The sequence below is a fragment of the Thermobia domestica genome, chromosome 5 (genome assembly GCF_964235325.1).
Source record: "Thermobia domestica chromosome 5, izTheDome1.hap1.1, whole genome shotgun sequence".
In the NCBI taxonomy this organism is placed as follows: Eukaryota; Metazoa; Arthropoda; class Insecta; order Zygentoma; family Lepismatidae; genus Thermobia; species Thermobia domestica.
In genome coordinates, this window is record NC_137458.1 from 273,942,434 (window position 1) to 274,014,522 (window position 72,089).

At 36.2% G+C, this 72,089-nt stretch overlaps 1 protein-coding gene across 1 annotated transcript; it reads left to right on the forward strand.

Annotated features, from left to right (window-relative positions):
- Positions 1-11,617: 11,617 nt before the first annotated feature.
- On the forward strand, positions 11,618-40,664 carry LOC145686630 (larval cuticle protein A2B-like). Its single transcript, XM_081760099.1, has 3 exons — positions 11,618-11,732; positions 28,667-28,759; positions 39,797-40,664. The coding sequence occupies exons 1-3, from the start codon at positions 11,718-11,720 to the stop codon at positions 40,223-40,225; spliced, it is 537 nt and encodes a 178-aa protein (XP_081616225.1). The 5' UTR covers positions 11,618-11,717; the 3' UTR covers positions 40,226-40,664.
- The last annotated feature ends 31,425 nt before the right edge of the window (positions 40,665-72,089 follow it).

A 72,089-nucleotide genomic window follows, 5' to 3' on the forward strand; every position in this document is an offset into this window, starting at 1 on the left:
TTTTACACTTTTCGACCGAGTGTTTCCATTGGGAATCAAACCCGAGACCAGTCACTCCAATGTTGAGAACGTTAGCAACTACAATACATAGGTCAAAGCACCTCGATTGGAATGAAACGTTGATTATAACTGAAACATTTACGTTTACCGACAGTAGCGACACCATGCAACGCAGCGGTAAATCTTTGCTTCTTTCAGTGTTACATTTCACCTCCGGTGCGTTCACCTCAGAGCGTTCTCCTCCGGTGCTTGGGGTCCTTGGTTCGTTCCCAGCTCGCGCTGTGTGGACTTTGTGGCGGACAAACACCGTGCTCGTGGGTTTTCTCGGGGTTCTCCCGTTTCCTCCCACTTTCTTCATTTGACCATTTCACTCATCTCTCATCATCACCGTCTCCTTTAGCCTGACCGGCATACCCGTGGGACGTAAAACTTAAAGATTTTATTTCATTTCATTTCTTAGTGCTTCACCTATTAGTATCCTTGTTACTTGTTTCTTGAAGTTCACCGACCATTTCAGCATTAAGGCTACATGGTATGAGGACCTACAGCCTCATTACGGTGAAATCTGAACCACTGTAATCCGTTCAAATGTTTTAGTTCTTTCCCATCGGAAACGAGACTCAGGACGTGCACCAAAGACGTACTCCCTAGACACAAAATCAGCTGGGAGGGCTCATTATTATGTAGATAGGAATCCCTATTCCAGTTAAATAGTTCTGTCAAGATTTTTGATTTACTATATATTTTATCTTTTATTGAAACTTATTTTTATTTCCTGTATTTGACATCGTTTCCATTTTTTTCAGATACGGATGAGACCATTTCTTCTCTCCACACTCATGGACATTTTCCAAATAACTTGACGCGCTGAGCGCTTTGTTGGCATTCTACCTATGACAATGTTTGTTGCCTTCTTTCTATGGTAACGATTTACTAACTTAATTCACATTAATACTAAATCTGCTGCCTGAAGAAATCGAAATTCAACTGAAAGGATCAACTGGCTTATTCGACATGCTGTAAAATGGGATGCGAAATGTTGTTTTCTTTACGTCAATGACTAGACTCCATAGCTTCTATTTTAGCATCCTTTGTCAAGAACTTTCAATGGTATGAGCTTGGATATCGTCTACAATAGAAGCAGGAATTGGTTTTCAGAGCAGGTTACTTCTAAGCGATCCAATTGGTGTTTCTCAGGTCTTCCACTTGGCCAAATATCCTGCTCGCATTTCACCTCAAGAATGACCAATTCCCAGTAGGATTTCGAAGTCATTTCTGCCATTGGTTTCTCGGATTTTGATTCAAAATGACTACGCTCTTGCAAGTTTCTCAAATTGTTTCACCTTTCTGTGGATAAGCAACGTTATTAATCCAATGGTTGAGAAGATCTTTGCAGTTACTTCGTCTGGAATACGAACTTCATTAAGATTATCCCATTTTTTACACAGTGATGTCAAGCGCTGTTTCTCTATATTTAGTTCTGTACGTAAGCCTAAAATCTGGGTCCTTTTATCTCGTAGTTAAGCTATGATTTCTAAGACATTGCTATTATACGATTGTTAAATAAATATTAATTTCTGAAATATGATCATTGTTGGAGCTTTATGTGCATGTGTGTATTTGTGTATGTGTATTTTGTGTGTATTTCTTTGTGTGTGTCTGAAAATCATCTTATCCAAGATCATTCCTATCATTTACAGGTTGACTGCCAAGGTGATTTGGAGGGTACTGTTCCCAGGAGGCCAGAAATTTCTTCTTACCTTTGGCTCAATTATGTATAGTCATGTGACATTTTTGTCGCAATATTTTGCTTCTCCCGAAAATGTACCAATGGGAGCCGAGCACGAAATGTCATGCTCATGGTCTCACAGTAATTTGTGACAATAAGCATCATATATGATGCTCAAGAACCTGAATGGGTTAGTAATTTGTGATATTGAGCATGAGCATCATATATGGTGCTCATGGCCCCACACAAAAATAAGGTGAGCACCGCATATGATGCTCATGGCGCTATCTCTTCGGGAGTTTTGTGAGGAACATAATTATACTATGTTATAAGAATAGTTTATTGAATTGTTATTTTCCGGCATTACAGAACTTTGAATGAAAGGTATGAACAGATGATAGAACTTGTTTTCAAATACGCACGTACAAAACCGATTAACCAGTCTTCGTAGTTTGAGAAAAATTTCCCTAATCTAGGAAACTTTCGTAGGTAGATTTAGCAAAAAGGGATTTTTTTCAATAAAACGTGAAAATCCAGGGAAATTTTCGCGCTTACTGATTAACCAACATAAATGGTTAAATTTGTCATTGTTTTTAGGAAATAAACCAATACAGTAGCAATAGTAAGTACGTGTATGTCTATTCAAAGTAACAAAATTTGCACCCAATTTTTGGCTGGGTGTATTTGTATTATTTTGTTAAAAAAAAACGGGAGAGGAAAAAGTTTAAAAAAAACAGAAGCAAACAAACAGCAAATCAATAAAATAAATATGGTTAGTACTTCTTTTAATATAAGTAAATTCATCTTATCGCATAACTTTTGTCACAGGAATTGGACACTCAACAAACTAAGGAAAATTTGATGTAAAAAAGGGAAAATTTTTGAGTCAGTGGAGGGAAATTTTCTTAAGGAAACCTACGAACACTGCGATTAATATTCTTCACCCTTCCTGGAGTCCTGCGAGAGAACCATCTTAACTACTTCCGTTTTACGTTACTCAGAAACCCCTTTAATATTTCCGTTACAACACTCCGCACAAAATATTAAAGTCTGTGGCAAACATCTTGGCATCTCAGCTAAACGAATAAAACATAAGCTCTGACGCGACGTTGCCAAGTGGTAAAGGGGTGTGGCTATGGCTAAGCAGACAAACTACAGTGCGATCAGGTGACAAGGGATAGACGTGGATGTGTACAAAAAAAAAACGTGGCAATACCGCAGGTCTCTCATTTGCTAGCAGCATTTAAAAGAACTTGGAGTGCCGCCTTCAAATGCCAACGACGGTACTTTTCACTTTCTAGCAGCTTCTTTCGAAATTTTTATCCTTGTTTTTAAAGTGCTTGATTTACCAAAACACCATGATATATTTACTCTGTCTGTCCGTGTGTCTGTTTGGCGTATCAAAGCAAAGAACTACTTGATTGCTCACCATTAATTTTGGCCAGGGTGTAGATATTCAAAAGTTAAAAAATCGAGTTCCTTAATGACTTGAATCTCTTATGTCGGTAGACAATCTTAAACCCCACTGTACTAATGAAAATCGTGAATCTCTTATGTCGGTAGACAATCTTTTCTTACTGCACTAATGAAAAACGTGAATATCTTACGTTGGTGGACAAATTTACCCCCACTGTACAAATAGAAAACGTGAATTTCTTATGTCGGTGAACAGTCTTTCTCAACTCTACTGATGAAAAACGTGAATCTCTTATGTCGGTAGACAATCTTACCCCCACTGTACTAATGAAAATCGTGAATCTCTTATGTCGGTGAACAATCTTTTCTTACTGTACTAATGAAAAACGTGAATATCTTACGTTGGTGGGCAAATTTACCCCCACTGTACAAATAGAAAACGTGAATTTCTTATGTCGGTGAACAGTCTTCCCCAACTCTACTTATGGAAAACTTGAATCTCTTATGTCGGTAGATAATCTTACTACCACTATACTGATGAAAAACGTGAATCTATTTTGTCAGTAGACAATCTTACTCCTACTGTACTAATGTAAAACGTTAATCTATTGGCAGTAAATTATCTTACTACCACTGTACTAATAAAATGCGTGATTTTCTTATGTCAGCGGACAATGTTTCTCCCACTGTGGTAATGAAAAACGTGATTTTCTTATGTCGGTGGACAATGCTACCCCTACTGTACTAATGAAAACCGCGAATCTTTTATGTCGGTGGACAATCTTATTCCCACTATACTAATGAAAAATGTGAATCTCTTATGTCGGCGGAAAATCTTACTCCCACTGTATTAATATAAAACATGACTCTCTTATGTCGGTGGGCAATGTTTCCCCCACTGTAGTAATAAAAAACGTGATTTTCTTATGTTGGTGGACAATCTTACTCCTGTGTACTAATGAAAACCTGAATCTCTTATGTCAGTGGACAATCTTACCTCCACTGTACTAATGAAAAACGTGAATCTCTTATATCGGCGGACAATCTTAGCCTCACTATACTAATGAAAATTATGAATCTATTATGTCAGTGGAAATCTTACCCCTACTGTACTAATGAAAAACATGAGACCCTTATGTCGATGGACAATCTTATCCCCATTGTACTAGTAAAAAACATGAATCTCTTATGTTGGTGGACAAATCTTATCCGCACTGTACAAAGAAAAACGTGAATCTCTCATGTCAATTTAGTCAATTCCCCCCTCCCCCGTCTCCCGCTTGTAAAACATGAAATGATGTTACTGTTTTCTCGTCGGTAGATGCAATGCTATACATGTAATGACTACCAGAAAATTTCGAATTTAGTACATGCAACAAAGTACTGGCCTCATCGTTACACATACCAAGGAAAAATAGGAACGTTCAACTACGAAGAAAAATAATGAAATGCAATCTTTAAGTTTGACGTCCCACTTTTATGATGTATAGGCTAAAGGAGACGGTGATAATAAGAAATGAATGAAATGGTGGAATGAAGAAAGTGGGAGGGAACGGTAAAAACCCCAAGGAAACACATAGGGATGCGCACGAGACGAGTCTAGACAGAATTTTCCTGACAAAATTCGAGTCGAGACACAGCTCTTCCAATAGAGAAGAATACATTTTTCGAGTCGAGACATCACTTTTACAGCACATTTTCGAGACGAGACAGCCTCAAATCTTGTCTCGTGCGCATCTCTAGAACACTGTGTTTGTTCACCACAAAGTTCACTTGACGCGAGCTGAGATTAAACCAGGGACCCCATGTACCAGAGGTGAACGCTCTACTATTGAGTCACCACAGGACTACAACTAGTAAGAATCGAACAATTTATTTCCTCTTCTGTTTTTTGAAGCTGAAAACAGGGTTATTGTTTTCGGGTTTTAGCAAAAATTAAAACCAGGAATGATTAAAGAACATTAAAAAGGGGGAAAATCTAGTGACCCTATTCGTCATCTAACATCTCTTTCAACTTGCTAATTACTATGTTAACATTTTCTGTAGATTTATTCGGCAACAGATTTATTCGGCAGATTTATTCAACAGATTAAACAGTGTACAAAAGTTTTATGTGGATAATTTGCCATAGAATGCCAATTTACACGATCTTAAGGAAGAAGTAGAAGGAAAATATGTAGATTTAGAAAAAAAAACTCAACCGTAAAAAAATAGCCGAGAAAAGGACATAGGTACAACAACATAAAAAGAAAAACAAAAAGAGTGTAAAAGGTTTCAGGATCTAATTTCAGCACTTCACGGAACCAATAACACAGTAAAACTAAAATCAACAGTTGTAATGAAAGGGAATTCCTTGAAAGTAAGGCCATAACGAAAGACGAAATTCCAATGTTTACAAAAAGCAGCTTAGCGGAAACTTCTCAAGTGTATTATTTTATTTTATTTTACTTTATTTCAGCCGAATCCTTCTATGGTTCTTTAGTTTAAAAGTTGAATGTAAGTAATTTATATTTCTTTTTGTTTACCGCCCCCCTCCCAACCCTAAATCTTTCATCAACTTAATCAGAAATTAGTCACGATATGTAACTTCCACTTTAATTTTGTAATCTTATATTGCTTTTACCATTTTTTTTGTTTTATTATTATCATTAATAATTAACTGTGGTATTTCTATTCAAGGTTGTTTTATATTATTTCATCTGTCAAGAGGATGCATTTAAATAACTATAGCACATTACTACTGACACGAAAGAAGAGAGGAAAAAGGCTTGCAAAAAACGAATTTACACATAATACACACTACGAAAGAAAAAAAGGATAGAAAAATGAAGGGAGAATAAGTGTTGCCACTTTCCTACAGTAAAAATGTGTTACAAAATTCTCGTTTGTTTTTGTTTATTTGGAATTCCATTTTAGTGTTGAATGAATTTAAAATGGACTTTTACGATGTTGATTTTGTGTATCTATGTGTTGCGCATGCTTTCAAACTATGATGTGTGATGCGTATATAGACAGTACTAAAATCGATTGTTTTGAATTTACGTCTTTCGTCATCAGTGTGGCTGTATGTATAGGATAAAACCGACAGTCAGTGATGCCAGTCCTTGGGAAAAATCCCAATTCATAGGATTTATAAACAATAATTTTTCCGGAAAGGGATAAAGGGAATTTTAGTCAAAACGAAAATTATATGGAATTTTTCATTATATATGTATAATCCGTGCCAATAAAATTATCTTAGGACAGGAAGATGCCGACATCAGGGCCGGCTCTACCATATGTGCAACACGTGCTTTTGCACTAGGCGGCAAGCTTCGAGGGGCGGTAAAGTCTGTCATATGTATATTATTTAAAACAGATTGGAAACAAATTTCATGATGATGGTAGTTAAATTTACTAAGGTGACCTTCTATTTGAATACTACATTCATAAATCATGTTTAGTTCGCATTAGTTTAAGGTCACATGGACAGTGCTAAAGCAAATGGTGAAACGAATCCCAGTATGAATTGCTTAATTGCTGTCAAATGCAAGAACTCCTCCTGCCTATCTTTGCCCATTGTTATTTTTTTTTAAGGAACTGGGGAGATGCAGTACATATTTTATGGAAGTGGGAAAACGACATCTCTCGCATTCCCCCGCACTTTTACCCCTGCATTTAGTTAGTTATCACACTTTTGATATGAAAACTAGTCTTGTCTTTGTCACAAACAAATTCCTTACAACTGAAAGCGGAAATGTTATATATATATATATATATATATATATATATATATATATATATATATATATATTAGTGTTTAGATGTTTCTGAGTACCAGTACACTTTCCCCTCCTATTTGTTGTTCATGATGGAGTAACATATTTAAAACCGTGGCTTTTAAGATTCGTTCTTTTTGGAGAAGTGGGGCGGCAAATGATGTCATTGTACGAGGCGGCAAATTGCCTAGGGCCGGCCCTGGGAGACATAATGTGTTATCAATAAGTGTGAAATCAGTAATATTGATAAATTATGATCTGGAGCACTTTCTGTGTTATCGAGAAAGTGCAAGGTAGTGTGAAATTGATTTGTGAAGTGACTTAATTGTGTGTGATTCTCAAAAATAGAGCACAAAGGAATGAAAAATTGTTCTCTGGTATTTTAAGTAAGAAGAAAAAAATTAAATAAAAAACAAACGAATGGGAGAAAATAAAATATTGAAAGAAAAGCAATCAATTTCCAAAACGTTTCACATGAAACGAATTTGGGAACGTAGTTTTTACAATGTTATTATCCTCAGTAGGTGTTGGCATAAATTTGTAAAGGAAACAATGCCTTTATAACAACAAAATATCTCTGTTTTAAATTAAGTAAAACACTTATTCAAAAACATGAAAGATAGAAATTTACGGATAATTCACTCAGTTATTGGAACAAAGTTAGTAACATACATTAGTATTATTTTCCTTAATTTTTGATTTTGTAATTACAATAACGTTAGAAATTAGAAATCAAAATGAGGTACTTTTTAGCTCAAAAGATAAGATTTTATAATATTTCACGTTTGCATCACTGCCTACACTTTACATTGGAAACTGAACCAGTTCAGGATGCAAAATCCCGGCGTGAATGGAAAATTCCTTCTATTAAGTATTTTTGGAATAGTATTATTCCCTGATCAGCACTAATAAGTTATTGAGGAAATAAATAAAGTGACACTGTTATCAGAAGTTCGGAAATTCTTTACAGTAATTAATTTATAATTAACATGTATTTTATAGAAATAACGGGTGATGTAGTAGTTAGCTTTATCTCTAATAGTAATGTATTTTGATAATCATGAATGTTCAAAGATGTAAAAATCTCTGTGCAGGGGCTCTTTAAAAACAGTTTTACTGTCCCTAGCCATTTTAAAAAATATCGCTCACTGAATATCAATAAATACTTATGTAGAATATATAGCCTATATATATCTTTCAGTTTCAGTTAATAAAATTATACTATAGTTGATTGATTTTACAAAAAAAAAAAAAAAAAAAAATGTCCGAGAACATTTGGCGTTTATCCCATGCGTAATAACGGCAATATTCTATATCGAAGATAATATATTTTTACACTCCTTTTTTCTCTTTCTTGACCCCGACTAGTTACCGTTTCAACTATGATTATACACTCTGAATCACTGTAGAACATTTCTACTAAAAATCAGGCCCAGGATCTCGTGAACAAAAGACGCGCGTTCTAATTACTAAATACTTTGTGGTGGACAAACACCGTGTGCGTGGGTTTTCTCGGGGTTCTCCCGTTTCCTCCCACTTTCTTCATTCCACCATTTCATTCATTACTCATCATCACCGTCTCCTTTAGCCTAACCGGCATATCCGTGGGACGTAAAACTCAAAGATTTCATTTCATTTCATTTCTAATTACTAAATGATGGGAAAGCAGGCAGGCCTACTGAAAGGGAGTGAAATAATGTTTCTTTAGTTTAATGTCCCAAGATTGTAAAGTCGAACAGATGGATGGGAAATATAACTAAATGAAATCTTTGAGTTTTACGTCCCACGGTTATGACGGCTACGCTAAAGGAGACGCTGATGATGAAATAATGAATGAAATGAAGAAAGTGGAAGGAAACGGAAGAACCCCGAGAAAACCAAAGCACATGGCGTTTTTTCCACTACAAAGTTCACTTGGCGGGAGCAGAGTTTGAACCCGGGATACCATGCACCATAGGTGAACGCTCTATCACTGAGCCACGCGGCCCTATAACTAAGTGAGAGTTAATGGAACTTAATATTAGTAGAAACCCCTCTAGTAAATCCTACAAGATCACATTGTCTAGAACTGGACAAGGAACTATTTGAATGCGAAATAGACACTTGATATCTTTGTGTTATACGATCTTCTCTACCATTCTGTTATTGTGCTGGATTAGTCGAATAAATAACTCATTTCTGTTTAGTGTCTTTGTGCATAAAATTTGATCTAGATTGGGATTTATATTAACACATGTACATAAATAAACAAATATCTCCACTAATGTAGGGTTAAATAGGGCTCAATCAATGGCGGATCAAGAAGGTAAAAAATATCAGAGTCAGCCAGAACCCAGAGTGATAAGTACATCATAAGCTACTATAAACTTTTTAAAATATACATAAATAATAGCTTAAATTATTTTTATTACTCAATAACTAGGAGAACTTAGACCCCTGGCCCCAGGCTAGATTTGCCACTGGGCACAGTAAAGCAACTTGATTTAATTAGTAAATAGACCCCCTACTGAAAGCATATCTTTTCAACTCAGATTATAGCAAAATTGCAGTGATAGTGATAGGCTATGTGTTAGTTTGCTAATGGCTACTAATTCCGTACTTTTTTTTAAATGAAAAGTAAAATTTCGAATAGCCTTAGAATTCAAATATTAACATGGAGCTCATGCGTGGCTAAGCGGTTAGCGTACGCGCCTTTGGCGTGGGAGACCAGGGTTCGATTCCCGGCGGGAGCTCATATGGTTCGCATGGTATGGTTGGTTAATCAGTAGGTCCACGTCCCATACAGCCTAGCTGCTGAACGGGACGTTAAACTCAAAATCAACGCAACTCAACTCAAACATTGACTTGCGTAAAGTGTTAATATTGTAGAAGAGAGGACAGAAAGTAGAAACGTTAAATTTTATATCAGTTAGCAAAGTTCACTAATTTAGACGTTATTCGTGGTAGAATGAAACATTTCGATTTCGGGTGCAGTGAAATGTTTTATTGTCCCCCATTTGGATTATTTCATTGTGTCTTTTTATTAAAATAAGCTGTATCAAGAAAAATATGCAACATAACTATAGAGTTGCTCCCAAATGACAAAGGAGATGCTATTCTTTTGCTCACATGACAATAGTCGCTAAGCCTCTTGATAACATTTCGTTTAGGAAGCTTTTTTTCTTTGGAAACAAATAAATCTTAGTACACAATAATATCGTTTTCATTTTCAGTGCGATGTCAAATTAACAGGTTTTCAAAAGTAGTATCATCACACCCCTATCTATTCTTTCATAATACCGTACTGTTGGGGTACCATGTGACAATCACAACCAGTGTTTCGTTCAGAAACGATGTTCCGGGGAGACACACTTAGTATTGCGGGGGAGCACTGCTGGTACTATTCTATTTATTATTATATTAAAGACGTATTATTTTGTTCTCCTCCAGGGGAGCACTCTCAGAGCTCCGGGAGGCAGTGCTCCCCCCCCCAAAAAAAAACGTTCTGGAAGAAACACTGATCACAACTTTTAAAAAATCGTATCCTTGAATGTTTGAGTTACATGTATGAATTTGCACTTTATATAGAAAATGAAATAGTTAAAATGAATGGAAATATTTCAATTCAACGTTCGACGATTATGACCGTTAGGCTAAGGAAGACAAATCATTAATGCAAATGAATGAGGATGAAGGAATTCGTGGAATGAGAAAGTGGAAGGAAACGGGACTACCCCGAGAAAACCCACAGGCATGATGTCCAGCACCAAAATTCTGTTACAAATATCTAAATTATGATTTTTGTATTAATAATAGCATTTTGTATTGAGGTCTGGAGGGGCCATGAAAAGTTTAGGGGGGCACGGTCCCCCTATAGTTGCGGATCTGTCCAGCACTAACTAACTTGGCCGGGGGTCAGAAAAGGAACTTTACGCACAGAGATAAGCGCTCTATCGCTGAGTCACCACGATTCCCATTCCAGATTTTAAGGGAACTTAAAGAGTTCTTCCTATAACACTTCCCGATGTGGTCTATGCTTCATTATGAAATCGTAGATACGTGTAAGTTACGAATTTATCTCCAGCTTTAAGAAAATATTTTAAGGCAACTTCCTTCTTCGGATTTCCTAAAACATAGAGATTATTTTCTAGGTATGAAACGTACAGATTAATATATCAAATAATATATATATATATATATATATATATATATATATATATATATATATATATATATATATATATATATATATATATATATATATATAAAAGAACAAACGTTTCCTGTGTGATTAGGTCACGCTCAGGATCGAACCTAGAACTTGTACACAACTACAGAAGGCTTTAAGCGTTATCCTACTCGGAAGCCCATATTTCGGAAAGATTAGCATCATTATTCAGTTGGCAACATTGCTGATCTCTGTGTTATGGTAGACAGGAAGTAGTGTGGGTGATTAAAACAAAAGAAAAATTTTTTTAAAAAAGCTAACGACTTGAGGAGAAGTGGGAACACTGACAAGGAGGGGAAGGCAAACACTCCAGAAGTAAACGAAAAAGAGAGAGAGAGAGAAAATGACGAAAGCAAAATCATCGGGGAGTTTTTCGGAAAGTGAAAGTCTACATCTTAAGGGAACGCCCTTTTTGTTTCTTTCCAAAAGGTAAGAAAGAACCAGGGAAGTGGGGGAAGGCAAATACAAAAATCTCCTAGCTTTATGGTGGTATGAGAATGGTGTCAGTATCGCAACATGTGAACGTAACCTTGAGTAAGCGCTTGTATATAAAAGCATTTAGGTCTTAATTAAATCAGCATTTTGAACTTTGGGATTTGCAATCAAGATGGCTCATCTGCAGGTACGCTTAAAGAAAGATTTTGTTCTTGTGGTTATATGTATGTTAATTCGTTCTTACAGGTGCAAAAGATTCGAAGCCGGACCTTTTCGCGATTTTTGCCGATTTTTTGGACACTAGACCCTCAGTGATGTGCAGTGTATTAATATATATATAAAAAAGGAACAATTTGTCCGATTTGAAAGAACTAAGTGAACTTTCGTTGTGATGTGCTTTGCTCAAGTGTGGAACTCAATAAGTGACTGTGCGGACAGTAAACAGCACGTAATTCAAACACTGGTTCTACAATAACAAAAATGTGCTTCACTGATATTTCGAATAATGTGTAGTGATTTTATTTATTTGGCAATTTACAATTATACATAGTATATATGCCGACAATTGACAGATCATAGGTCTCATTCCATAGCGGTTTGCGTCAATGCAACTGAAAATTTATGTTTTAATTTGGAATAATCTGCATAGCAGTAATAATTGCTTATTGTATTTTTTTATTGCCTTTGCTATCCGCAAATTTTGCGAAGATCGATACGGAATGAGGCCCTAAGGAAGATTTGTCGCACCATCAACTGAATATCAATCTAATTTTGTTGAACAATCACCCTGTGTTCTGAATCATGATATTACCAGCATACTTAATTAACACTAAGTGGATTAATAAAATATAAAAGTACGTCCGTTGGTCGACCAACAAGTTCCTGTCATTTAATCAACAGCTATGACATCACACATCAAATCGCAAATTTTACTTATTTTTAAAATTATTACGTTGACAATTTTGTTAGTTGGTAAATGATTAGCAAAGTGATTGATTACAACGTAGGCCCGACGTTGGCTGGTGGGTAAGTCTACTGTTTCCCACTGTTGGGCCAATCTAATGTCTGTGCTGCTAGGGAAGGCAATGTTATTGTATAATCGAAGTTTCCTGAAAAGATACAAAAAGGAAATTTAAAATAATTCCATCCTTTACTCAGAATGTAAAGTGCATTGTCACCAGTAGTATAATTGTTTTGTGATAATGGCAGATCATCTACAGCAAATTAAGCAATTTCCACGCATTATGATCTTCAGCCAGCTTCGTCTTACTGTTGTTAGCACCACAATCCGTTCATCAATCGTCACATTTGGTGGGAAGAACAGTTCTTCAGTTGTATAGCGTTCATATCTGATGCGAGTGGTTTCTGATTGAATCTCAGTTCATATGCATTTGTGTCGGTAGATTTTCTCAGAGTTCTTCCGCTAGTTCCTACTTTATAATTCCGCCAATTTTGTCATTATCATTTACTTTCACTAATTATATTTCTCCTTTAGCTTAAAGGATATAAGTATGGGACGTAAAGCTACGGTATAAATTTCATTTCATTTCAGTAGTTGCCTAGTTACCAGTTTCCCAATTATCCTTCAGAATTTCAGAGGAAGCTGGCCATTTTATCTGTATTTTGTAGACTCACTATCTCTCGGGGGAAAACATTCGGACACATGTTGTGACTAAATTGAGATTTTTAAAACATTTATTCAATTAGTAGTTTATATTTCATAGTATTCATAGTATTCATAGTATTCATAGTAGTACAGAAAAAAATAAGACTATACAGGGTGTTACAAAAAAAAGTGTCATAATATTTTGGAAACAGATTCCTTACAACAAAATAAGAAAAAAAGTTCATATGGCTCTGTGCTCAAAAGTGGATAGTTTCGGAGTTACTGGGTGTCGGAAACTTGAAACAGGTGAACTTTAGAAGTTTAAAGCTCCACTGCTATAGGAACTATCGTAGTCGGGTCAAGTTATCACTGAGAAACTGGTATGTGAACTATCCAAATATCCATCTTTTAGAGTGCTCCTGTCTTGCACACCAATTTTTAGAGAGGTAGGTGGAGAGTGATCAAGAACTTCCAGCCTCTCTAAAGTACTGGAGGTTCTGAAAGATAGATATTTGTATAGTTCGCATACTACTTCCTCAGTGATGTCTTGACCCAACTACGATCGGTCCTATAGTATTGAAATTGTGTACCTTTAAAGTTCATTTCTTCACGTTTTCGGCACCCTATAACTAAGAAACTATGCACTTCCGATCATAGCTCCATTTAAACTTTTTTCTTATTTTGATGTGAGGAATCTATTCAGGCCCGTAGCCAGCCCAAAAATTTAGGGGGGGCCGGTAGAAGTTAGGGGGGCGACCCAATCATATTATACTTCATCACCATATTATAGTTCATTTGCAAGCCTACCGTGAAATTTTATGGGGGCCAGCCAAAGTTTAGGGGGGCTCGGCCCCACCTTGCCCCCCGTGGATACGGGCCTGAATCTATTCCCAAAATATTGCGAATTTTTTTTGTAACACCCTGTATAGTAAATATGTAGTCCTTTTACAGAAAATTATATTCTTTTCCACGGTAATTCTTTCATCAGCTTCTGTTAATTCTTTATATTCCTGATTTCTGAGCGCATATACTGTATATATCAATTACTTCCTAATTCTTGTTTCTGTGTTACAAATAATATCCCTTAAGAGGCCTCATCACTGCAAAATTAAAATACCGCTAATTTTACAGTAATTATGTAATATCTTCAAATAGATAAAAGATAATAGAAAAGTGGAACAAGACCTCCCTAGACAGTATTATTTTGCGTGAGATACCGTTATCACGACTCATTTATCTGCTTTCGATTTCCAGAAATTTAGAAAATCGGCATTTATTTTCGCGTTTCTAAATAACAGCAAACGAAAAGCTACTAGGTGACTCCTGATAACGGTACCTCGTGCAAAATAACATCTTCTAGGGAGGTCTTGATCCACTTTTCGATTATATTTTATCTATTTGAAGATATCACATAATTACTGTAAAATTAGCGGTATTTTAATTTCGCAGTGATACAGACTCTTAACTTTATAATATTTAGTTACTTAGGGCCTTATTCAGAGTCGTTCTGACGAGTGATTAGTGTCATACTAAAGTGTTCTACTAACATATGTTTCCTGCAGTAGTCATGCCTTTAGTATGAAGCTAAAAATACGTCAAAACGACTCTGCATAAGGCGGTTAATGTTTAAATTCAGTTTACTGGCTTTCAGATTTACTCTGCAAGGTCATTTTACACTGAAATAATTAAAAATTGATAAACAATAATAATAATAATTGTAAATATCATCAAGGTCTACATTTGAATCTCTCATTTTGTCTCTCAGTTCTGATGGAACTGAAAAATCCCTGGAAAAACTCAGTTAAAATAGTCAGTCAACCAAATTTAAACCTGGAATTTTCCGATTCGTAAGCAAGAAGGTATAACAACTAGATTACGCCTTATGCTCTGCAAGCTAAAAGTCAAGGTTTAAAATCCAAACTGTACATTGAAATATTTTTGCAGACATTTACTTTTATCTTCTTCGGATGAGAGTCGCGACAATGAAAAGTTGTGGTCAAAACAGGAACATGCTTTTCTAAAGATTTAATCTAAATAAAATGAAATTAAATCTTTTAAGTTTTACGTCCCACGGTTATGAAAACTTGGCTAAATGAGGCGGTGATGACAAGAAAAGAAGGAAATGATGTAATGAAGAAAATGGGAGGGAACGGGAAAATCTCCGCACACGGTGATTGTCCACCACAAAGCTCACTTGGCGCGAGCATGATGTAATCTAGATTAAGTTTTAGTCAGTAATGTATTTCATACCACTAATTCCGTAAGTATTTAAATTATTATTATTATTATTATTATTATTATTATTATTATTATTATTATTATTATTATTATTGATAATAATAATAATAATAATAATAATAATAATAATAATAATAATAATAATAATAATAATAATAATAATAATAATAATAATAATAATAATAATGTAATGGGAAAAAATCATATGTCATGGTATATGGAGGTTAGTTTGAACTTTTTCTATCTTGGCATTTATTTCTTCTTATACCGAATGGTTGTATCTTAGGTAACTTAATGAATATAAAAGGTTAATTCTATTACTATATAACCGATATTAAATGTAAGAACTGTCAAAATAACATTTTTTTATTTACATTTTCATTTTTTTTAAATGTTTTCTGTCCGTTTCTTCGCCCATCGCGATATATGTACACTCCTCGCCTAGAAGCCATACTATTCAACTTACAAAAACCAAATTTTAAACTTAAGGATGCTATAAGATTTTGCGAGTGGTGAAAAGTTTCGAATTGTATTCCTACTCTTAAAAAAAAAAAAAAAAAAAAAAAAAAAAAGAAGCTCTCTCGCGGCTAGTAATATGGTTAGCGCATAGTCTTCGGTGCAGAAGACCGGTACTCGGTTCCCGGAGAGTGCTCATGTAATTCGGATCCCACGCAACCGAAGATCCACGTCTCATATAGCCTTGCTGCTGAGGGACGCTAAACCTCAACTCAAGAAATTAACAAATCAAAAATAAGAGCAGTTTCCAGAAGGGTAATGCTAAAAAATTGCGAATTTTTCGAAAACGTCTCTGGATCGATTTAGTTTATATTTCATGAATGACATTATTCCGTTAAAAAAGGCAGGCGACTTTCTTCATATCTAATCTAATGTTCTAATACAAGTAAAATAAAGAGTTCGTTTGTGTGTCCGTGTGTCTGTCTGTCTGTGTGCGGCCTGGGGACCAAACCAGTGGACCGAGAGTAACCAAATTTGGGTCATGAGTACCTTGGTCCAGGCCCGATCAAGGCGAAGCGATTTTGACAAAATTCGAACAAGAGGGCTCTCAGGGGGGCGTTTAGTGGGACATATAAAAATAGTAGAAAATGACCGATATTAGTGTCGAATTCATAGTTTTTGCGGTCGCCGAGATTAATGGTGAACTCCGATCGCATTAACTTCCAAATTCACCCCATTCGGCTGTGGGCCGGGGGTTACCGGGAAGGGGTTACCGAGACATGTAAAAATAATCCAAAATGACCGCTAGAAATATTAATATCAAATCCATAGTTTACGCTGTAGCTGAGGTGAATGGTGATACTCCCATAGGCGTTGATTTCCAAATACAGCCCCCATGCGAAGAATGGGTATTTCAGCAATAAAAGTGACTATATTTGTGATTTAATAACTCTTTAATCACCCAACCGATCTCGATCAAATTTGCTACATGGATGAGTTTCAGCCCTAAGAGTGTTTTTCTTATTTCACTTTGACGGTGCAACTTAAGCGAAGAGGAGGGGAAGAATTTTTAAAATGATCGATAATGACCGATATTAGTATCGAATTCATAGATTTCGAAGTCGCTGAGGTGAAAAGTGACGCTTCCGATCCCGTTTAAATCCAAATTCTGTCCTGCAACTGGGGAAAGAGGGAGAAATGTGTAAAAATGATCGAAAATTACCGATATTAGTGCCGAATCTATAGATTTCGTGCTCGCTGAGATGAAAAGTGACACTTTCGATGCAGCTTAAACCAAAATTCAGCCCCGAAACTTAGGTGAGAGAGGCGATATATAAAAATTATCGAAAATAACCGATATTTGTGTCGAATCCATAGTTTTCGGGGTCGCTGAGGTGAACAGTGACACTTCGGATGCCGTTTACACCCAAATTCAGCTCCGAACCTTAGGTGAGGGAGGTGGTATACAAAAATTATCGAAAATGACCGATATTAGTGTGAAATCCATTGTTTTCGGGGTTGCTAAGATAAATAGTGACACTTCGGATGCCATTTAAATCCAATCAGAGAATGCTTCAGTAATAATACAAAGTGACTGACTAAGAGAACATATTAGTATTTTTTTCCTATTTTAACCCAGCGAAGCGGGGTAATTGACGTTAGTATTACATAAATAATTAGTTTATTACTAACTGTAGAATGAGATTATTTACTTTAAGAAATAGGGACAAGAAAGTTTTCTCAGATATCATTTAACATATTATTTTATACTAAGTATATAAACTATAGTAAAACATAGTACTCATGTTAATATGCACACCATTACCTTGAAACTAAACTTTCTTCTTGGCCAGGCAACAAGGTTTTGTTATGAAATTCAACCCGTCGCAGCGTTATGGGAGTTTTCTGCTTTAAAAAAAAAAGTCAGATTTAGATATAAAAGCTTTGCGTTTATCGTCTTTCTTTCCGTATTTAGAGTTTAAAAAATAAAATCCCTTGCTAGATAACTACAATAAAAATGACACAGAGTACTAGGCGTTCAAGTCAAAAAATATAATGTTTGTAGGTGAAGATATGACAGTGTAGGGCGAAAGTTCGTTCATCTCGCCTACAGTCTACGCCTGAAACGTCTGGCAAATGATTGATATACGTAATAATTATCTTCACTCCTACTCTTCTATTAAGTTCAACTCCTTTCTGTAACTCGTGATAGTTTCATTAGGCAAAAATCTCGATTCTTTAAAGTAAGCTGAGTTAGTATTTCTTTTTTTTCATCAGAAAAGTGAACCAAGTTGAAGGAATTCAGGTGGGTGACATTCCAGATCGAATGAAATAATATATATATTTTTTTCAATAAAGATTTTTCTGCAAAGACGTGGCTTTAAGCTACAGAAACAAGAAGTTACAGTCAGTGGCGTCTTAACAACATTATGGACCCCCCCCCCTAGACAACCCGTGTGCCGCGATCCCTGTGCCCACCTACTTGTCCCCTTCTAGTGTCGTCAGTCTAAACTAGTGGTTCTCAACTGATGTATTGAAACACACTAGTGTGTCACACAGTGCCCTAAGGTGCGTACCGAAATTTTAGAATTTAAAAATCATGAAAATTTTCATAATAATTTCTTAAAATCGAGACAGACTTTACCAGTCAACACCTTCAGCGGTAACAGCAATTCTCAGTGCTATATACTGTAGAGTCATTATAAAAACTTATTAGTTTCACTATTATAATAGATATTATTATTATTATTATTATTATTATTATTATTTATAATAAAAATATCAAACAAATGTGTCGCGATATCCTAGACGTTTAGCAAAATGTCATCAGTAAAAAAAATATTGAGAACAACTTGTCTAAACTACTGAAGTATTATTTATTTATTTATTGCCAAGCTACTTTACATATGTAGATTAGTATGGATCACCTACGTTTGTGGTGCCTCTGGGCAAGTACCCATCGGGTCCGTACGTTAATAAGGTCCTGCCCAAAGTCTCTTTATAATGAAGGAGTATTAATTGAATCTGTGTAACGAAGTCATCAGTCTTTTTTCTTTACATTATATTTCCATTCTTAATTTTTAATTTGCAATCTTTCCATTATATTTATATTATTGAAGTCTTCCCCTTGCTTTGTTCTGAATTTGTGTTCTGCCTAAAAGTAAGTTCTAACCCACTTATCGATTATATAAAAATTACCCAGATTTTGAATTATAATTAGCTGCATACTACTAGGCAAGAACTAATTATGGCAACGGTATTATTATTATAGATAACAGGAAGAATTCACGTTATAACCCACCGGCAAGACCGAGCTTTTCACAGGAAGTAAGCAGGCCGGTAGCCAGCCCAAAAATGTAGGGGGGGGGGCGGCTGTAGTTAGGGGGGCGATCCAACCATACTGTAGTTTATCATCGTATTATAGTTCATTTGCAAGCCTACCGTGAAAATTTTAGGGGGGCCAGGGAAAATTTAGAGGGGGCCTGGCCCTCCCTAGACCCCCCTGGATACGTGCCTGGAAGTAAGTGAACAAAGGCAGGCGAACAATCTAGAGAGGTAGAGGATAGAAGGCGCAGGGAAGGGTGTTATTTCAGGTCACTAGAGCATAGAATAAATTCAGGAAAGTTGCTTGTCCAAATGTGTATATTGTATTTAGTGATTGTCACATTAAAGATCATTAAGTTAGTTAAAGATATGTCATTTGCATAACTAAGCTCCTTAGGAATCACTCTCTTTCTCTGTGAAGTGATAGATTTTACTCGTAAACCTGCAACTTTTCAATAGTGCAACTTCGAGGACAAAATTACATCCACAGCTTCATGCTGGTAACGACGCAATATCACATCCATAGATATAAGTTTATGCGGCAAAAATGTAGTACAAGGATTCTAAAAATTCTTCCTTCAATAATCTGATTCCTTCCTTTTTTCCGGCATAGATTTCGGGGAGCAATTTTAAATTTACCGCGTTAGTACACCATTGTTTTCTTAATCGCCGTTTATGTTTTCATAGTGCTGTAGTCGATAATAAGTTGTCTGTGTACCTGTGATTAGGCCCTCCTGCTCATTTGGTCTTCTTTTGTAATTTATTTGCTGCAATATTGCTTCATTTGTTCTAATATTTCGTTCAACTGTTTTTATTTAGACTTCAGGCATTAGAATTTCTTTTTATCTTTTGTATTTTTCTTTCTTTCTTTCTTTTCATTTTCTTATCTTTTCTTTTGCATTTAGCATTTAGTTTTCTTCTTTAAGTGACTATACGGATGATAATTCTATTGAACATATATAATCATCCAAAATCCGTCACTCATCACATCTAGAAGTTATCTGATTTTTGAATGTGAGCTTGTACAGTCAACGACAAAAGTTCTTTTCGTTTGGTAAAATTGATTTTGGGAATAACAGTGGTATATCTGGAACATACAGAATATTCTTTTTAATTTACTGAAAACTGTACTCATATTGTCCTTCCAGTGTTTACGAAACTAATTTCATCAAACGGAAAAAAACTTTTGTCCTGAACTGTACTACTGTAAGGTAATTTTTATCGTGTGTTCTTGCTATGAGTTTTGGAGTTCAACATCCCATGTCTACACAAAGGCTATACGAAACGTGAGCTTACAGCTTAACGTGGGATCCGAATCTGGCTTTTTATCACATATTTTTTGGAAAATAGAACTTAAAAAAAAATACGCGTAAAATTAGAGAAACTACTGTTCCTCCAATTTAATTTACGAGTCAGCATAGGTATATATTTTCTAACAGCAATAAACTTAATGAAAACCTGAAAAATTTTGAGTAATTATTCTTCGTCACTTTCTTTATGAAAAGAACAATGACATTATCAATGAAGAAAGTATGTTTTCGAACTCACACAAGAATATCGTTAAGTGTAATATATACCCGTTCTTTTATGTAGGGAAACACACGAATCGTAAAACATTATTTTTTATTTCTTTAAATGTTTGTTAGCTATACGTGATGACATGTGAAAAATGACAATTTTTATTAAGAATCACTTGAAGAGCGTTGAACTATTGTTTATGGCCTCGGTTACAGTTTGTAGGAGTATGAATGAGTAATTATTATATAAAATAAACTATAAGAATAATAATGTGTTGAGTATAGCTCATTTCTAATTATATATTCTTAAAAAATTGTAACAATTCTATAGTGTTGTTAAATTACAATAAAAAAAGAAGTTGAGACGCATGGTAGAGGTCTACACGGGCTCGGGCCGAGGCGCCGGGCTTAAGCCTGACCCCGCCCGCGGGCCGGACTCGGGCTTACAAAGCATGTATATCACTTCTGGCCGTAAATTTTTAATTATACAACCATAAGGTAAACGCACCTGAATTCGACAGGTACCCGAATTCGAATACCTATGCTTAAAAGTTGTGAAATAAGCATAAGATGTCATCCCTGCAATCGTGCATAGAACTGGCAACATTATGGGAGTGTCTTTTCTCGTGTCAAAAGCACGGTTACAGTAGATGAGTCATATGTATGGAGAAAAGAAGTACATTGTTGTGTGTGTGATACACTCTTCGAGAAAAAACACATAATCTTAAGGAAATCATAAGACGGCAAGTTATTTTCCTAAGATTTTTATTAAAGTTAGGTTTGATTCAAGCAAATAGTAGTACTTTAATGTTGTAAAGGAGTTTCAATCAGTGCGTTTTGTTTTCTTCTGTGAGGACAAAGGTTGTGATGTAACATGAACGGGGGGTTGTCGAAAACACGAACCTTTATTCGTAACGTGAACCGGATTTCGACAAGGTTGTCGAATTCATGCTAAGTAGTGCAAATATAATTTTAACTGAATATCTAAACGTACAAGTATGTTCAAAGTCTTTCATAAAGCTATTTGTTGCATAATTCTCCGATACTTGTAATCTGAGTTCGACAGGGATGTCGAAATCAGATTCCAGCATGTCGAATTAAGAATCATCGAAGTAACTACTCAGTTCAAAAAATTTAAGTTGTGTTCTTTTGCCCGTCAGATAGTTTCTACATAATAATAAAACAATATTTGAAGCTGAGAAGAGATTACTATTACTAATAATGCCGTTACATGGATATAATTTAAGGTGTCGAATTTAGGTACCGCAACTGTCGAAACCAGGTGAAGTGTGTCGAATTCGGGTTCCATTGGCGAGTTCTAGTTTCATAAAAATTTCTAACATTAACATTTGAGCCTTGAAGTGGCTTTTAGTATTAGTAGGGACTGTACAGTTCAAGGCAAAAATGGGCCAACACCGACCAATATTATGGCCACAATAGGCGATTGATTTTTAAAACAGTCCTTAACCTGTCGAAATCCGGTGCGTTTACCTTATTTCTCGGGCCTTTTCGGGCCTAACTTTGTACATATACTGTACAAGAAAAAAAATTTATATATATATATATATATATATATATATTTCACAGTTCTTTCTGGAGAACTTTTAAAGCAGAACTGCAAAATTAAACCTCTACTTGCTGTAAATAAAAATACAATTTTGCATAAATTATTAAGTTTCTGTAATTCGGACTTATTTGATTATCACACTAGCTCAGGCCGAGCTCGGGCCTAAATGCTAAAACATATTTCTGACTCGGATCGAGCCTCACATTACAAATTCATGATCCGGACCTGGCCCGGGTTGAAAATTCCGGTCCGTGTAGACCTCTTATAGATGGACAGTTTTCAACCTTTTAAACGGAAAGACCAGATCTAAATAAGTCAAAAGCTTTCTCGGGACTAAGAGCTTAGCATACACGCATTTGATGTGGGAGACCCGGCTTCAATTCCTGGCGGAGCTCATGTAGTTCAAATCCTACATTAAGCTGTAGGTCCACGTCTCATATAGCCTCGCTGTTGAAAAGGATGCTAAACTGAAAATCAAGTCAAATCAAAATAATTCCAACTGGCAACTTCCAATAGATGATAGTATAAGTTCTAGTGACAAAGCTAGCAGCTGTTTGGTTTCTGAATTAATTGCAGTACCTTTGCATTAATTTCTAAATAATAATAATAATAATAATAATAATAATAATAATAATAATAATAATAATAATAATAATAATAATAATAATAATAATAATAAGAAGAAGAAGAAGAAGAAGAAGAAAAAGAAGAAGGAAGGAATGTGATTTTGCTCCAATGTAACTTTAATCCGTCCTGATACTAATCAATAGACTTAAAGAAAATAAAAATACTTGGCGTGAGAGCACTTTGTAAGCCTAAGTCTCTCCTAGCGCCATCTGTTAGCGACTGACTGAACTACGCCCACCCTAGCACGTGATTAGCGCGCTGCGTCGCCCTGTCTCTTTAACACGTGTATCGACAGCTTTCAAGATTTAGTGGCCGTCACGTCTTTTATTCGCGTGATTCCTCAGTTGACCTCACGACGCTGGGTGAACGCTGAAAATTGAAAAAGCACCGGCCGGGAATCAAACCCGCGACCACGCGGACGTGAGTCTAACTCTCTAACCAACAAAACTGATTTCATGAATGTAAATTCTCACCTGTAGTTTCTTGAAAAAATGGGATTTAAAAAAAAAACGTAATAATTGACTATGTACTCCGTACGGTATTCACACCAACTACGAAGGTGAAGCTAATCTTGAAATATAGGCTCATCAACCTTTTTATTATGTCACTAGCAAGACTGCAGTACACAGCGTGGTTAATGATACCTGGTTAATTCTTTAATTGAGATTAAATTCTTAAAATTTAATTTTTGTTTAATTATATGTGTCCAAAGATGCGATATATATAAATCGATAGATGGTATCAAGCTGAACAAAATGACTTGCTTGACGGTCAATTCTCATGAATAGTTTTTGAGAAAATAAACAAGCATCTCGTCCTTGCATCGAAGGAGCGAATTGTGTATATTGAATTGTTTATATTATTTACAGAATTGTTGCTACTTGACCAACTCTCATTGCCACTGCCAACGGTAACGATAAATCATAATATCTTTAACGCAATTGTTGCAATTGGTAACGTTAGCAACAATAACTTTCAAAAGTCACAAGAAGATCGAAGTTAGCAACAATGGAAAGAAGCAGAAATTCCTATCATGCTTTACATAATCATAGGATAGCTAATCAGGATGTGAGTTATACGCAACTGATCAACTCTCGTTGTCATGGCAACGAAAGCAACAACAATACACTTTAAAAAGGCCGTAAGATAGTCAACGTTATCAGTAATGGAAACGGACAGAAATTTCTATGCACATAATACTACTGTACAATGCCATTCACATAATAATAGGATACTCATCGCTGAGCCTGCATCTACAGTACTTTGTTTTTTGTATCACAGACAAACATGAATGCCAATTACTAGAAGGCGCATTCTATAGTTCGCTTCTTCTAGTTTAGGCACTGAATGTGTGTCTTTCTTTGTCAATAGTAATCTACTGTATGTACTGTATATAAAAATGAAAGTGACCATGTTTGTGGCTTAATAACGCTTGAACCACTCGACCGATCTCGACCAAATATTCAACATAGATGAGTTTCGGGCCTGGGATGTTTTTTGTCATTTCACTTTGAAGATACAACTTCGGGAAGTGGAAGAGGATATATATATACAAAAATGATCGAAAATAACAAATATTAGGTCGACTTCATAGTTTTCGGGGTCGCTAACATAAACGGTGATACTTCCGATGTCGTTTAAATCCAAATTAAGCCTCCATTAGTACTCCTAAGTCGGGATGGTGACATGTAAAAATAATTGAGTTGAATTCATAGTTTTTAGGTACTCTAAGTTGATTTGTGACACTTTTGGTGCTCTTTATATCCAAAATGAAACGTATTTTTCCCCGTGCGAAGGACAGGCATTCTGTCTGCTAGTATTAATAACTTTATTTCTGTTGGAATGGATTATTCATTTATTTCTGAACATGTAAACAAAATACACGGTAAAATAGCACACATACCCTAAGAATGGCACATATATTTTTAACAGTAAAATACATTATTTGTAATTATTATTTGCTTCCAGTCAAAAACCAGTGCTTTCTTTCCTGAAGATAATTTTGTTATAGAGTAATAACAAGAAGAAGAATGTGTTATTTATACCCTTGAATAAATTTATATTAAGTATACCATAATTCGTGTGCATAAATCATACTTTTCTAGACGTATATGATTAAAAATTTAGCATATAATTTATATGCTTGATTGATGAGAAATATGTAATCCGACAACAAGAAAATAAAATGTATTCTTCAATTTAACAACCTAGGGCTATGCATTTCATGGTAAAGGGGAAACATGATTAAGGAAAGTGAATGACTTTGAATGAGGTGTCTTCACACTTTGCCTAATTCCCATTTTGCCTAATACTTTATAAGCTGTCAATCACAGATAACAATCACATCCGCCATTTTGAGTGAAGTGACAATTCTCATTTGGCCTAATTCCCATTACGCCTAACGATCTTATCAGGAGGGAAACACCCTCTATATAGAAGGTCTGACAGTGTTTACATACTTATACACCTGCACATCCAATTTCGTACAAAAATAACTTTGGGGGGAGGGGGGTTTAGGATTTAGACTTCTGGGCTTTCGGCATCTAAGGCCATTTAGCCCGTCACGTTTGAGGGATGACGTCTCTCAGTGAGCACACTATCCGGGGAAAGGGAAGGAAGAAAAGATTGGGGAAGGAAGGTAGCGGCCTGGGACCTATAAGTTAGGTACCACCCCGGCATTTGCCTGGTGTGAATGAGGAAAACCCAGGAAAACCTCACTCAGGGTGGCTTGTGGCAGGTCAGGATCGTAGGATTGCAGGTCAGGTTCGTTTTTATACTTTTTCGACCAAGTGCCCCCACCGGGAATCAAACCCAGGACCGCTCGCACTGAAGGCGAGAGCGTTAGTGACTACGCTACGCGGGGGCACAAAAAATAACTTACATCAAATAAATTACTACAATCACTAGAAGAAATTACTAGAACAACTTGCTGGCTATGCCAGTGAATGTAACTCAGAAAGAATAAGAAAAAGTAAAAGGCTGGCATTCTAAATGGAACAAGCGCTTTTCTAGACATCATCCGAATATATTCACGTTTATTTAGCAAATGCAGTCGGAGCAGATGGAAAATGATAAGACGATGCATTTGTTGGAGGTTGAGAATAGTGTGGTGCAGCAAAATTAAAAAAATGGTAAAAGCTGAATGACAAGATCAATGTACTGAAAGACATATTACAAAACGAAGACATTTCTGTATTTTCTTATATATACGTTATATCCTATTATGTGAATATGTGTGATTTTTGATTCAGAAGTGTTTACCGCGTAGAAGTGAATGTAATATATTGTAATTTTTTTTTTTTTTTTTTTTTTTTTTGCAAAGGCTAACTAATGTTATGTCTCCTGATGGACGACTGTGTGAATATTCACACTTTGTATATTTGAAATATTTTTTGTTATAGTTATTTAAAATAAATGTTTTTTTTTGTATATAAGTTTCTGTCACTTATTTATATATAAGTATGGAAACATTGTCAGATCTTCTATGTAGAGGTATTTCCTTAATGATAAGATCTTTAGGCGTAATGGGAATTAGGTCAAATGGGAATTGTCATTTCAGCCAAAATGGCGGATGTAATTTTTATCTGTGATTCACAGCTGATAACGTGTTAGGCAAAATGGGAATTAGGTAAATGGGAATTGTCATTTCAGTCAAAATGGCGGATGTAATTTTTATCTGTGATTCACAGCTGATAAAGTGTTAGGCAAAATGGGAATTAGGTCAAATGGGAATTGTCATTTTAGTCAAAATGGCGGATGTAATTTTTATCTGTGATTTACAGCTGATAAAGTGTTAGGCAAAATGGGAATTAGGCCAAATGGTGAAAAGAGAATGTGGAAGGAAAAAGGAGAGCCTAGATAAAACCCACGGATACAATTTTGTTCACCTCAAACTCACATAGAATGGGATCAAACCAGGTACCCTTCACATCGCACCCTCACTCCGACAGCTCAGAATTATTTACTACCTTTGTATATACATTAAGCAAGAGTCATCACTTTATTGAGTTCGAGCTCCCTCGATGCTAAGCGGCTAGTGTAGGCGTGGGAGACTCAGGTTCTATTCCCGGCGGAGCTTAAGTGGTTCGGATTCCACGTTATGTTGTAGGTCCACGTTATCTATAGCCTTTCTTCTAAATAGCCTGCTAAACTCAAAATCTATCTAATGTATTTTGTTGGGTTATCCTTGCCTTCTAATCAGTTAAGTTCGAGTTGTTCGTATGGTTATTGGCCCTTTTAAGTAAAGATATCAAGCAAAAGAGCTACCTTTTTAAAAATATATAATATAGGTTCTGTGTGTCACGATGATTAAGAACTTGTTTGTGTTAAAAGAAAGCTCTCTGCAAGGATAGAAGTACAATTTTGATTTTTAGTTGTTTTCAGGTAGCTAAGACTACTTTTTCAAAGGCTACTTTCAGTTTATACATGCGTTCAGTGTTTCTTCCACACATGTTTTCTGAGCGACACTGCCCTACTGGAGCTCTGAGAGTGCTCCCCGGAGGAGACCAAAATTGTACGTCTATAAATATAATAATAAATACAATTGTACCAGCAGTGCTCCCCCGGAATACTAAGTGTGAACTCCCCAGCAACATTGTTTCTGAAAGAAACACTGCATGCGTTTATTATTTTTTGAAACTATAGACAAGAATTTTTAAATTCTGCTTAAACATGAGTGAATATGGTCAAAAATTGGTGACAATCGGACATTTGGTTAACAAGAAAATTAATTCTATATTTGGTCATTGTGGACTTTTTTCATCCTTAAGAATTCGATCTGAATCTCCTTTCAAATTTAAAATTATTGTTTAGATATAGTAAATAACTCTTATAAGATACAGTGTAAACTTTTCCTTGTAATTAAGTATTTCGTATAAGTTTTATTAATGTGAATTGGCTTCCTCGTACTCTGAACGCCTCATATAATTTCTTGGCACTACAAAAAAAGTCTGAGTGCCTTGTGTCGGAGAATATTACTTGAGATACGTGAGTGAATATGTTTCTAATGAAGGAACAATTAGCCAGTTGCCAGTTCTTGCATATATGATGTCCTAATTTAGCTTATATGGAAGATGCAAGGAAACATTTCACAAAATATTGCACGTGGGTGGTAATTGCTAGTATTTACTACGTAATAGGCTAATTAGTGGAGACATACTGTACTGCTCCCTTGTGGTTATTTGATTGACGTACTCACCTTTAGCGTAGAATATCTGGAATTCATTCCCGGTTAAAGCTTCTGTGATTCGATTTCCACTTTAAGTTGGTCTACTTCTCAAATAGCCTCAGTGCTGAAAGGGCTGTTAAACTCCAATCCAACGACAAAAAGGCTATTACCAGACTCAGGGATATACGCAAGGAAAAGGTCCTAGGACCTCCCAGAAAACCCGACTTTTCTGTAAATTTCGTCTAATTTTATGAGTGATTTTTACAAATTTTAATACAATTTATCCTTATTTTGAATTTGGATCCCAGAAAATCTATTCACCCCAATCCCGAAATAAATTTCTGCATTTGTCCCTGACCAGACCTAATTGAGGTGTGCTCATTTTTTTCCTAGCTTGTCTCAATTTTCGAAACTAGTGTAAAATTAATATTTTAATCTCTCTTCTTTAACTTAGTGTGTATAATTAGTAGACAGCTGTGCATTTTCATAGTAGCTATTGGTTCGTACCTATGTACTACAATGAAGGAAGATACTTAAATATAATTATAATATTGTTTGTTAATATGATAGAAAATGTAGAACATTTATTTATTTCATGTTACTTTTATTTATTGAACAGGGTTTGTTATTAGCTGTTGTGGCGAATATAGCCTTCACATACGCCGGATATGCACCAGTTGTAGCACATGCGCCAGTGGCAGTAGATTATTACGTAAGTAGCCAAATAAATGTAAAATTTTGAAAAATTAAAAACGTATACATTTATTATATTTAGTTTAAGACTCAAATAATTTGATTAACCCACAAAATAAATGTCAAAAAATATGGGAGACAACTTGCGAAATTATGAGGTTTCAAATCTAATTTAATTAACGATTTTTCATTTAATTAATGAACTGTGTACTAACCAATATTCTGATAAAGCTTTTAAAAATAGTTAAAGATTCTGAGAGAAAATAAAGGACAGATAGAGAAAATGAAAATACATCTACAATACTAAACTTCGCTCCCAAAATTAAATTAGGTATAATTAGGTATTTCGTACATTTTATAATTGTGGGGTTAAGAGTCTGAGGTCTAGGCATGACCAAAATTGAGACAATGTGACATGTCTTATCATAGTATAGTAGCAAGACATTATTGTTTCAATTTTGGTCACGCGTCAAGTGTCTCTCAAGCCTCAATTATAAGATGTGAATTTTTACTGTAAGTAAAAAGTCTTATGTTTCCCAAAAACATTTGCTGTGGACATATTAAGAAATTAAATTTACAAATGCCATCTATTAGTGACACCGAAACGAATTAGTTTTAATTCTTCCGTTCCCATAAAAGTGGATCATGTATTACAACTACCATATTTAAAACGATTTAGATAATGGTTGCACAAATTTTAGTTGCATTTGCATGTTTTAGCCACAATTATAACCAAAATTCCAATTTCATCATGTCTGAAGGTGCCTAATTTGACACTTTTGCCCATTATGATGTATTTTTGCCGATTTTGTACAAAATTTTGAAAAACTTACTTGTAAGCTGCAACCGAGAAAGTAATATATTTTTATGGCAGGATGTAATGAATGAAAACAAAATTCAAAAGTGGTAAGTAATTATACCAAAGGCACATTGTAAACATATTCTACTGTATATTGAATGCATACTCATACCTTTTGTGTATGTCTATGTATGCTTTCAAGCCAGTCCAAAAGGAAGTAAACGCTTTCACACTTTTATTTCCTTAGTTCAACATCGCAAAATTCGTCCTTAATCCCACTAATAAAATAAATGAACGCCTTGTTGAGGAGATATGTTCTTATGTCCTTGATCGTGCAGAGACTTCCTGGTTAAGAGGTACAAAGTTTCTAAAGATGAATCATTATAGTTTTGAATGTGTTTAAATTGTATATTGTTCAATATAATTTCTGTAGGTTTCCACGGTATATAGGGATTTATTTTAAACCGACAGGCATTGCGCCCAATGATAATGTTGAGTAAAAGACCATTGTTTCATACCAGCACAAAGTCGAATGATATACTTTTTGTATACATATAGATCTTTTGGATTTCCTCTCTTTTCACTCAAGTTCTGAATTAAGACCTGGTAACGACAGACGCTTACTCTTTTATCCAAGTTCTGAGTTAAGATACCGCCAACGACACATGCTTATAGCTAGTATTATATGATGTTGAATTTCTTCCAAACCGCAAGTCACTTTCACCTCCAGTTTCAACTTTTCTTGATACCTTTAATTTATTCAATTTTTAATTTTGTTTATTTCAAAGAGTTTATCGATCGTGGCTAAGTGGTTAGTGTACGCATCCTTGCCGTGGGAGACTCGATTCGACTCCAGGCCGGAGCTCATGAGGTTCGAATCCCACGTTAAGCTGTAGGTCCACGTCTCATATAGCCTCGCTGCTGAAAGGGATTCCAAACTGACAATCAACTCAAATCAAAGAAGCTTATAAATAACATTATAGGTGTATTTCTGTCAATTGTATTTATAGCCTGTGCTTGTATAGATTTAAAAACAGATTGAAATTAACTTCAAATGTTATCAATATGTATTTGCCACTTCATTTCATTTTCATATATCATTCTCTCTTGATCTTAGGGTTGTTAGCTTCCTGGTGGAAGGTATATTGTTTACTACAGAAAAAAAAAATCTACTTAGAATGAGTGTTACCTATATACATAATATGAAAACTACCAAGGATAACTATTATTTTTTGGCACCTTTTAAGTGGAATATATTGTTGTTACAAAAGGCTTTACCAAATTCAGTTGCAGCTTCATTCGTGTGGGTAAAGTGTAAAACAAAATTTCAATTTAATCTTCTCTTTTCTATACATATGATTTGAAACTCAACCTTTCTAACACTAAACCAGCAATAACCGCAGAACAAACTTGAGTTTACGGAATGATGATTTTCTCAGGGAATAACAAGGTAACCTTCCCTCATAATGGTGATACAAATACAGTATTATTTAGTATTAGATCTAGTGTTCAATACTTAATCTCATGAATGTTATTATGTGAAGTTAGGTTTACAGAAACATGAAACTATAGAAGGGACACGTTTTTGTTAGCGTCTAAAGATTATGCACCGAAACCAACAGAGACGGTGATAAGGAGTGAAATGAAGAAAGTGGTAGAAAGGGAAGAATCCCGAAAAACTCTATGCATACGGTGTTTGTCCACCACAAAGTTATTTCGGATAAATCATACCTTCAGTACAAAAATTGATGCATTTTAGAGGACAATATATACTTTAAAATCGTTATATTTATTCAATTCACTTCTAATGTACATATAGAACTTATCTTTACAGATTAGAACCAATTCCGTTCTAAATTCAACTATTTTAGAAATCTGAAACATTAGCTTTGAGAGCTACCATTTGTCATTATATTCGTAAGTGTCATTTTAATTGTCATTGAATAATTATATATTCACACTAAAACAAATAACACATTTTAATTTCTTTAAAACGCCAAATTTTTTTTTCTTTCTCGGTAATCAAAGGAAGAAACTACTGGACATTTTGCATAACTGAAACCAGTATTTGGGTAATAGTTTGCAAAAATGTAGAGCTCTAACAAAGTGTTAGTATATATTTAAAATAAAACATGAGAACACATCCAGAAAGAGTTAAGCATAATTTTGACCTAAATTTTTGTATACTTTCGCTTCTTTCATTTCTTTTTTAAAACTTCTTACATGTAGAATCAAAATTTAATTCGATCTTGTACGGTTAAGAAAGTTCAAAGACCACACATACAATAAATGACCAAAGCAGATTCTGCAGTGTGCAGTAATATTTGAAAAAAAGAAGAAAATATGAATAAATTGTTACAGGAATTATAAAGGTAACCAAGAAAGTTCTGTCACTTTTTGTGGAGGTCTATGTTCTATTGGCCCTCACATCGTGAGTTGAATGCGAATGGAGATAAGGCGAAGATCGGTTGTTGGTGTGGGTATATCCAACATACTACCTGGTTGTGGCAGTTCAGTTACAAAGTGAACTTGCGTAAGCACAGAGTGAAAAGGGAAAATTCACAGAGCGTCATAAGGGCGTGTATGCTGTACGAGTTCAAACTGGGGTCAAACGCCGCTGCAGCGGAAGATATGCCAGGCCTTTGGTGAAGATGTCGTGACTACGTAGACAGTGCAGCGATGGTACAACAAGCTTAAGATAGATGACGAAACACTCGAAGACGCACCACGTCCTAAATGACCAACACATGTACAAAAGGAAGATCTTCAGGCAGCAATTGAGGCGAACAGTGGCCAGACATGTGAGGAACTGGGACTACAATTCAGTGTGAGTGAAGAAACCATTCGGCAGCACCTCCATCAACTTGGGAAGCACTATAAGTTGGGTCGATGGGTCTCACATGATTTGACTTCATGCCAGAAGGTAACGCGAGCAGACACCTGTGTTTCTTTGCTTTATCGTGTGAAGAAAGAGCCATTTCTGGACAGGGTGTTGACATGTGATCAGAAGTGGGCCCTGTACGAAGCTCCACATCGCCGTCATCATTGGTCCCTTGTCAACACCCTGCGCAGCACCAGAAGAAGGTCCTCCTGTGTGTTTGGTGGACTGCTCACTGCATCGTGCATCGGAAACTGCTACCAGCTGGTCAGAGCATCAATGTAACTGTGTACTGTCAGCAGTTAAGCCGTGTTCAAGAAAAACTCAAAACTCTGGAGCCAGCACTTCTGAATCACAAAGGGGTCCTCCTGTTATAGGACAACGCTAAGCCCCACGTGGCTAGGATGACCCGGGGCACCACTCTACGCCTTAGATGGGAAACACTATTGCATCCGCCGTACTCCTCCGACATTGCACTTCCAATTATCACCTGTTCCATTTCTTGAACAATCACCTTAGAGGACACCAGTTCCAACCCCTAGTAGAGGTGCAAAAATGCACTTGATATCTTCTTCGCTTCACAACCCATCAAATTTGGTCGCGATGGAATCCGGCCTTCCAGAACGTTGGAAGAAAGTCGTGAATGCTGATGGGGACTATTTTTGATCTTTCAGGTACGTCTTAGGTGCTGGGTGAGAAAGTGAAAGAACTTTCTTGGTTACCTTATAGGAATTAAATTTTTGGGCTTTCAGCATCAATGACCATTTAGCCCGGGACGTATATGTCCCTCTTCGATTCCATTATTTGAAGAAAGTTAAGGAAGGAAGAGGCCTGAGACCTATATGTTAGACTAGGTGCCATTCCGGCATTTGCCTGGTGTGAATGAAGAAAACACTTGAGGAACTTCATTCAAGATGGCATTCTTGAAAAGCTTTTTAACTTTGTGGACCGAATGTCCCCACCAGGAATCGAAGCTGGGCTCGCACGAAAGAAGAGAGTGTTAGAGACTACCCTACGCGGGGACGCATTTACGCATTTTGGCATTAAATATCCTGATGCTTTCCTGTTGATAGTTTTTATTTTTTCTTTTCTTTCTCTTCTATTGTTCGCATTTAGATGTAATATCAATTGTGTAAGCCTGTTGTAAATGGGATAATCTCCTGTAGGCAGCAGTAATAAATAAATAAATAAATAAATTGTTACAATCAGTAAAAGAATCAAAATGATAACAAATTAATAACGTCAAATAGATTAGTCATTTGGATTGTAAGATAGATACAATTGTTCATAACTTATTTGATTTTGCACTCAGTTCTAAATACAACCTGAAGACGCCTCTTTCAAAAAAGTACATTCCTTTGGCTTAAGGTATAAAGTACAAATATCAAAATTCTTGTAACTCTACATATCACTATTAATTAATAATTTTAGCGTTTCAGAACATTATATTTTATGACTTGTTAAGAATAATTTTAGAATATAAATTTCAGGGCTGAATTGTGAGATGAAATTATTTTGAGCAAAAAAGAAATCAAATAGTGTTAACAGTACACAATGAAGTGTGCACTTTTTCTCATTAAACTTGTGCACGGTAGATTGTACACTGTTTATATCTATTCTATTACAAAATATAGGCTACGTTGAAAAAAAAAATCTTACTCTCCATTCTGAAAAAAAGTGGATAATTTTTTGATTTATTGAAATACAGAAGTAAGAGCTGTAAATAAAGCCTGAGAAATGGTTAGTACGCGATTGAAACAGTTAATACATTAACTCTACTCAAAGACCATATCTATTTTGAGAAAGTTAAGAAATCGAACTGGTGAACCTTCTTAAAATAAACAATCACATTTACTCCAGTTTCAGGCTTTAAGTTGCCTTTATGATTTAGGAGTTTTACGCAAAATGAAGTAATTTATGAATTCTAAAACATTTTTATAACGCACATGCTAATAAATTATAGTTAAAATACAGAATATTACAGTAGCTGAAATTACTCTCTCAGATGCACTTTTGTTTGCGCACAATGTTTCATCGAGTAGAAATGATTCATTTGATTAGTTCATGAATTTACATATTTCAACTTGACACATCATGGTGTGTTAGTTTATTTCTTCGTTTTATCATGACCAATCATTTGACTAGAGTTACAACTAAACCAGTGATCGTCAAACCGTTGATCACGAGCTACGAGTAGCTCGCGGGAAAATTTGGGTAGATCGTGTTAACACTCCTTTTGGCTAACCTTGATTCCTCCACTGAATGCGTCCTCCACAAATGTAAGATTAAGTAATTTTAAATAAAAGTTTGTAGATCTTTCGATTGGTAGCTCAAAGTAGGATTGAAAAACGGTACGGTAGCTCACAAGCTATGTAAGTTCGGCAACCACTGAACTAAACAAATGCAAAACAAACGATTTACAACTAGAGGACGCGGACCAACATTTCTTTTTTCGAATATACGATACTTTTTTATATACTCTTTCCTTATGGAGGAAAATAATTGGGGATGTTCGTAGAGAAACAAGAACTTAAGTGATCATTCTTCGAAGCACTATTAATTAATAACGTCTTATAATAAAGTGTAGCTATCTTTTCGAGACATAGACTACAGTGTAACCACGAGAGCAAAGTATAGGATCGCAAGTTGAATAGAACCAACTTCTCGTTCAAATTATTATGATCAGTGATGACTTGTGACGATTCGCCTGGGAAGGGGGGGGGGTTGAATACATAGCGCGTGAAACGAGTACTGCAAAAATATTACTAACTCTTATTGAGCACGATAGAAAATTTGTCCGGAGGAATTTTGTAGTTCGGTGTGTGTGTAGGGCGGGGAAGGGAGAATTCTCCGTAACTCACCTCCTAAAATTATCATTGATTGTGATTATAATTATTTGCCAAAATTGGTTTAAGTACTTCATAAAATTTGGTCCTGAAACTTAAATTTCATCCGCACCTAAATATAATATGAAACTGTCGAGTCACTTTCCAACTATCTATAGGCTTATATTGGTAGGCTAACTGATACATATCCATCGATCACTTTTAACCAATTATCCAAGCATAAATTTTACTTCCATTTCTACTAATTCTGTTTATTATAATATTCCATCAAATTATACGTGCATTTTCCAATATCATAATATTTACAAATATTTAATAAATCTAACACTATACGTTAAATAGACAGCTATCATTTAACTTTCTGTATCACTCAGATTCATCACAAATTACAATATTGCAATTCCACCACATATTAACTCTATATACTGTACAAGGCATGTGTAATATTATAACGGTTTTCACCTACCCAACAATTACTTAATGCTTTCGATGTACTTAAGCGAATCTATCATTTTTGGATGCGAAAATACGATTTAGCTGGGTCATTTCTCAAGAAAAAGGTGAATCCAACAATTACTTAATGCTTTCGATGTACTTAAGCGAATCTATCATTTTTGGATGCGAAAATACGATTTAGCTGGGTCATTTCTCAAGAAAAAGGTGAATCTTTGAAATCTCATTTCAACAAGCTCTAAATTTTTCTTTAATTGGGTCAATCTGCCATTTCCTAGTGTGAGAAACCTATTTATCTAAATTTCTGTTTTGAAGAAAGTCATTTAGAGGCAGTTTGAAGGAAATGATCAGTAACTTTTAGGAATTTAAACTGTCGTTAACGAAATTTCCGATCCAAAACCCAGGATATTAAAATTTATTTTCATTAATCTGGTATATTATTGACAAAGAAATGACACTGCATCTAACTCTGTAAATAAGTTGTATACTTTTTTTATATATATGTTTTCCCTTCAAATCCACTTTCGATTGTATTTGCTACATTCTCATGTACTTCTCGGAATCAATTCGTAAGGGAAAAAAAATCCACACGTCTCTGATCACAACACATATGTGTAACAGCGCGTTCGTTCTCTTCCGCAACTCTACTGCTTATTCAGTGGAACATGTGTTTCCCCTCCTCTCTGACTCTCTCTCCACCCTTTTTCTGTATATGTTTTTGCTTGTTGATATGGGAAATTACTGTTTTGTAACTCAACAATAGTTTACGTAAGACGCATTACTTTATTTCACAATTCTCATGTAATGTATTTGACTGTGTTCTTTATCTTTTACGTTCGTATCTTACATTAAACGTTGATATTTTGAATGCATATGAGATTACATTAAATGAATTAACTTTCTAATAGTGAGCACTTACATGTGTTGTTATATGATTAGCATTTATTTACATTAACGACGCCATAAAAAAAAAGTAAGAACGGATAAATTAACATGAAATGAAATGAAATCTTTCAGTTTAACGTCCTATAACTATGCCTGTTAGGCTAAAGGATACGGACGATTAAGGCAAGTCAATAATGATAGAAGAATTGGTGGAACGAGAATGTAAAAGGAAACAGGAAAAATCCTGAGAAAACCCATGACTACGGTGCTGTCCAACACAAACTTACTTGGCCGGTGTAGAAGAACAGACCTCACGCACTAGACATGAACGCTCTACCACTGAGCCACCGTGGTCCCGAACATAAAATAATGCAGTTTTCTATTATGAAATTTAGGATTAAAACAAAACCGATGACCAGTAAAATCCTTTAATGCGAAATTTTCTTCATGTGTTTGTTATAATTCTCTATACACATAGTCAAATATTCATCCACGTTTCTTTGAGCTCTCTTCAATTTATAAAGATTAGTATTATTAGGATTAGATAAGGATTATCTTTTCCCATAAACACTTAAATCCTTGATCTTTACAATATTCGGTTTAGATTTCGAAATTCTCTGATTGAGATCAGATGACCAGAGCGTTGTTTTTAAATGACCATAGGATTGAGATAAGATAACTATACAGTTGAGATCAGGTAAACATGGGCTTTTAGGTTAGGTGAACATAATGCTAAGATCATATAAGCATGAAATTGAGATCAGGTGACAATTAGGTTGAGATAAAGTGAGTATGTGAGTTAGGACAGATCAACATGGGGTTACAGTAAGAACACTTAACCATGGAATTGAGATCAAATGACCATTTGGTTTACGTCAGATAATCATCTAACTGAGATCAGATATTCATGATTTGAAATCAAGTGGCAATGGGTTCGAGATAAAGTGAATATGAATCTGATTTATTAATTACTGAGAGTTTAATGCAGACGTTAGGAGTGAGGCTATTCATGCCTGTCACGAATATGAGGTTGAGATCAGATTGCCACGCGTTTGAAAAAGATGGGTTAAGATCATATAATCATAGAATTGGGTAACCTTGGGATTTACGACAGGTAAACATGGGAATGAGATTGGATGACCATGCGCTGAGGTTAGGTGAATATAGAGTTGACGTCAGGTGACCATGGTATGCATTCCATATAGAGTTCTACAATACCAAAGACATGGTAAAAAAAATCAACCAACGACATACTCTAAACAATTTTTCGGGTCACTGCGGCTCAGTGGTAGAATTCATCTCTGGTGCATGGGGTCCCTGGTTCGATCCCAACTCGCGCCAAGTGAACTTTGTGGTGGACAAACACCGTGTGCGTGAGTTTCCTCGGGATTCCCCATTTCCCCCCACTTTCTTCATTCCACCATTTCATTCATTTCTCATCATCACCGTCTCCTTTAGTGTAGCCAGCATAACTGTTGGACATAAAACTTAAAGATTTCATTTCATTTCTAAACAAGTGTTCTAAAATTACAATCAAGAACTGTCTAGCATGTTGTCATTTCATCGCTGATAAATTATAATATGTAACAAGGAGTACTGTTGATATTAAAAGAAGAGATGATTGATACCAAAATAAAATGAATACACATAATAATGAAAAACCAGAACTTACTTTCATATCAACTTTATTCCTCATCGTAATGTATAGTTCTGATTTGCAACTATCTATTGGAACACATTTTGCGAGTTTTTTGGTTGATATTTAACGTCCCTACTGTTTAAAATGGGATCTGAAGTCTATAAATATACCACATTGACTTGACACCTAGCCTTCCGTTCCACGGCTCAAGACATTTTTTCAGCACTATAGTTGATTTTATATCCAAGCCAAATACCGTACATTAATCGAACCCAGGAGTTCGCAAATTAATCAATTGATCTCGAAGGGACACGGTTATACATTTGTAATCATACTGATAAAAATTTTCTACGTAATTAGGTACCGCTATTAGTTTCCAATTTTTATATTTACCGGGTAAACACCATTAAAAATTCCTTCAGAAGCTAAACAATTAAAATAATTGGATTGAAATAGAATATTACATTGGATTTTGTAATGGAGAACAGAATCTACAGTGTGAAAAACCTTCCGTTCGACCGTCAACCATGATAACTTGTGATAGACGAGATCGTGTGTGTGTGTGTGTTTTTCAAAACGTTTTCCCTGTAACTTCACGCTATGATACTCATTGGTATTCCACTTTTCTTTTGTGAATGAGCCTCTGGTTCGATACCAGTTTGTTGTGATTCATGTTGGACATTATTATGGTTGTGAGTTTTCTAGAAATTCTCTCGTTTCTTCCTGTATTCTTATTCCAGCAATTTGTGCACGATTTTCTAGTTCACTTATTAATCATCCTTCTCTCTTAGCCTAAAAGGTATTTATTTTGAACTAGTCTTATTCCATCTCATAAAATCCCTAGTCGCAGAGTTAATTTGCAAACCTCTTGCTGTAAGTTTGCATTGGAAGTCTGCAAGCTTGAATCCGGCTTGAATAGAAAGCGTGCAAGCAAGCATGCAGCAAGTTGGATTGCAGTAACGAAGTTACGTTGACGCAACCTTGCATTAAGTGTTCCATTCAAGCTTGACGCAAGTGTTTTACGCTGGCGGTAAGTCAATAGCCAATGAACGGCAAGTGATGCTATGACGCTCTGCGGAGCATCTAAAGTATCGCTTCCAAGTACAACAAAAGGCAGATTGCATGGAAGCACGCGTTGAAAGATCAAGTGTAGAAAGCCAAAAGCTAAGCACCCGCCAACTGCTCCTTGGAATTTCTTTCCCAAAAAATTTACTATAAATATAGTAAATTATTGTAAGATTGTACACTTTAATTCAGGTTACTGCACCTATATTTCGATTGCATTCATTAGGAAGTATTCTTGTGTAAATCAGAGTGTAAGAAATGAACTGCTAATAAAGTTCATTTTTATTATATTACAGCTAAATTATCTTTATTAAATGTAACAATTAACAGTTAAAACTTATTTAAGAATAATTAGTGTAAGATTGTACAATGGAAAAAATCAAATAATTTCTTCAAATAATCACTTATCTCTTTTTAATTCTTGCTAAATTGTGATTCTACTCATAAGCCGCTAAATGTAATGTAATGCATGATTATTATTTTTATTTTAGGCTTATCCTCGATACGCATTCAACTATGGAGTAAATGACTATGTTACTGGAGACGTCAAACAACAGAGCGAACAGCGAGATGGTGACGTAGTAAAAGGTCAATACAGCTTAGTTGAACCTGACGGAAGTGTGAGAACTGTCCACTACACAGCCGACGGAATCAACGGATTCAATGCAGTTGTTAGTAAAACTGGTCCCACAGTTCATGCAGTAAAAGCACCAATTGCAGTAGCAGCACCAGTTGTCAAAGCATACGCTGCAGCACCAATCGCCTACGCAACAGCACCAGTGGCTAAAGTAGCCCCAGTAGCCATTGGTGTTCCGAAACACATAGGATATGCAGCACCCGTTGTAGCCGCAGGATACGGAGGCTATGGGGGTTACGCTGGGATCGGCTATGGGGGTTACGCTGGGTTAGGTTATCATTAATCATGTCAATCGAATTGGCACGATCGTAAACGGTATTAACAAAACTACGAGAATCGTTGCAAATTTGTGAGTGCCTGCCATTTGTTGAGAAAAATGTTTAAAACCTTAGTATATTCCTATCACAAACCCATGCCCGTGATTTGATACTATACCACCTGACTTGTTTTCCTGTAAAAATAAATACTAGTATTTATTTACCGTATAACCACTCAAGAAAGAGTGATTCTACACATATATTTTTGTATTTTGCCTAAAGGTACAAAAATTAGATTTATTTATGTAATATTACATATTTTTTCCAAAGATGTCTTTTTTTCTAAATGGCCAACATTAAGAAGATCATATAGGTAGTAATAGAAATGTACATTTGCTTAAATACATCATTTTTCATTGTAATATTTTCTTATTTGTAATAATAAACTGTAATAAATTAATAAAATTTGTTATTTTATAGTTCCTTAATATACGTAAAGTGTATGAAACTTTCTGTGAAGGTGCTCGTTCGTTTACACTATAAGTATAATCATTTGCAGCTGGATGCTCTAAGACGTCAGTATTTGCTCCCGATATTGTCATTAAATTACACTAAGAAAACAAGGACAGACAAAAAGAGTGAGGTTGATATAGGCAATGAAGGTAGGTGAATAGTGTTGCTTACAAGACAAACGAAACAAGATATAAGGTTGTCTCGTCTTGTCTCATCTCGTAAATTTTGTAAAAGTCTCGTTTAGTATCGATCTCGAAGAATTTTTTCTCGACACATCTCGTCTTGATTCTCGAAGAATTTTTTCTCAGCTCGTCCCATCTTTATTTTCTAAGAATTTTGTCTTTATTCGTGTCGTCCTGATTCTCGAATATTTTTTCTCGACTAGTCTCGTCTTGATTGTCGATGATTTTTTCTCGACTCGTCCCGTCTTTTTTCTCGACTTGTCTCGTCTTGATTTTTGAAAATTTTTGTTGACTCATCTCGTCTTGATTCTCGAACAATTTTTTCTCGACTCGTCTCATCTTGATTCTCGAACTTTTTCTCGACTCGTCTCGTCTTGATTCTCAAAGATTTCTTTCTCGTCTCGCCTCGTCTTAATTCTCGAAGAATTGTTTCTCGACTCGTCTCGATTGTCTAAAAATATATTCACAACTCATCTTGACGTTTTTCTCCTCTCGCTTTGTAAATTTATGTACAAAATGTATGTCCTGCTTTTCTTAAAATTAATTTCGTCTAGAAGTTATCACAATCCTTCTACGTCACTAAAGCTCCACAACAGGTGTGATATAACATTTAAGCTATTATTTTTTTATTGGGATATGTTGTAATGAATGTCTGACTCTTGAGCAGTTAGTCTATGAGTACGAATCCATCCTTATCCCAGAAGAAAGTTGCAAATAATTTCTCACCCAACTTCTATCACTTGAAATTCTACAGGCGAGGGGATCCTGAGTGCCATTTCCGGATTCTAGTAGAACAACTGTTTCACCCATTCGTGTCAAAAGTTGGGATCAAAGCATTGCGGTCAAATGACTTACCTTGATGCTTTCACTTTCTCACGCTTTTGATCTGCTGACAAATTTTTGGGCACTCATTTTGCCGAGAGTTTGCACATGCCGAAGTCATTATGATTAAGCTACCGATGTGTTCTGAGAAATACCCACAATCTCTGCCACGTTCTCTGCTGAGACTCTGCGATTTTCAAGAGTAATGACATGAAAAAACGCCACGTTTAAGGTGTGCCAACCGCTTCTTTACTTCTGAATATGATGAAAGAGAGCACGTAGTGTTTCACTGATTTCGACTTGAATTTGGTTCGGTGTCTTTCCTTGTTGGAACAAAAATTTGATGACATCTCTGATCTCGATGTTCTTGAAATTCACTGGTTGTGCACACATGATCACTTCAGGGGCCTGAAAACACAATAAAAATTTCGTTATTAATATGAAAATTTACATTTGTACATACAGAGATACAATATGTTTTTTTTTTAACTATAATTTCACTGTGCACTCCTTCTGGGTTGGGCTACAAACTATTCAACAGCCCCTCCTGAATTAAATAATTATCATTAATTAAAAAGGAGGGTGCCTAAGTGGCTTAGGCTATAACGCTTATCTGTGATGCGTAGACTCCTTGCTTCGACTCCAGCTCGTGCCAAGTGGACTTAGTGGTAGACGAGACCATGTACGTGGTTTTACTAAGGGTTTTTACATGTCATCCAACATTCTTTATTTCATCATTCTTGTCATTTTTTGAAGCCTTTCGTAGGAATACAACCTAACAATAATGGTTATGTGTGGGCGATGTTGGGTCATCTAGTTATGTATAGTCAGTGAAACGCCTCTATACACTGAGAAAAAAAAATGTAGGTGGCATACTTAAAAACGTAGGTTACATTCGTAATTCCTGTAGTTTCTGGACTTAACGTACAACCGTATATAACATCCTGCAGCAAACGTATAGCTGAAAAAGTATGTATTATACGTACTGTCTGCACAAGTGCAATGACGTCATTCGTGTGACGTTATCTGCAGTAACAAGTATATACGGAGGTAATATCTAGCTTTGTGACGTCAGGGTCGTATGTAGCATGTGGGTTAATAATGACGACATACACTGACTATCAGGACGGAGCATGATTTCAAGAAGTATGCAATATACGTTCTGTACGTATGTTTCTTGCGTTCAACCCCGAGACAGCATCTATATTGTACTTGTGCCCCATACGTACGACTAGATACAGTATACGTATTGTACGTATGTATTATACAGATTTTCCTTATGTCGCACACAGCTTGTCCAGATACAGCATACAGAATATCCGTATGCACCATACAGAGTGCATATATGTAGCTTACAGACTGTCTGCATGCAGCATATAGATTATACGTATGTCGCGTACAGGTTGGCCATATGTAATGTATAGATTGGATGTATATAGCTAATAGGTTGTCCATATGAAATATACAGATTTTACCTGTATCGAATACGTATTGCCTTCTTGTAATGTATGGATCGGACATATGCAGGATCTAGAGTGTACGTATAGTGCACCATTATTAAAGTGCTGCAACATACTGCAAAGTGCATGCTACATTCTTACTGTAATGTTGTCAAATATTGTTTTACTCTGTATGAAAACAAAAATAGCTTAAAATATGGTTGATCTCCTTTGTGCCAATAATAATAAAATTAACAATACTACACTTTTCAAATCTTAGTTTGGAGCAGTGAAACTGTCCAAAGAAATGTATTTACCTGCAGGGTGTCCTATAAGTTTGGGCTTCCTGCTAATTCGTTGGAAAGCTACTGCAAAGTCAAGTGTTGAAAAGTGACACAAGCGTTAATTTTAAAATTATGGGCACAAAGCAGGGGCGGATCCAGGACGGACTTCTGGGGGGGGCGGTCGGCGGTAATACTGCTACTTTTAAGAGCTCCAAACTTGTTATGGATGGGTTTATTTATATATAAAATAAGAAAGTTTCTTCTTGTGGGGGGGGGCGATCGCCCCGATCGCCCCCCTCTGGATCCGCCCCTGGCACAAAGGAGGTTAACCATATATTAAACTATTTTCGTTTCCATACAGAGTAAATCAATATGTGATATATTACTGTAAGAATTTATCATATGGTTTGCAGTTAGTTAGTTGCAGCACCTCAATAATAATGCAAAATGCACAGCCTTATACAATCCTATATTCAAACTCAAACAAGATTTACGTACAATCATTTATTAAGCTGTTATCATCCATTGCTTGTACGATATAAAGATTATTTTACCTCATTATTTTCCTTAATAGTATCTTCTACTAAAGTGCAGTTGTTACCACAAGAGGCCTGAATAGAATTTTCCAGAAAACTTCTCTGTACATTTTAATTAACAGGTATTTTTTTTTTAAATGTCGCAATAATTAAAAGTGTGGTGTCAGCCGGAAACGCATTCGCTTACAATATTATTCCTACTCAGTACTCGCCATTAAAAATGAAACACCAAGAAGGAGACTGGGTAGATGCGCCAAAGTTCCCAGGCCGATACCTAATAGTAAGTGCAGAATACTCTTAAACGTTCGCTGTATTCGCTGTGTGACAACGTGGTGACAGCGGAGGCGTTGTGCAGCCATCGACTAAACATATTTATTCTTCCCTGCTATAGACATTCTGCAAATTTGGACTTTCCTGGATGCATCCTTCTTAGTGCAACATTTTAAGGAAAGAGCAATTTAACAGTCTCATACATTGCTTAAAGAAAGAGCAATGATTCTCAGAATTACTCGGAAGATATATATACACAATAATTTAAAACGGTTATTTCAAACTTTGCAATTCAAAGCACGAAAAGAACTATAGATAAAGGAACACTGATTTTAGCCAAATAGTAATTAGTAAACTCAATCACACTCAGTACCATTAGTTGCTTGGTGTTATCCGTAAGTCAGAGATCACGGTATCTCATTTCGTGTAGATTTTTGCATTTGTTTAACGCTAAAAATGTATTTTATCGCTAATTGAACCCAGTACCATATATATACCGACAGGACGTACCTTAGTCACAAGGTGACATGAGTGAAACACTAAACTATTCGATTGACACCTGCGGCCTTGTCAACACTAGAGAAAGTTACAAAGTGATTAAGTAAATACGGAACATAGTTCATACAAAGTATAGCGATGTATGAAGTCTCCGTTTCATACGACTTGGATAAAGGATACATCTGAAATAGCAACAAAGAAATATATAATGATTTCTCTGGATAATTTGGATTAGTCCAGAATTCGAACACACACACGCTGGTAAGTCCAACTTTTTTTTTTTTTTTTTTTAACTTCGTTCTTCGGATTCCCAATAAAGTTGACTACTGAAAAGCTGAGTTATAGATTCTGTATTAAAACAACACTTTCGCTAGACATGTTCAGTATACACATTGTCTTACATACAGAACAATACATTAGTTATTAATGCATGTCTGAAATAATAGTGCTTCGTATAGAATTTTACTTCATCCAATCGCAATAGCACAAAGATAAAAAATATTGCTAGGGATAATGTTCTTATTACAGAGAAAAAGAATTAAAATGACTTAACATTAACAATCATTTTCTTTAAACAGAGATAATATTTTATTATAATTTATGGAAGAAAGAAATAATTTGTAGTACAGTATCTTTATTAGGGTTATATATTCGTACAAAATAATGTAAGTACAACTGAGTCTGTCTTCAGAAAGGGCGTACTTTTAGCCACAACCTACACTGCTTCTTTTGACTGTCTTTCAAGCAGAATCCTGGTTTGATGCACGAAATACCTGCAACAAAAATCAGAAAATATTTAAAATGTTATATTCAGTGTGCTTAATTTGGTTGTACTTAACAATACAAAGTATCTTAACATTTTTGAGATTAAATGGACAAAATCTGTTCGGTCAGGTATGGACTTTTGGGTTGCACGTAGAAAAACTATGAAGTGTTTATTGATGCTGAACAACAACTCAAAATGTATTACCATTCAAAAGTAAGTGGGTACCTCAATGGTGTTCGGGCTACCATGGGGTACCTAATGTCTGTACTTTTTAGATATATGAAAATATATGTCTTTAAAATGTAAGGAACTGACATCTGTTTACCGAAAACCTCAACTCGGTAAGCCTTATGGATATCGAGATATGGGAAAATAAAGAGCGACACTACAGAACTGTGGAGTTTGCGTACTAGATGGTGCAGTTTCGGAAACGTAATTACGAGGGCTTACAACAACCTCAAAAGTAGTTTCAATTAAATACACTACACACACGCCCTGATGGGGGTTTTCGGGTACCATGATATTCCCAGAACTCTCATTTCTAAATATTCTAAAATATGTCTTAATAACGTTTTAAAGAACGTTAGAGGTGTGTGTTTACCGAAACCGCAAGTCGGTACGCCTAACAGTTACCGAAATATGGTGAAATAAAAAGCGACACCATAGGTACGTGGAGCTTGCATATTAGACAGCACAATTTAGAAAATTAATTAAAATATGACTATCAAGATATTGTCAAATAAAGGGAGGATCCATATAGTTATGGGGTTTTCGTGTTAGGTGGTAAAATTTCCGAAACCGGTCATGTAAAGTTAATAAGCATCAGTAGCAATTTCATCTTAAAATAATTAGGTATTTCCATGGAGTTTAAGAACATCATGGGGTCTACCAAAATTAAATTTTAAAAGTTTTGTAAAATATATTTTGACATTTGTAAAGAGTATTAGAAATATGTATTTACCTAAAAGTTCCAGCTAGTACATCTAGCAGCTAGAGAGACACCATACAATAAAAGCGTATTAGATCTTGAAATTTCAGAAAACAATTATTGATCCTAACAAAAGTTAAATAAGGTGGTACTTATATGGGTTAAGTGAGAACCTCAGACTCGTCAGTACAATTTCGATCGAAAGATTAATTCAGCTCTAAATTTTCTTTGGACAATTCCAAGCGTTCATCGGGCTCTGAAATAAAGTGAACATTTTTTGTCAATATCTAATATAGCAAGCGAGATATAAGGAATTATGTATTTTATGACGTCGTAAAAATAGAGACCCACATGGATTTGTACTTTTGAGTATTTGCTGTAAGAAGAAGAAATTTCAGAAAACAACCGTATATACCTTAATAGACAATTAAATGGGCGGGGGCACAGTGGCTTAGTGGTAGAGTGCTTACCTCTGGTGTATTGGGTTCTTGGTTCGATCCACGGCCAAGTCAGTTTGTAGTGGACATCGTATTCGTGGGTTTTCTCGGGGTACTCTCCTCCTACCTTTGCATTCCATCAATTCTGTCAACAACATTCACTTGCTTTAATCATAATCTCCCTGAGACTAAAATGCATAATCGTGGGTCGCTACACTGAAATATTTCCTTTTATTTAATTTTAAAATTAAATAGGGAGTTAAGTATGATCGTATTTCTATGGGTTAAGTGAATACTCCAATAGTTTCCGCAAAAAAAAAAAAAGATTAGTTAAATACCCTACCACTAAGCTACTGTGTCCCCGCCCACTGAATTGTCTATTAAGGTATATACAGTAGTTTTCTGAATTTTTTTCTTATAGGAAAGACCCAAAAGTACAAATCCATAAAGATCTCTATTTTCACGTCATAAAATATATAATTCCTTATATCTTATTTACTATCTTAGATATTGACAGCGAATTTTCATTCTTTTGCACAGCTCGATGAACCCTTGGAATTGCCTGAAGAAAACCTAGGACTGAACTAATCTTTCGATCGAAATTGTACTGAGGTACTGATTTAACCCATAGAAGTACCATCTTATTTAATTTTGTTGCGACCAATAATTGTTTCCGAAATTTCAAGCTTTTATTTCACAGTGTTTCTCCAGATGTTAGATGTACTAGCTGGAAGTTTTGGGTAAATACATATTTCAAATACTGTTTACAAATGTCAGATTATATTTTCAAAAGCTTTTAAAATTTAATTTTGGTAGACTCCATGATGTTCTAACACCCCATGAAGATATCTAATTACTTTAAGATGAAATTGCTACTGGTGTTTATTAACTTTCCATGACCGATTTCGGAAATTTTAGCATCTAACACGAAAACCCCTTAACTGTGTTGGTCCTCCCTTTATTTGACAACATCTTGATAGCCGTTAGTCATATTTTAATTCAATTTCCGAATTGTAGCGTCAAGTATGCAAGCCCCACATACCTATAGTTTATTCCCCCCCCCCCCTTAAAAAAATCGGTTCTTTACATTTTAGAGACATGTATTTCCATATATCTAAAATGCAGAAATTAGGTACCGCATTGGAACCCCATTGGAGTACTCACTTACTTTTGCATAGCAAGGTAAAAACGCCAGTGGTTCTCACTTTAAGTTTGAAAACATACTATTTTGTCTCTTCTCTGAGCATCGTGAATCTGTCGGAGCTGTACCATAGTTGGAAAGACTCACTGATCCTTCCTATAGTGACCATGTAGTCAGAATTCAAAAAGGAGTAGCCCTTGAAGGAAAAACAATATTTTAAAATCCTTGCACCAGTAGTCGTCACCTTAAAATCAAAATGTTCCAGTAGTAGTCAGGATTTTCTACCAGTGTTCATCACTCAAATAACTTGACAATTTATTCAAAAACGCACTGTGTATCAGTTTAGGGTTGAGAATACAATATAAAGTAGTAAGCTTAATAACTTTGCATCACTTTTAGCACTCAAGAAAGAAAATAAAAACGTTTTTACATACTTTTTAAAGCAATTTCAGAAAGAAAAATGTTAACTGAATTCAAAAGTTAACTGTATATCACTTCCACGTTAAGAGTACAATATTAAATACTATGTTTAATAACTATACGTCACTTTAAACTCTCGAGAATGAACATAAACAATTGTACATACATTTTAAAAACAATCTGAGAAACAAAATAAGTTAACTGAATTCAAAATTTAATTATACATCACCTTAAGCTTAAGAATACACTATAAAATGCTGAGATTAATAAAAAATGAAATCTTTAAGTTTAACGTCCCACGGTTATGCCGGTTAGGATAAGGAGACGGTGATAATGAGAAATGAGTGAAATGGTGGAATGAACAAAGTGGGAGGAAACGGGAGAACCCCGAGAAAACCCACGAGCAAGGTGTTTGTCCACCACAAAGTCCACACGGCGCGAGTTGGGATCGAACCAGGGACCCCAAGCACCGGAGGTGAACGCTCTACCACTGAGCCACCGCCCCCCTGAGATTGATAACAATGCATTACTGAAGAATGAAAACAAAAATGTTTTAGCTACCTATATTGTATTTACATGTTATTTCTCATTAACATTTTTTTTTTTTTTTGATAACTCATGATCAAGTCTAGGGATGCGCAAGAGAAAAGATTTGAGGTTGTCTCCTCTCGAAAAGGTGCCGCGAAAGTTGTCTCGTCTCGAAAACTGGATCCGTTTCTATTGGAAAAGCTCTATCTTGTCTCGAATTTCGTAACAAAAATTGTCTCGTCTTGTCTCGTGCGCATCCCTAATCAGGTCCATAGCCAAAAACTTCATTTCGGAGGGTGCTCGATAGGGCTTTGGGATATCCGAATTTAGATATAGATAATCGATGTCGACAAACTATCGAAACTTGTTCGAAATATCGAAAAATACAGCAATATCGAAATATAAACAATATCAAAAATCGAAAATATAGAAATATGAAAGAGATCAAAAATATGGATATATCGAACAAAAATGGATATATGATCTTGGAATACGATTTGGTGGAATAATGAGGGAGAAAAATAATCATTGATTAAATATTAAATTGAAAAGAAATAAGAGCCTGACGCTCAAATACTTATCTATCCGGCACCCATCTTGATCCCCATAAAATATCATGAAGTGCTTCATTGATTCTAAACCCAATAATAGTAATTTAACAATAAACACAATATATAATTTACTACGCACCTTGAAATGTAGAAATTAATGATTGTAATCCCCAGCTTTCCAATAGACCTTTGATTTCTCCAAATGAAGATTCGGATATCTTGTTTCTTCTCAAGCAATAATGGGTTACAATAATCAGTTGCAGTCCAAAGCCAAGTCACTAAGTTAAGCATAAAAATAAAAGAATTCATTAGTTAGATGCATACAAAATCCTACGCATGTAAATCCGAATCTACTTGTATTAAATTGTAAATTTAAACAAACTAAATTATACTACAGTTATAGTGACATCAAACATACATTAAATAAGGTATACAGGGTGTCTCAAAAGTCCCCTGACATAGGGTAACTCTGTTATTATCAGAGTTACAACAGAATGTAGGAGGGAAAAGCATATCCAATTATGATGTTTTCAATCTAAAGTGAAGGAATTTTTAAAATCGGATGACCCGTTTGCGCTGTACACTCTCTATGCGCCCAATGTGAAATGAAAATGCAACGTTGCCATTTACCTGGACCCACAACAGAAGTGAGTGAAGTTACTGTCTTTTACGCTAACATGTCGATGGCCAGCCCCCGTTTCAAACAGTAACTTCATTCACTTATGTCGTGGGTCCAGGTAAATGACAACGTTGCATTTTCATTTAAAATTGGGTGCATAAAGAGTATACAGCACATTCATCTTGTCCGATTTTTTAAAAAAGTGTTCACTTTAGATTGAAAACGTCATATTTCGAGATGTTTTTCCTCTTACATTTTGTCGTAACTCTGATAATAACAGAGTTACCCTATGTCAGGGAACGTTTGAGACATCCTGTATACATCATAAGAGGTTCCTTTCTTAATTCTACACGGATGTGGTTTCATTGAATGTGAGGTGGGTGATACACATTAGGCCTTTTGGGAGTACGTCACACGGACGACCGTAATTTTGTGTTCAAAATTTTTATGAACTGGTGGGATATGTGATACATATGGCCACGGGCTAGAATTTTCTCAGTATGTCAAATATGCAATCAGATTTCATGCAGCTTAATTTGGTGAAAAGCTATTGCCAATTGAACGTTACATTTACCTCTTTCTTGCAGATGTTGAACCATGCCGTTAGCACGTGAGGAATGGATCGAAATAATCAAACTGTGGGGCGGGAGGAGTATATGTGCAGTGGTTGCCGATTGCAGAGTCATCCACAATGTGACTCTGTGTCACATGTTTCAGTGTCACAGTAATTAACTAAATTTGAGAAGACGGGCACATTCGTGAACATACATCGTAGCGGTTCAAACTCGCGGGACCTTGTTCCTTCCCCATTTTGAACCGGTACATGAAAATGCCATTTACTCCATGTTTGCCTGCGCCGATTTTGAAAATTCCTTCACTAATCGATTTCTCCCGTTGAGTACTACAAGAACCAGTTAAAATCTCGCGGGCCCTTTATTCTTCCCCATTTTGAACCGGTACATGAAAGTGCGATTTTTTTTTCATGCTTGCCTGCGCCGATTTTGAAAATTCCTTCACTAGTCGATTTCTCTCGACGAGTACTACAAGAATCAGTTAAAATCTCGCGGTCCTTTTTTCTTCCCATTTTGAACCGGTACCTGAAAATGCGATTTTCTTCATGTTTGCCTGTGCCGATTTTGAAAATTCTTTCAGTAATCTATTTCTGTCGTCGAGTACTACAAGAATCAGTTAAAATCTCGCGGGCCCTTTTTTCTTCCCCATTTTGAACCGGTACATGAAAGTGGGATTTTTTTTTCATGCTTGCCTGCGCCGATTTTGAACATTCCTTCACTAATCGATTTCTCTCGTCGAGTACTACAAGAATCAGTTAAAATCTCGCGGTCCTTTTTTCTTCTCATTTTGAACCGGTACCTGAAAATGCGATTTTCTTCATGTTTGCCTGTGCCGATTTTGAAAATTCTTTCAGTAATCTATTTCTGTCGTCGAGTACTACAAGAATCAGTTAAAATCTCGCGGGCCCTTTTTTCTTCCCCATTTTGAACCGGTACATGAAAGTGGGATTTTTTTTTCATGCTTGCCTGCGCCGATTTTGAACATTCCTTCACTAATCGATTTCTCTCGTCGAGTACTACAAGAATCAGTTAAAATCTCGTGGTCCTTTTTTCTTCTCATTTTTAACCGGTACCTGAAAATGCGATTTTCTTCATGTTTGCCCGTGCCGATTTTGAAAATTCTTTCAGTAATCTATTTCTGTCGTCGAGTACTACAAGAATCAGTTAAAATCTCGCGGGCCCTTTTTTCTTCCCCATTTTGAACCGGTACATGAAAGTGGGATTTGTTTTCATGCTTGCCTGCGCCGATTTTGAACATTCCTTCACTAATCGATTTCTCTCGTCGAGTACTACAAGAATCAGTTAAAATCTCGCGGTCCTTTTTTCTTCTCATTTTGAACCGGTACCTGAAAATGCGATTTTCTTCATGTTTGCCTGTGCCGATTTTGAAAATTCTTTCAGTAATCTATTTCTGTCGTCGAGTACTACAAGAATCAGTTAAAATCTCGCGGGCCCTTTTTTCTTCCCCAAGCCAATATTTTTTTGTATATTTTGAATGTATTCAAGTATGGAACAAAAGTATTATATAATTCCCTTAGTAGGCTTCTCAACTTAATATTTTTCAACTTAAATTTTATTTATTTTAATTATTTATTTTCTTGTGACTCAATATTTAATTGCAATCGTTCATTGGGGAGAAGGGTGGCTATTCTCAAATATATAAATATAGTATTCTTAAAATTTATGTGTTCTCGTACTATTAGTTTCTTCCACTAGACCTGGAAATTGCAAAATTAATACCTGGAAAACCTGCAAAATTCAGGGAAATTGAGTTCCATATTTATGTATGAACACTGCTATTTACAATTTTTTTTTTTTCGAATAGGGAGAACTGTACGAAAGGGTGGTTTGAGAATAGTATAACAGTAGGTTTCTGGGAGTGTTGTTCGAAATGAAATCTTTAAGTTTTACGTCCCACTATTATGCTGGCTAGGCTCAAGATGACGGGGTGTTGTTCGGTGGGGGTCAATGTTGCCAATTTTGGGTAAAGTCGCTAAATAAGGGGAATTCGACCTCAACGATAGCGCAGGGTGACCATAAAATTTTCAGTTAAAAACGGGACAGGTTCTTGCAACACTAGACTTTTAGATCTACCTTTGTTCTTATCAGTGCCTTGATATCAGAGTTCCCCCTCTCTCTCTTCGTTACAGAGCGGGTACTTATGAAAAAGGAAAGACACGTTGAAGTTTGTTTAACACACAATCAACTGCTAAAACCTCTGCTGCCTTTCGAGCAGTACTGCGAACTATAGAGTATGTTTAATATAGGGATTTTCAGTTCAATTTTTGCCGCTTTGTTATTATTAATACTTTTAAAAGGAGTAAAGGTACTGGGTTTGTTATTTACTTCTTTCATTTACATAAAACGGGACGAATACTACTTTTTTCCATCTACTGACGGGACGGCCGCGACACGCCCCTAAAACGGGACTGTCCCGGTCAAAACGGGACGTATGGTCGCCCTACGATAACGACAAAAAAAAAATTCCGATTGGAGACTTTTTTGGGTGATTTTTAAATAACGATTTACCTACTTACACATTTAGCGACTTTTTGCTGCAAACAAAATGTTCATCTGTAGAGAAGCATTATTAGTTCAAAACAGTTTTTACGTTCTTTTTTTCTGTTTGTTTGTTTTAATCAGCGCAAGTGATGAAGAGTTTGGAAATACAGCGTACTCACTACTCCACAATCCTGCATTGTTATGTTACCCTTGCCCTCTAACGAAGAATAACTACAAACTTGATGTCCTTTAGTTCGCAGAGTTTCCGTTGAGAGACACACGTAATACATCATTACCGATAGCAACAAGATTAGCTATAGATGCGTGAAAAAAGGCGAAGAAGGTGTTTGTTATATTTGTCCTCTGGGGTCTTTTAATTATTCTGCACTTTTTCTTTTACAAAAAATTGCTTAACGTAAGTACTGTAGTGTTAATTATTTCGGAACTATTTTGACCACAACATGAACAAAAGTACCCGAAACAACCTGAAATGATCCCTGAATTAAAGGATTGGTTGCGCCCTGTTTACAAAGATGTGAATAGAACCAGCGGCGCAAATCTGTCTTCAACATTGGGGGGGAGGGGGGGTAAGACCGTTACCATACTTTTTTTGGCGATGTCCAAAATACTTATGAAGTTGAAAAACAATGTTGTGGAGGATCAGAGTTGTCTTTAGCGTTAGGAGGCTGCAGATTTGAGGCTTATTCTGGGGGACATCTCACGTTCCTTTGTAGCAATCGGACAAAAATCATCAAATTTCTCCCAAAAAACACATTTCAAATCGGATTATTTGGGAGAAGTCCCCCTCAGTTCCAAGATTGGAGGGGACATGTATCCGTCATCCCCCCCCCCCCGGGATTTGCGCCAGTGAGTAGAACATATTGTTTAGTTTACATCTACAACTTTTACAATGCTTATAGACAATGAATTTCTCGATTATTTCTTATAGCGACTTTTCACCCAAAATTGGAGTCGTCACCTCTCGTTTCGCAAACTTATTGCCAACATTTTAGAAACTGGTTGCGGGGAGAGCTACAATGGATGATTCAAGTTATTTCGTCGCTTCCGCTGTGAACCTAAGTACAAGATTCCAAAAGTCACATTTTTTTGGTTCCAAACAATATGTCTGCTGGGTGAAAGCATAGACTGGAATGTGTTGCCTTTCCTACCTTATCTTTAATCCCATAGTAGCTCCTTTCCCAAAGTTAAAAAAATGCAATTCTTCCTTTCTTAATAGTACTTATGACCCAAAGTATTACGTAAGCATTGTATGTTACTTATGTAGCTCACAGAGCCGCAGCTATGGGCGAGCAAGCAAAGCACGTGTCCCGGGCGCGTGGTTGGAGGGGCGCCTAAAAGAGAGGTTATATATTAGTACTTTTCCTGGCGGTATTTAATACTTTTCATCAGAGTGCGAAATCATGAAATCAAAGTGAGAGGAAAAAATGAAATGAAATCTTTGAGTTTTACGTCCCACGGTTATGCCGGTTAGGCTAAAGGAGACGGTGATTATGAGAAATGAATGTAATGGTGGAATGAAGTAAGTGGGAGGAAATGGGAGAACCCCGAGAAAACCCACGCACACGGTGTTTGTCCACCACAAGGTTCACTTGGCGGGGCTAGGATCGAATCCGTGACCCCAAGCACCAGAGGTGAACGCTCTACCACTGAGCCACCGCAGCCCTAAAAGTGAGAGGAGACTGGAGGAGTGAAGAGAGAGAGAGAGAGACAGAGAGAGAGAGAGAGAGAAGAAAACGCTCGCACTTTTACACTTCAAAGTAAATTAAGTCATTTATTTTTTCTGTCCCCCTCCTCCCCCTCCCCTAAGTTCTGTCAAAGTAAATAGCTAAAAACACTCCCAGGCCAGAACCGTATCTACGTTGGAAATTTGATAGAGATCGGTCGGTCGGTGCAAGAGATTAAGAAAAAATGAAATGAAACCTTTGAGTTTTACGTCCCACAGTTATGCCGGTTAGGCTAAGGGAGACGCTGATGATGAGCAATGAATTAAATGGTGGAATGAAGTAAGTGGGAGGAAATGGGAGAACCCCGAGAAAACCCACGCACACGGTGTTTGTCCACCACAAGGTTCACTTGGCGGGGCTAGGATCGAATCCGGGACCCCAAGCACCAGAGGTGAACGCTCTACCACTGAGCCACCGCGGCCCCCGGCCGGGAATCGAACCCGGGTGTCCCACGCCAAAGGCGTGTTCATTAACCACTTAGCCACGAGGGAGCTCATCTGTGAGGCAGTGTAAACCCCCCAAAAAAGAAAGAAAATAAACGCACACTGGATGTTTGCGCAACTGAGGATCAAAACATTCTCAATGGAGTATGAGAAATAGTAAACGTCAATCAATGTGTGCTTTTGCTTATTCATTACTTCGTTAATACTTAATTCCTTCTAGAAATAGTGAAACAATACTATGAAGAAACACTAATTAAACTAATAACAATTACGTTGTATTTCTTACCATACCGTTTTTACCACCCATAGAATTTCAATCTAGCACTATACTGCATTAGTCACGCCGTAACGAAAGCTGAAATTCAAAGACCTCGCACTCGTTAACTGTTGAAGCTGTGTTGTAGCTACCTGTATATCACACGGCCTGCGTTGGTACTCCTCAACATAAATACGTCACAGCCCAAAGCCAGGAAACATCACAAACAGAAGACAGGGGCACAAGCAGTGCCTGACACTTCACGAACTCAAACCCACCAAGACTCAACTCAACATGACCTTCAATTACGTTCTAGAAACCAAACCAGTGCTAAGGCACAAACTCACCAACTTCCTATATGAAAACACAAGAAAAAAATCTAACGTTTTGGTTCCAAAGTGATGACATAACAATAATACTAAAAAGGTTTTAATTTTCAGTAACCCAAACATTAATTAACTAGGGAACATAACAAAGCAAAAATAAATAAATAAAAATAAATTAAATTAAAAAATAAAAACCTGACAAGTAAGCTCTCCCTGACTACTTTTTTTTTTTTAAATTTCAGTGAGGCTGTAAAATATGTCAATATCTTCGTTATATATATATATATTTCATTGTAAACAAGTTCTTTAAACAAAAGAAAGCTCTGAGAGCGCTTACCTCTGACGCGGTAGGTCCCTGGTTCGATTCCTGCTCCCGACAAATAGGCTTTTGGTGAACACAGTAGTTGTGGTTATTCTTAAGACTTTCCAGTTTCCTTACATTTTCTTGATTCCACCATTATCATGTATCTCATCGTCACCTTCTCTCTTACATTGATGTACAATCATGGGGCGTTAAACTAAAAGAAAAAAAAATCTTGCAAATATCCTAGTAAAAATGAGTTTTCTAAACTACACTAGTGGCCCCGCGTAGCGTATTCGCTAACGCTCTCGCCTTCGGTGCGAACGGTCCCGGGTTCGATCCCGGTGGGGGAACTCGGTCGAAAAAGTATCAAAAGATTTTAAGTCCAGCCATCCTGAATGAGGTTTCCTTGGCTTTTCCTCATTCACAGCAGGCAAATGCCGGAGTGGTACCTAACATATAGGTTCCAGGCCGTTTTCTTCCTTCCCAAATCCAAAAATGAAAATGAAATCTTTGAGTTTTACGTCCCACGGTTATGCCGGTTAGGCTAAAGGAGACGGTGATGATGAGTAATGTATGAAATGGTGGAATGAAGAAAGTGGGAGGAAACGGGAGAACCCCGAGAAAACCCACGCACACGGTGTTTGTCCACCACAAAGTTCACTTGGCGGGAGCTGGGATCGAACCCGGGGCCCCAAGCACCAGAGGTGAACGCTCTACCACTGAGCCACCGCGGCCCCATTTTTCCCCAATCCATTCTTCCCTTCCTTTCCCCGGATAGTGTGATCACCGAGGGAAGTCATCCCTCATATGCGACGGGCTAACAAGGCCATTGATGCCGAAAGCCCAGAAATCTAAATCTTCACTACACAAGGGAATTTTCGCGCTGAAAACGGTTTATTAGCAATTATGTTAAGCAGCCCTGTAGTAAAACTGCTCCAAGTAATAAATCGTCACATATAAAACGGAATGAATAAACACATAACATTCATTTTGCTACCTTGAAATGTAAAATGTTTCAAAACATTAATATTCAAAGATTTCTCAAAATTCAGATTCACCCATTCCATTGTCCTCAATCATTAACGAGTTTTACAATAGTAAGAATTGTATTCATAAACTACATTACTTACTTAGTACTATATTAAAGCAAGTTACACTAAAAGAATATATAATTAATGGAATATTTAACTAAAGTAATAGTTAACTAGTGTACTTACCCAAGCATCTGTTTCCTTCCTCTCTTCTTTTCCGTTTGTAAACAACCTCATTTCGCAAGCAAAAGACGGTAGTTCAATGACGTCAGCCATGGCGAAAGAAAGAGGTGTCTATAGGCGGCCTGGATCTCACACACAGATGGACGTATTTAACATATAGCTGAAGTATTTAACATACGTATACGTATGTAAAATACGAAAGATTGTTAGATGTCAGACATCCTGCAGCGACATGATGTAATATCTAAGCGGGTAAAAGGCAGTACCTATGTAGTATATGGATAAAGTACGCTCCGTACAGATTTCCTTAGTAAACATAACGAATCCTTGTATTTGTACAATATACCGCTGTCCGGATAATGGATTTTTCTCAGTGTAATGGTAGCAGGTCCGTATTTAGACATTTAGCGCCGCTGTGCTCTAAATAATTTGCCGCCCCCTCGCACAAACTTATGTCTCAAACAAGGAAACTATCCGTGAGTTTGCAAATATATCAGCTCTTGTTTAGTAGCAATTTAGGTATTACAAGTTACAAGGAAATTACAACGTAATTTTAAATGGCCTAATTCTCCCAATGATGATTATGATATGGTGTTCTGGTCGAAGGTAGGTGTTTGACACGAAGGTAGTTTGAACCTATGGTAATTTGCCATTGCCTTCAGTGGAATGATATGACGTTCTGAGGGAGGGAAACGAGATTTTAAAAGTAATCGAAAACGAGAGATATTAGTGTTGAATTCATAGATTTCGATGTCGGTGAATTTAACGGTATCAGTTTTCATGACGTTCAAGTTCATCCCTTGGGATGGGGTGGGACAGGATGACTTTTTAAAAAATAATCAGATTAGCTAGTTAATTTGTAATTACTGTAATTAGAGCGAATTAAACACATTAACATATTTTCTCGCGCTTGCGGGGGACTGTACAGGTTGCTAGTTTTAAATATTACTTATTGTGAATCGTAAACTATATTCCAAAATTTTCCCACCCCCTAAATTATGCCGCCCTGTGTTCGAGCACAGAATAGCACTTAACTAAATACGTTCCTACATGGTAGATTGGGAGAAATGTTATTTTTAGAGGGGGTGACTATATTTCTTTTATATGAGGTATAATTATTTCAGTATAAGAGGGCGCGGTGGCTCATGGTAGAGCGTTCACCTCCGGTGCTTGGGGTCCCTGGTTCGAGCCCAGCACGCGCCGTGTGGACTTTGTGGTGGACAAACAGCGTGTGCTTGGGTTTTGCCGGAGTTCTCCCGTTTCCTCCCACTTTCTTCATTCCACCATTTCACTCATCTCTCATCATCACCGCCTTCTTTAGCCTAACCGGCATAACCGTGGGACTAGGGATGCGCACGAGTCGAGTCGAGACAGGATTTTCCTGACAAAATTCGAGTTGAGACACGTCTCTTCCAATAGTGAAATATATATTTTTCGAGTCGAGACATTACTTTTACAGTACATTTTCGAGACGAGACAGTCACAAATCTTGTCTCGTGCGCATCCCAACGTGGGACGTAATACTTAAAAATTTCATTTCATTTTTATTTCAGTATAAGGGCTAAGTATGTGCAGACATATGGGTCTTATTGTAAAATCAGAACCGCAAATGAACCTAACCTTAGAAAACTTGTGGTAAGGTGAAGAATGTTTAATGAAGGTAATTATTAAAATTAAAAAAAGCGATTGAAAAGGGGGGGGAGCTGTAACAACAACAAAAGTTATAAGGGAAGAAATACAAGATGTGATAAAATTGAGTAGGTAGATACTACTGCTAGTGAAGACTAAGACAGACAAACAAACGAGAAATAAAGCAAGAATAGAAATGGCAAAATAATTATTTAAGAAGAAAAATGTACTTTTTTAGACGACTAAATAAAGAACTAAAAGAAAGGCTCAACGAATATGCGCCGTGTGGTGGTATGAAGGAGGAACTTGGACATGAAGAAAACGATATTTTAAAAAAAAGAAATATATAAATAAAACATTTACAAGCTTGCCGAATGTGTATATATATGGAGATGAATTCAGAAAATTAGTTGGGTCGAATGGGAAACCAATGAGGAAATGTGAGGACTAGTAAGAAGTCAAGAAAAAGATCTTAAAAATAGAAACTGGTCACGGCATTGCTTGAGAAAAAAGATCCTAAAGCACATGATAAATAATATGATGGAAGGACAAGAAACATCAATTGATGAAAGCTGTAAATATAGATAACTCCTAAGTCAAGATGTAGTTTTAGCTGAGCACTACGTAGTTTGACTTACTGAAGCTTCATAATTTGCTGGGAGTGACTTGGCAGAGATAGCAGCGCATACGAAGGAATTTGTTTCGGGAGAGATCCAAAGCTCTTGGGGAGGAGGGTGCAATTTCAATATGTGAATAAATTATAATAAAATATGTAAAATGAACCTTAAAATTAGACTAAATTTTCATAAAAGCCTGGATTTCGGGATGATTAATATCGCTCAATGGTAATACAAGTGTGCACACTTGTAAATACTCTTTAGTAGGGTGTGGGTCTGTGTGTGTCACTTTTTATTTTGGACACATTTTTATATATGAATTTCACCATTTAAAAAAATGTTCTCAAAACCCACGTAAAAATGTACTCTAAGGAAAATAATCATACATTACTGTATGGCACTTAAAATCATAAAGAACTTACATCTAAAACTACACTTCTATACACATTTACATATCTGTAATAACACACAGATACACAGATATACAAACATACAGATTTTTATTTTTTATTTTATCCCATAGTGATGCCATTTCCCGCTCTTCTGCAAACAATTTTATAATCAAGGGAATTTACATACAAACAATACGTGAACGGGAACAATTCAAACGCTTTAAAGAAGGTTCGCAACCCGCAGAAAACATTAGAACACCATTATTTTAACAGGTTTTTTATACTCCTTTATGACATATTTTAATGTACAGCGTGGTTCGGAACTGGGCGTAACCCTAATTGGTGTTTTCTGACGGTTTTAGGTTTTACCCAAATTTGTTTGGTAACATTGCTTGGCATTGTCTGCTAACATTGCTTGGCATTTTCTGGCAACATTGCTATCCATGTTTATTGGTTTTCTGCTCTTCGCGACTCACGTGTGCAATTACCTAAATCAGACGTTTTCTGGCCGCTCGATTGGAAGAGATTGTGCATCTTCACCAGCTCCCTATGCCTGGCCTCCAAGAAGTCCCGATCTGACGACACCAGACAATGCTCTCTTGGGGTTCATAAAGCAACAAGTAAGAAACACTAGATATCACACAACGCAGGAATTACGAGCAGCTATGGAACACGCTTTTACCCTCGTGACTCCGGAGTATCTACGTAAAACATCTGCGAGAACTTGGCGCAGAATTCAGCTGTGTTACGACATGAATGGTGAACATATCGATGTTTATGACTCTTAAGACTTCAAGGGAACTGTGTACAGACCTTCTACCATAACTAATACTAAACTGTTGAAACTAAAGGGGGATATGCCCTCTTCCGGACCACCCTGTATAAGAACCTCTTTTAAATACCGTTTGAATCAAGGATTTTATAAAATAGAGGATCTGCCCTTACAACAAAATCTTGAAGCCATACGTCATAGTTTCGCCACCCCTACTCTGTCCATTCCGCTCAATAGCATCGCAATGTTTTGAGCCAACAATCATGGCGGAAACGAAAGTAGCCAACCAGACGATGGCGAAAATGAGAATAGCCAATCAGACGTGCCGGTGCTCCGTTGTTTTTTGGCTTCATTCATTTAATAGGATGAAGATACATACGGGCAGATCCTCTATTTTATAAGATCCTTGGTTTGAATCATGAAAATTGATAAACAAACAAATATTTTTTATCTTTATACTGTTTATTGCTATTTTCCGTTATGAGGCACACTTGCACATGCCCCCTGTCCCTGTATACTTATATAAAACATCATTAGCATTATTAGCATTTGTAAACGTAAAATTTCTTCCCGAATTTTTAAAATATCTCCAACAATGCTGATTCATAATTCAGGCTAGGATTCACTCTTCTCGGTTGAGGTACTTACCAGAAATTTCACTGCAGACCCTATATTTCTCATAGTCATAGCCACGAGATCCTGTTATAAGAGTTCAAAGCGGTTTGAGCGGTATCTTGATATCAATTCCAAATAGAGATGAAAAAGCCGAAGTTTTGATACGAAGGCTCTTCTCTATAAAAAGCAGGATTGTTGATAAAACAAACGGAAATTATTGTTTTTTTTTTACTTTTTATAACTTTCTTGTTTCAGTATCATTTGTGACTGTACTGGTTTTTACAATTAAGAAAGTGTATTGACAGCATCCAATACTTGTGAGTCCTATGTTCAGTCCGGAGCTCATCGCCTTGGTTAGTTTTCAAACTGATATTGCAGTTGTTCCCAACAAGTGTACATTATGCAACCATTACATCTCAAATGTCATTTTGGTTGCCTAAGCATCTTATCAAGTACCTACAAGTTACGTGTTTTACTGATTGTTTAAATTCAATCTGGCAGGCAAGAAGAAACAAAATGTACCAGAAACCAAGAAACAGATATAGGACCTTTACATATATTCTCTATTCGGAAAGCATTTTATCCTTATCTTCCGAGATATCAATTTACAAAATTAAATCCATAAACAGGTATGATATTAGTTTAAAATCATTATTCTCAGAATTCATTCTTACGTTACTATTATATCGTGTCAAAATTTTTGAAGTAAGAAATTTGTGGATAGAATTTGTGGGTTTTAAACATTCTCTCCCTCGATTTAAGTTGACTCAATAAATGTTGTATATAGTTAAATAAAATTTTAGTTCTTTCATAAATTTTAAATGATAATTTAGTTTCACGACAAATATTACATTTTCAGAACAGTTATTGCCTTCCTATTTGAATAACTAGAAATGTTACCTTTCCAATTTAGCTAGTGATCAAGTTATGTCGAGTTAGTGATACGGGATAGGTTTCGAGACAGTCTAAACAACGCATAAGATGATCTAAAAAAAACCGTAAAAGGTGATCTTATAATGGGATACGGACAAAATCTCGCGGACGAAACATCGCTGCCCAAAATCTCGCCGGGCCAAAACCTCGCCACCCAAAACATCGAGTGGCCAAAACCTCGCCGCGAATGAAACTTTTCTTTAAAACTTACCCAATGAGTTTCTTAATATGCAATTCCACATTACAAATAATAATAATAATAATAATAATAATAATAATAATAATAATAATAATAATAATAATAATAATAATAATAATAATAATAATAATAATAATAATAATAATATACAAAACATCGTGTGCGGGGAGTTTCTCGGGTTATTCCCGTTTCCTCCCACTTTCTTTATTCGATCATTTCCTTCATCCTGGTCGTCTACGTCTCCTTTAACCTACAGGACATAATCAAGGGCCGTCGTAAAAACTCATATATTATTTCATACTTTCATAAATATTATTAGATTTTTGTTAAAATGTTAAGTTTTTGGATGTTCCAAAGTTCACGAAACTAACTCCGTTAGTTGTCATTACTTTTCTTATGCAGACTTTATTTCCCTATAACCAGTTTAAAAACATCCAGTCGCCCTACCTTCACATTGAAATCCTCTAATACAGAAATAGAATTTTCATATGGTATCGCGGGACTTGGTCAAATATCCGTGATACTTCTTCTGAAACAGCGTCTTTTATACCGTCATCCTTATCATCTGTTGGAACATTTCCATTTTGGTCAGGCGAGATTTTGGATATGGCGATATTTTGGGGCGCGAGGTTTTGGAAGACGAGATTTTGACCCGGCGAGGTTTTGTGTGGCGAGGTTTTGGCCAGGCGAGATTTTGGCCCGCGACGTTTTGGGCTCCGAGGTTTTGGCCAGGCGAGGTTTCGGCCCGGCGAGATTTTGGGCCGCGAGGTTTTGGGAGGCGAGGTTTTGGCCAGGCGAGGTTTTTGCCAGGCGAGGTTTTGGTCCGCGAGGTTCTGGCCGCGAGGTTTTGTACCCAAACCGCTTACAATAACTGAGGTAAGCATCTAACTGACATACATGACTACGAAAAAAGCTACTAAGCATGAAGTTAGATATTGGAAATTTAAAATATGGGGCAATGAAACTATATTCATTAGAAAAGTTTTTTTTTTTTTTAAATTAAGAAGAATCAGAAGCAGAAACTAACGGGAGATGAGAAAACTTCAAACTATGCGTTTATAAGGTTACATCTGAAACGGTAGAGTATTATGAAGAGAAGATTAAGACGAATGAGTTGTATGAGATATGTTAAGGACAATGAAGGAAAGAAGGGTGTGAAAACAAAGTTACATGGAAAAAGGATAAAGGAAATATAGAATTTAAACAAAAAAATTGCAAATTGAAACAGAAAGTAAGAGAAATATGCTAAATATTTAAATATTATGATGAAGGAAATATAAACGAAAGAAAAAGATGAAAATCAAGGAAAACTGGAAGAAATCCAGGAAAAACGTATCTTGTAATAATGGAAAATGCATAAGTAAGCAAACTGAAGTTCAGATGGAACTCCGCTTTCTCCTGGTGCGGAAGACACGGGCAAAATTTCAAGCGGAAACTTGTCTTCCCGTTCCCGCGTTAATTTGTAAATTTACATCTCATATAGCCTCGATGCTGAAAGGACGCGAAAGCCTAATCCAACATTAAATTTCAGGTCTAAATAATGGATTGAAAAATTGTATGAAAGTGAAAAATGAACGTGTGCTAAAGAATCAGCGATATACATAAGAAATGAGTTCAGGATAGTTTTCAGCAAGATCAAGAATAGGGAGACAACCGGCATAGTTAATATATGAAGAGTTAATTTATAATGTAGGAGAGGAAGAAATGAAAGAAATGCTCCAAATATTTTAAACGGAATATGTAAATAAAATCGGAGAATAACTAAAAAATTTCTTCGAAACGTAGTGTTTCCATTTGACAAAGCATTGAATGCCGTAAAGGATGTGACACAGCTTAACTAACGCAAACATGATACAAAAGTTCAGCTGTGAATATTGTAGAGTGAACTCCATGACCGAACACAAATATGAAGAAGAACAATTTGGGTTTAGGAGGAAGAAGTGTAATGGAATTACATTGTCTTAGTAGGATATGGAAGAAAGATTTCTAAAGATAATGAAAATAGTGAGTCCCCTCGTTGATTTAGGGAAGGCTTTTTCATATGGAACGGAAAACTAAAGTTGGGTGTTCAAGAAGACTGTAATGGAATGGAAAGATTAAAGACATATCAATAAATTAAACAAACCAACAACTATTCGTGTATGAACCAACGAATAAGAATTAGAATTTAAGAGTAAGTAGAGGAAGTAAGTGAAATCGGGTGGGGTGTTCTACAGCAATGTTGTCTTTCTACAACTGTATCAACAGCCCATACAGGATGTTCGGAAACAACGGCAAACAAGTTTGAGATGTGAATCCCCTCACGAAAAAAATGTATAGATCAACGTTAGTTCACAATTGCATCAAATCAAAGTTACAGATCGTAGGAAATTGGACGGGATTAAATAAAAAGAGCTATAGCTCAAGAACGAAATGTCGAGGAAATGTCTAGGAAAAACTATTCAAGAGTTTTCGTGCACCCTTGTTGGTCTGTCATTTTCCCCAAGTTTTCGTGTATCGATTAGATCCTAATATCTAAAAAATGTTTGATGTTTCCTAATATTTTGTGTATTTAGATAAAAGAAAAAAAATTTTAACTAGATGATATTTTGATAAGATACAACTGTATTCGCTTTAGGAACAATACGTTCTTATTGTGGAACCCAAATCGAAAGTTAACATATTGAGAAAAGCTTGAGGAAAAAGGATGTAAAATATAAGATGAAGATGAATTAAGAGAAACTTTTTTTTTTTTTTTTTGCGTCATCGCTGCACAATGCATACAATTATTTTAAAAATGGTATTCGGGATCGTTGTTGAGAAAGCTCTTGAATTATACCTTCTATCTAATACAACTGTAGTTTGCACTTATGTAAGAAACACCCACAATGAAGGCATAATGAATATGTGTCCCACGTATCTGCCTTGAACATAATAGAAGCAATGAGAACCTATAGTGGATGTTGATGGAATGATAAAATAAAACGTATGTGTTAACGTATATTACGTACAGTAGCTATGTATTAGTCCTCTTCTAAGCTCAGACTCAAGGTAGTTTCTTTTACCAGTATATTATTTTCCTACGAACCTCACTCAAACTTACCCTCAGATGTTCTGTCGTAATTATAAATCGTCTTTAACCCTTAGATATTTCTTAATGACCCTTTCTTTTATCAATTTTCGTTTCAGATCTCCCAATTACCTCCAAATCTTTATTAACTTTCCTAACCATGTCGTCCTTCGTAATCCCTTACTGACAAATTTTATCTTGGGAGCTCTTTTCCATTCTCCAAATTATTACGAAACCAAGTTATGCTCCAAAAAATCTTAGTATAATAATTTAGGACTTATAGTTAGTGAAAATTGTCTGTGGAATTGTTGACACATTCTCAATTATCAAAATAAATTACGTCATTGTACGCTTACATGAAGAACTGAGCAATAATTGAGATTATCTCGAAAACATTAAATCATTGATTCAGTTGTACAGGGTTTCTTATTTGCTCTCGGTCCCTGATTCTTTCTTATGAAAATCGAACTATTTTTATGAAATTTATTACTGACGTACGGACGTTCACGTATGAGAAACACGGTAACATTGTTAGAGATTACATATTTCCTCTTATTGGTGTACAAGAACTGAAATCTCAGACAAAATAAAAAGATCTAAAACTATGATGCGCATATGTGTAAGAAATCTTATAGAACAGCGATGTCCGTCCGTTCGTTTGCCAAAAAGCAAGAAAGTAGCCCTTAAAGTAAGGTCTCCAACACCCTGGGGTCGCAAGGAAACTGTTCGTGCAGCTCTTGGGAACACTGTTGTAATTTTGTTTCTCACACTCGCAAAAAAGCCTGCGCGTACCTGACTGGAACGCTGAGCCTTGGCTTGGTAGAAATTTGTAATAAAACTCCCGCTTAGCGCTACTGCTAAGTGTGAAGTTCGCTCAGCTGTATGGGTTTTGAATACAAAATGCGATAAACCGATTGGAATTTATCTCTAACTGATGGAAGTGTATCGCAACCCGTGCATGGAAGTCTAAAACGTGCGCAAGTGGTGTAGCGAGTTTGCAGCTACTCGCACTGAAGCCCACAACGAAGAAAGGAGCAGAAGACATCAATTTTCGAGCAGACAGTTGCAAAGATTGAAACCACCGATGACTAGCACCTTCTTCCAAAGTTGAAAGAACATTTGGCTGGAACGTACTTCAGCGACGACGAGGAGGTGAAAATAAAGTTCGACGTTTCCTCAAGTACATGGAGGTGAGCTGGTATGACGAGCACTTAGAAATACTGCCACAGTGCCTACAAAAATGCATCGACCAAAATGTTGTTTACGTAGAAAGGTAGATAAATGTACAAGCTTTAAAATGATGCGAACGTTATTGAAGTAAACGTTTCTTTGTATTTCTAAAAAGTAGGATACCTTACTTTTGATTATCATCGTATCATAGCAAGACAGATAAGAGCGAGAAATGACTTTTTGATATGGCTTCAATGTCTCAAGAACAAGTTCCATCTCATTTTATGCCTGTAGAACAACTTGAAGTTATAGAACTACGTACGTCCGGTTTTAATATTAAATTCGCATACTTTCGAAGACTATCGTAATTTTGACAATGTGAAATGAAACTAACTTTTTGTTATTGGTTCTAGTAGTTTGTCAATGTACACCCAGAAATAATTGACTAGGTCTATATCCAGTTCTTCGACTTCGGGTTACTGAGGACTCTCTCATTAGTTACGAAACACCTCTTCATGATGAACAAATTGAAGTACCGTACAATGCGCTTTACCAAGATGTCGTATTATTGATCGAGTCTTCTTTGAGCAACAATAGATACAGAAGTCTAAATGGGAATCTTCAACTAACTTGTAGACAAGCTGGACGATGAGAAGTCTGTAATTATTATTTTGAGCACAATGGTGCTACTGATCAGCTATGCAAGAAGTTACCAGCATGCAAGAAATTGTCTTTCTTAGAAAATCTTGCCATTTCAAAATGACTTTGGCTGCACAGATCGCCTGACTGTGCTCCGTCTAAAATCTTGTGCTGAAAGCTGAAAAGAAACATCTGTGGCAACAAAGCTCGGGTTATCAGAGTATGCGTGAGTCAAGTAATTTTGTCAGTTCTGCTTCCAGCCTAAGCACAAAGGTCCAAGAGTCAGATTTTAGGTTGAAACAATACGTTCCTAGGTAGACCTAAGCAAAGCATATGTCAGTTTGTAGTTCAGTTTATTTTTCTTGTAAATACGTTTCCTTACCTTGTTTACCAACGGTGCCGATTTTTTGTAAATTTGGGGGGGCTTCAGATGCAGAAGGTATATATGTAAGGAAAATGTCAATCAAATGTCTAAATGTCAAAATTATGTCAAATATTGTATATTCATAAATACAATAGGGGGCCCACATGAGCTTTGGGGGTCTGTGCCCCCGCCCCCCAGGATCGGCACCCTTGTTGCTTACCCTTGATCTGTTTGATCTTTCAAAACTGCTTCCTGCGGAAATTTAAACAAAAGGTTTAGTTTACTCTTTCATTATAATAATTGTAAGTTAATGCAAAACATAGGTAACCATCACAAATTTCATATGTAACGCAGTCTGTGGACCCTATCGAAACAATTCGTGCAGGAAGTACAGGTGGATTTGGTTTGATTTTTAGTTTAGCGTCTCTTTCAGCAGCGAGAATTATATTAGATGGGCCTACAGCTTAACGTGAATTCTGAACCACATGTGCTCTCATCGGGAATCTAATTCAGGTGACCCACGCCAAAGGTACGTACGTTAATCGCTTAATCACAAGGGAGCTCGAAGTACAATTGAGAATACTGCATGCTTCCCCCATCCATTCGGCGGCAAATTTAGGCTATGACTCCTACCATGTTAATGGCTATTTACTGTACTTTATTTGTACACACACGCCTGATTAATGACTACACACACGCCTGATTTCAGTGTATTCTTCTTGTGCCTATCCAGAAGTATTTTAAAGAAAGCTTAGTACATGTATTCGTTATTTTAGGAACTGAAGTTATCAAGATTTAGTCAAGTTGCATATTTTAAAAAATTAAAAAAAAAAAAAACAATTTTATATATAGGCTGCAGCCATATGTTATTATTGGTGACTTATATAAATACAGAAATGTCGTTTCTTTATAGTACTGTATATAAGGATAGCTGGACATGCAGATTTTGTTCCTTACCTAAGTCTACGCCACTGAAATCTCAAATAAGTTTTTGAATCCTGTATAATATCCTGTAATTGCCGCCAATTGTTTTGCTACAGGATCACAACCAGCCGGGTATCTTGTATTATTAGACTTCCAAACCATACTATGCATAAATGTCGAGTCTTATACAACCGTTATGATCCATCCATCCGTCTGTCTGTCTTCTGTCTGTCGGTATCAGCAAAAACGGTAAACAGTATCAAGAAGCGGTTTTGTGCAAATCGATTCAGCATCCCAAAGAATTGTTTCCATCTCCATTAACAGGTTGTTCAAACCGAAAGTGGTTGAAATTACCCGATCCTGGCTTCAAAATTTTCCGCCATCGAATAAAAGCGATGATATTGTCATCATCCTCAACATTGTCTAAACCTAAACTGGTTAAAATTTACCACTACTTCCGGTTTCAATATTGATTTCCATAGATTTAATAAAGAAGTCTATTTTGCAATCGATTCACCACCGAATAGATTACATATGCTGGGCTAACCTTCTAGTCAAACCGGAAGTAGTGGAAACCAATCATTTCCAATTTCGACATTTATCGACATAGAACAAGAACAGTAAAAATTAGTGACAAGCGTATTTTGTAAACGGTTCAACGTCTCAAAGAACGCATCATTACCACCTGCGACACTTTACCGAAATTATAAGAGGTTAAAAGTTACTAGTAATTCCGGTTTCAACGTTGACACTTAAGAGAAAATGATAAATGACACATCCCCTTTCTTCGCTTTTGCTTTTGTGTGATTTATCAAAGGCGCCAAATAACTGTTTCGTCTGCTGTGTGAGATATTGACGCGTATGAATAAGAGATTTTGGTGCCATCTAGAATGTTCTTTGTGTGTTGAATTAGGTGGTTAAACGTTGACATGTGGTTTTTGTGAAGCAGTGGACTTTTGTCAGTGAAAATATTATTTTGGCGAAACATTGTGTGCACTTTTTCCAAAGAACTGAGAGTATAGTTTAAATATAGTAGGCCTGAAGTATAGTATAGATATTACTGTATGAAGTGATATACAGTATATGGCAAGATCCATTCTCTGCACACTTCTAGGAAAGTTTACCTTACTGCATAGTGTGTCATATATGGCACATACTTATTTCTCGTCGGAATTAAGTGAAAAATCTAAAATTCAAGTTTTAATTCATTTTACAAGTTCTCATATGAGGATTTCCAATACTGATTTTTTTCGCTAAAATAAAAAAAAAATCATACAGAAAGGGGTTAAGAAACGGTGATGAAATACTAACCATCCATTGACTTTTTCTTCCATACTCAATTCTTGCGATATTACTGGCTATATACCAGTGCACTATTGATTTACAACAACATTAAATGTAGTTTACCAACGTGACGAGAAATATGGGCTTCTCATCTTGTCCTGTTTATGTTGTAGAAGTCTAGTCACATCTCGATTCCTAGAAGGTATCAGAATGATTCTGTATCACGAGGGGTCCACTTTTATTTATATATTATATATAATTATTGAGGGCACCGTGGCTCAGTGGTAGTGCACTTACCTCTGGTATGGTGTCCCTGGTTTGATCCCCGACCAAGTAAACCCGTGGTGGACATCGTGTCCTTGGGTTTTCTCGGGCTACTTCCGTTTCCTCCCACATTATCATTCCACCAAATTTTCCATCATCATTCACTTGTTTTCATCAGCGTTTCCCTTAGCCTAAAGGGGGTAATGGTGGGACGTTAAACCAAAGATTTCATTTCATTTTTCATTTTATCAAAATTCCTTTATATAGACGTCTATTTACCCTGTCTGTCCGCCCGAAAAACAAAATATCTATAAAACTAATTGATAAATCACAATCGGATCAACTTTGACCAGGATATAGAGGGTCAGAATTTAGAAATGAATTTAGAAATCAATCATTTTTGGTTTTAACGTTGATCAGTATAGAGTAAAAACGGTAATAGATAGCGAGAAACGATTTTCTGCAATCGATTAAACATCCCGACAGTACATTTTATCTCCACCCCAATGGCGTAAATAAGGACCCCGCAGACCCCGCATTGCAGGGGGGCTCAAGTCATCAGGAGGGCCCTAAATAGTGAAGTGAGACGTAGTAAGGGGCTCTACACCACGCTGTCTGTGGGAGGGCCCCCAAGCCTTTAGTTACGACACTGTGCTTAACTATCTACTAAACCCAGAAGTGATAGAAAAGTTCACTACAACTTCCAGTCTCAATATTGATCTACGAGTATATAGCGCAAGAATTATAACATATAGTGAGAAACTTTCTTCTGAAATCGATTTAGCGTCCTAAGACTACGTACCATCTTCTGTCTAAATTCTCTATTCATACCGGAAATCAATCACCTCCAGTTTTAACGTTGATTACTATCGAATAAAAACGATAGTAGATAGCGAGGAGGGGTTTTCTGCGTTCAATTAAGAGTCTCTATCACTGTGAAATTAAAATACCGCTAATTTTACAGTAATTATGTGATATCTTCAAATAGATAAAAAAATAATCGAAAAGTGGATCAAGATCTCCCTAGACGATTTTATTTTGCATGAGTTACCGTTATCACGAGTCACCTAGTAGCTTTTCGTTTGTTGTTATTTAGAAACGCGAAAATAAATGCCGATTTTCTAAATGGCTGGAAATCGAAAGCAGATAAATGAGTCGTCATAACGGTATCTCACGCAAAATAATACTGTTTAGGGTGGTCTTGTTCCACATTTCGATTATCTTTTATCTATTTGAAGATATCACATAATTACTGTAAAATTAGCGGTATTTTAATTTCGCAGTGATAAGGCCTCTTAAGTGCTTCAAGTATACATGTCATCTCCAGTTAATCTCTTTACTAAAACCGGAATAGGGTAGTTGGTGTTATTTCAGTGAAATTTTTCAAGTATTTGTGGTCTCGAAACAGCGTAGGTTAAGTATAATTTCAGTGAAATTTTCCAAATATTTCATTGCCTCAAAACAGGGACGGCGCTAAGGGTGGGCGGGGGTGGGCAACCGCCCACCCGATGGATGGCCTCGCCCACCCATCCGCCCACCCCAACAGAACAGGGGTGTCATTAAAGGGGGACAGGAGGGGGCAATTGCCCCCCGCAAGATTTTGAGGAATGCATATACTTTATCGATTGTCTACTAATATACTAGTGCAAACTGTGAAAGTCTTATGTTGTTGGTGTTCTTGCCCCCTCAAGCGAAGTCTGAAATGACACCCCTGCAACAGAAGAAGAAGAATAAAGGTGACCA

Coding starts and splice junctions, on each gene's coding strand:
- LOC145686630 (XM_081760099.1), top strand. Junction 28,760..39,796: donor CAGTGGCAGTAGATTATTAC/GTAAGTAGCCAA, acceptor TTTTTATTTTAG/GCTTATCCTCGATACGCATT.